This window comes from Felis catus, chromosome C1, assembly GCF_018350175.1.
Source record: "Felis catus isolate Fca126 chromosome C1, F.catus_Fca126_mat1.0, whole genome shotgun sequence".
NCBI lineage: Eukaryota > Metazoa > Chordata > Mammalia > Carnivora > Felidae > Felis > Felis catus.
Genome location: NC_058375.1, coordinates 65,782,181 through 65,843,128, shown reverse-complemented (window position 1 = coordinate 65,843,128; position 60,948 = coordinate 65,782,181). Strand labels below are relative to the sequence as shown.

Below are 60,948 nucleotides of genomic sequence, written 5' to 3'. Positions count from 1 at the left end.
ACGGAACACTTGCATTATGTAAGAGTAGTTAGTTGTTAAGAAGAATACTCTGTATGTACCAAAATGGGTTGTTGAAATCCACAAGTTTTACAACACAAGAGTATATCTAGTAGCATCTCATTATTTAGGTGTAGACAAGGATAGGATTGCCTTATTTAACATGGGAAAGTCAGTACTACAACAACAGAAGTCATTTTGTTAGTTTGGGGTTTTACCAATCAGATACTTTTAAAAAATAACTCAAATGTTATTAAATACCTAAGAGTTTCCATGCTTTTGTAAGTGGAAATGTAAAGTGCACTTCAAATCCAAAATATGGTTCCTTTGATTTCAATAATTCTGCCCCTACTGTACTATAAGATGTACAGTATATATAAAATGACATTTTCATTTTTCTTTCATAAACTATCTAGATTGCTAACTAAAAATATGCTTAATGGATGTGAGATTTTTGACAGCATAAAAATCTTCACACTTCTCCTATTGTATAGCGTATCTTCATCATATTGTGTTCAGGTGGTATTTTTGCAGGCAGAAAGGCAGCTCTCCCAGAAATTCTTTATAATTGCAATCTTTGCAATTCTTTCCCTCTGGCAGCTTTGAACAAAATACTTGGTAAATATGAACGTACATCTCAAGATTATGATTTAATTTTAGCCAGGTTTCTGATTTGTTTCTTTTTAATTTTTTTCTTTAATCTTTATGTATTTTTGAGAGAGAGAGACACACACACAGACCGTGAGTGGGGGTGGGGCAGAGACAGAGGGAGACACAGAATCTGAAGCAGGCTCCAGGCTCTGAGCTGTCAGCAGAGAGCCTGACGTGGGGCTCCAACTCACAAAGATCATGACCTGAGCTGAAGTCAGATGCTTAACCAACTAAGCCACCCAGGCACCCCTGATTTGTTTTATATACTTCATGTTTAGGTTGGAAATGAAGGGACTGTTCTTACTTGGAGAAAAAGAACAGTTTAATCTCTCTCTCGGGCTATTATACTACTTGAGATTTTCTGACCATTTGATAGAATTCCATGGCATGGGATATACAAAGGTAAATATATTCTATCATAAGGAAACTGAAAGTACAAAGAGAAAAATGTATTTCAAGCATCCTCATTTATTGGAAAAGCAGCCATTCCAGACTGAGCTGCAATTTAGGCAATGTTTGGGCAGTGCACAGAAGCGTCTCACTTCCTGCCTTTTTTTAAAACCAAGTTTTTTTCACTTTTTATTCTATAGTGGTTTTTTATCTTCTAACGTTTTATTAATTGCCAACAACATATGTAGCATTCATTCTCCCTTATCTTTATAGATTATAAGCTACTCAGAGGACTGAATCCTAAATGCTTTCATCCCATGATACTCTTAAATTAAAAAAAAAAAATTTAAGTTCAGGTTCGAATTATATTAGGAAGGCAAGAATGAAAATATATAACCTGATATGGAAATCATTTGTGCTGTCTACCAATTATTTTCAGTTCTCCTCCTGGGCATATCATAATATTGTACTAACCTGCTTCCCTTAAAGTTCACAGGGCCATCACTTGCTTTGGCCAGAGATGCGTGAACAAAAGTATTATGTCTTACCTCTAGGTGGAAGCTCTAAGAGCCAGTTCATGATTCGCCGTGTTTTCTCCCCTGTAGCATGGCGAACAACATGTAGGATGGTGGTTGCTCTGTCACCTAAGGTCTCTGAGTCATTACAATGAAAAGAGCTCCCTTTCTGAATGGACAGGAGCCATAGGTGAGAATTTGGGGGGTTATTTGTTATCACAGACGTTTCTCTGCTATCCTGATGCATTTGGAAATTTTCAGATTTCCATCAAAATTACTACCTGCTGGGATGCCTGGCTGAATCCATCGGTAAAGTGTCTGACTTCAGCTCAGACACTTGTTAGCTCTGTGCTAACATCTCAGAGCCCGGAGCCGGCTTCAGATTCTCTGGGTGTCTCTCTCTCTCTCTCTCTCTCTCTCTCTCTCTCTCTCTCCCCCTCCCCCGCTCACTCTCTGTCTCTATGTCTCTCAAAAATCAATAAAACATAGAAAAAAATTTTTTTAATTATGACCTGCTTAGATGAACCACAAAAGAAGAAAGAAAGAAAGAAAGAAAGAAAGAAAGAAAGAAAGAAAGAAAGAAAGAAAAAGAAAGAAAGCCAATGTCACAGAAAAGTAGGAAAAAGAGACATACCAAAGATAATAAAGAAAACAAGTTGAAATTCTTCCCACCGAATAGATAAAAATAGAAGTTTAGATTCAAGAGTTCCAAGCTTTATATGACCTTCCCAAAAATAGATTCTTGATAAACACTAGTCCAAGTTTATTATAAATCATTTGTTTGAAGTTTTAAGCTAAAACACTAAAATTACATGAGTTGCATACTGATACAAGCAACAAAATATACACATCTTTAATCTCATACAGTGCAGCACATATGAAGAACACAAAATATATTTATTCACATCACACATTGCGTCTACTGTTAAAATGCATCAGTAACAAGTTGAAGTCCAACATTATTTACCAGGTGGTAAAATATTCTGACACCCAGCTGAAGAAGCAAGAAAATGTCCATTCCCATCCTTCATCTTCTGACCTTAGTTTATTAATTTGGAGCAATGATGGCAATACAGGTGAAGCTAGCAGCAGGTTTCATAAAAAGTTCGTCTATGTATTTAGCAGGTGCTCTTATCTGGGTTCTAAATTCAGAACAGACACAATACTAAAGCAGCTTTTTCTTTTACAGACTGAAAATGAGCAAATAAGACCATTTATTCCATAAGACGTCTGTGTGTGTGTGTGTGTGTGTGTGTGTGTGTGTGTACGCGAGCGCACACACGTGTATGCACGCACGCATGTGTTAGCTTTTGGGTTAACTTCAGCAATACAAACTGTATTGCACTTCAGCAATACAAACAAGTAAAAGCAACTTTTGGCCTTTAGGAAAAAATTTAGAAATTTCTGTCACCTAGTTAAAGCCTCAGTAAAACGTGTGATGCGTTGAGATGCACCTACAACTAATTATGAGTCAGTATTATCTGTCTTTGTATCATAATCATAAAAACCCACATGCCACTGGCTTTTTTGGCTCATTTTTTAAAGTCACTAAAAAAAGAAAAAGCCTGTCATTTGCAAACCATTTTCCCAGAATAAAATAATTTCCCAGAAATAATAAGATCAAATATTATGTGAAGTTGCTTCGATACTACTTTACCCAATGAGAAGGGAAAGTCAGTTTTTCTGGTAATCTAATTATACATTTTTAAGTTATACATTTTATAAGTTTTAAACAGAGCTTAAAATTTCAAAATTGGTTAACCTGTTGACCACTATTTGTGCTATTTATTTCCACTCATCTTAATAAATGTACTTTCACATTAAACATTTATATGAAAGTTATCGATGGATGCTACACTCTATTATTCAACTTAGGATGCCAAACTACACTGAAATATATATAATAACAGGGATAAAATTCTGAAATCAGATATATGCATATTATCGTGTTCACTTTATTTCATTTTCCTTGAACAAAAAGCCTAAAACAATGTAAATGCATATTCTTTTATTTTATTTCTTTTTTAGTTTTTGGTGTCTATTTCTTGGGTTTAACATCATTATAAAACCAACTTAGTTGCCCTAAACCTACACTCAGATAATACACATAATCCTTCCAGGATATGCAGAAAGTGACTCACCTGTCATTCCCTAACACCTTCCACACCCATGCATTCCCACATATGGTAATGTCACAAATTCTCTTCAATACAGATACACATGGCCAGGGTTACATCATGGCAATAGAGCAACCATTATGCCATTTACTTAGAAGCCTTAAGGAGAAGAGGCCTGGAATCCTGAGTCACAACACATGGAAGTGTTTGCTACAGCATCCTATCCAGCATGAGGAGGAAGGATGAAATTTTGCTTCCTCGGGCCTCAGTTCCCAGGAAACCAACATTCTCTTAAGTAGCTATGGGAAACAAATGTCTCCTCTAAACCATCTAAAAGTTCTAGGCTTTAAGTGCTCTTGAAACACGAGAACATTCATGTAATGTAACAGCAATCAAAAATTGCAATGGCTTTTTTAAAGTATATACACTGGATATTTAAATATATATATATTTAAATTATATATATATATATATATATATATATATATATATATATATATCAAAATAACCAATATGTAACTGTCATTTGAAACAAAATGCACAAAAACTTTGCAATTCCATGCTTATTTTGCATCAAAAAATTCTTGTCTGCAATTCAACTGACAAGTATTTACTGAGCATCTTCTATGTGTTCTATATATAAGAATAACCTTTGTGTTACTCATCATTTACTGGTCTTAAACAAAGAATATCATGTGCCTTTTTGTGTGTGTTGGGGAGCGTGTTTCCTTTCTTTGAATTCACTGGAAAAAGTAGTTTCCTTTAAACCTTTAATGAGACTATTTGCTTCATTTCTTTTCATTTATTCATAAGAATTTACCAAAATTCACAAAAGCTAACAACTTCCAATGTAAATTACCAGCCAAAAGCAAAAACTTGTGAATATAATAATTTAAGTCTAGCTGAACCACACAGATTTCCTGGGGAATGTGAAATCAGTCTCACAGAGAAGGTTAGTTTTAAAATGGACCACAGTTAATGAAGGCAAAAAATTCTTTTACAGAAATACATTTCCTTACTATGAAACAGAACTGCCTACCCTATGTTCTGATGGCCCCAGGACATTTTGAATGATTACTAAAATTTGGGGGGTTGAATTATACAAACAAGCAAAGAAGTCTAAAGTATTACTGGGAAATTTGGGGAGAGATCATCATCCCCTGATCTCTTGGTCAACCATAATAATGATTTCCAAATGCCTGACTAATTGCCAATTTCCCCTTGACACAGGTAGCATAGGCTTTAAAGATGCCATCTTAGAGATTTAATGAACCAGCTTTCAAGAGAAATTTCTCATATGCTTGTGTGTGTGTGTGTGTGTGTGTGTGTGTGTGTGTGTGTGTGTGTAGAAAGCACAAATAAGCTACAAATAGTCTTTGAATATTATATATAGATTGTGTTTCTTTTGTTCTCTGATACAAAAATGAGAGCTCAAAGTAGAGCTCCTTTGCCAACATTCTTTGGACCTATCACTGGGCAGAGTTTCTTAGGATCTGCTACACTGCAAATTACCTGTTTATGTGCTGACATAGAACCTTTGTTTCTCTAAAAACTACTTACTGTGCACTAGAATTTTCAGAGAAAAAGGAGATTGTTTGAAAACCGTGCAAATCTATAGCTTGCCAAAAAAAAAAAAACCCAGAAAACAAAAAACAAAACAAAAACCTTCAAACAACAATTTACCTCCATAGTAAAACATGCAAGCAGTCATGTTTGTCAAAATGACAAGGATAGGCTCATTCTATAGAGGCTCGCCAAGTCAGGCAACCTGACAGCCACACCTGGTGTAAGAGAGGTCATTATAACTATAAGCCACAGTGACTCCCATGTGACATGACCATACATATATAGATAGAAGCAACATAATGAGGGGTGTAACAGACCAGATCAAACAGTGAGGGTGCTCCCCTTCATTGAGCCTCATTTATAAGGAACAGTTGTAGAGCAGTGACCCCCAAATCAGCCATTTCACTGTGAAGGTAAGTATTGAGATGTTCTTTGTCAGATAGGCTGAGTCAATGCTTTAGGTTTCAACACAGTCACTCATTCCAAAAGTGTAAATAACATAAATAAGCTCAATTTTTTTTTCAATTTGACTCCCCCATGGAATTATCCCATCGTGTTTACCTCCAGTTGACAAAAACAAGTGAAAAGATGTAATTATACAGTTAATTTAACAAATTTCAAAAGCCGAGTCTGACAAAAGTGCCCCCAAACTAACTGCTGAGGTCTGAATTTCCCTGTTAGGCTTTCTATTTCTAGCCAATTAACTGAAATACTGACGACGCTTTTAATTTTGTCTTAGACCTACACTGACTTACTGTTCTATTAAACTAGGTGCTCGCTGATTTGTTTTCTCTGCAACTGGTGACTCAGAAATAGCAGCAACCTTTAAGGAATTTTTAATGGAGCTGAGCTCCCAAACATGCAGGCTGATGATATGCACTCCACAGCAGCGTCTGGCAAGTTTGTAGAGGTTCCTAAGGACTGCCTTCCGTAGCAGAATATACACCCAGGGATCTAAAATTTGATTCCACGTTGCCATTCGAAGAGCAAAAAGCGTGGTTTCACAAGTCTCCAGAGAATGATTTCCATTTATTCCAATGTTGGCCATTGTCACCTGAGAAACAAACAAAATAACAAAATCAGTTGATACAGGCATTTTCTTAGTCATATAGTTGTTTAGCTTAACTAGCTAGGCTACAGGGCATCCATTTCATTTTCCACAAAGTGATGTTATTTTGCAAAATACTGACAGAAAGAAATGAACAGTAGCAAAAACACTGATGTAGACATCTGGATCCTTTGAGTTCAAATTGACATTAGAACTACAACAATGATAACTTATTTGGCAAGTCAATTGTACACAAATAGAATGACCGAAGAGAGGACAAAAAAAATGAGACCAGGAACAGACCTTTTCTTACTTTTGGGAATAGTAAGTTCAAAGCCAATATACATTTGGAAGTTTCAATGAAAAAAACTAAAGTTTATTTATGTAAACCAATTAAAGTTCAGATAAACTAAAGTGTAGATAAACTATAGATAAGAGGTTCTTAAAATTAATTTAGAGCATCTGATACAATTTGCACATGGAAATGGTATTGTTCTGGAATGTTACTTTTAGAATTTTCTGCTTTGTAACCACAATACCGGTAGCTTTCTTCTTATTTCTTATTCCCTTCTCTGATTCCTCACCCTCGCTTTAACTTGGCTAAAATATTCCAAAAATGCAATGGAATTTTCTAAGGGTTCTGAGGAAATGAGTCCCCTCTATACTACCACTTGGTCAACAATAACAATGTAGATTTTGGCCTCGTGTATTCATTTCCTGACCTCCTGTGATGTTAAAGAGATCATTTTGTGGAATTAGTTCCACAAATGGCCCCAGCTACATGTCAGAACTGGTCCAATCACTGAGCCCAGCTTTGACTTCCAAATAATTGCAGAACAGACAAAATAGTTGCAGAACAGACAAACAAGAGGGCTTTGAAAAACCTTGGCTATCAGAAAGAAAGAAAGAGAGAAAGAAAGAAAGAAAGAAAGAAAGAAAGAAAGAAAGAAAGAAAGAAAGAAAGAAAGAAAGAAAGAAGAAAGAAAGAAAGAAAGAAAGAAAGAAAGAAAGAAAGGAAGAAAGAAAGAAAGAAAGAAAGAAAATGAAGCAAAGGTGAAACTGAAAAATTAAGGGAGGGTCAGACCACTACACCACCAGCATTAAGAGAGGGTATAACAAAGCCTAAAACCCAAATGAAAAGAAAATCATCTTTCTTGTCTTCTTAATGGACCATTATCAGAAAGAAATGTCTTAATTTGGGCTGATATGAATGGTTGAAGGATGAACGTCCCTCATCCAAACCTTCATTACCTACACAACAAAGTACAAACTCCTTATCTGGCTGGCTCCTTGATGATACATCTGAAGTCTGCTGCAATTTTATATGCTATGCTCCAACTGCTGTGAAGTCCTCACCTGTCCCAGGAGCACCCTGCCCTTCTGAGCTTTGGCTTGTGCAACTCTATTTTAAACTCCTATGTCCCCTTTCTCTGCCTGATAAACTCCAATCCATCCTTCAAGCCCCATGGAAAATGAGCTCATCTCCATGACGTTTTCCCCAACTTTACCAAGATGAATTAGCTCCAAGATGAGTTTCTCCTTCTTCTGTGCTATCACAACCCCCTGTCCATAGCCAATTATATCTCTTACCACACTGTGTGATAATCATGCATTTGTCTCTATTGTCTGTAAGCATTTCTTCTTTTTTTTTTCTAATATCCAGTACAAAAGCTGACACCTAGAACATACTCAGTATTAGAATGAATAAAATTGTATTATTTTCTATTCATTGAGGCTATTTCTAGAAGCACAGCAAAATATGTGATCATCCATCATAACCAACTAATATTTTGAGGCTTAAATGTTTCTGGAAGTTTTAATACAACAGCATCCACTAGTGAAGGATTCCAAAATGCTTTATTGTCACTCAAAGGAACAGGATCTTGCATTCCATGCTAATTCCTTGGGAAATGGCTCTTTCCTTCTGGGTTCATTTCCTAGGGGAATAATGTATCAAACGTTAGACCTAACCATTCTGTAGCTAAATAAGGCCAACCAAGTTTCAACATAGAAAAAAAAAAATCACAGTCCTTGGGATGTCTGGGTGACTCAGTTGGTTAAGCGCCTGACTTTGGGTTAGGGTTAAGGTTTAGGGTTAGGATTAGGGTTAGGTCATGATCTCACAGTTCATGAGTTCAGGCCCCTCATCCAGCTCTGTGCTGACAGCTCAAAGCCTGGAGCCTCTTTCATATATGTGTCTCCCTCTCTCTCCCTGTCCCTTCCCCACTCTAACTCTGTCTCTGTCTCTCTCTCAAAAGTAAAAAGATTGAAAAAAAATTGGAAATAAAAAGAAAAAAAATAAAAATAAAAATCCTCATCCAATAAGTACCTGGGTCAAGTATAGGCTCTTATGTCACTGTTCCCCAAGTTATCCAACAGCATAGAACAAATAAACCTTTATGAGCCTAGTTCCTCTTAGAAGAAAGAAGGGCCAAGACTCAGGTAGTTGGATTGAGATATTTTCACTTTATATTTTTTCTTTACTAATCAAATATTTATTGATTATCTGCTATGGGCCAGGCAAGGATGGAGTGGCATACAAGTAGACTTGTGCCTGCCTCCCACGGAATTTGCAATCTATTTGCTGGGGTTTGGGAGATGGGGAGTTGGCTCAGGGATGAATGAATAAGTATTTCTCTTGCCTTGTGAGTATTAAATGAATGTATTTTCTATTAATGATTAGATATGTTCCTAGGAATCTCAGAGCCCAGACAAGACACTGGGAACAAAGTTGGGAACAAAGATGCTTCATGTAATTGCCTAGAACAGCTGGGCCTTGTTTAGAGACATTCAAATTAAAAACACCTGAATAACATGACACGTGCTTCTCGAACTCTCCTCTCTCCTTGCAGTGTGGTCACCAGCTGTGCAAAGACATTGTGTCCTCGGCTAGCGGAAGTATATTAATATATTTATTAGCATATTATTGAAAATTCAGGACAACCTAAGTAACCCACAAAAGCTAAATTATGGTAATTTTATGTAATGGAAAAATATGTAAGCATTAATGTTTGTGATCCAGAGTTAACTTTTTAAAAAGCAAGTTACTAAACTGTATCAACTAAGTAATCCCAATTTTGGAGGAAAAAAAAACAAAACCAAATATGTAATTTTGCAAAAGTGTAGAAAAAAGACTAGGGTGCATATCAGTATTTCAATTGGTTATATCTAGATAGTAGAATTACAGATAATTTTGATTTTTGCCTTTGGTTAAGCATTAATTTACTAATATTTTAGGTAGATCATGCATTGCTTTTATAATTCATGCATTTTCCAAGTAATTAGTTGAAATATACTCTTGTACTAAAGAATCAGAACTTATGTGGATTATTTATGTATGTCTGTGTGTATGTGAATGAGGTGCCACAGAATTGCCTGAACAGGGCAAGACCTGATGACCCTGACAGGAGAAGTGTGGGGGCTGGGAAGTGAATGAGGAAGTATGCCATGTTCCCTGGGCTGTGTCTGTCAATAGTCACCTCATAATCCTTGAAAGACTTCTTCTCTGGTCAGCCCACCCAAACTTGGATTCCAGAGAGCTGTGTACAGATTAGATTCTCATTACACACTCCGCCTTTCATCTAATTTCCAAGTGCTATCCATCACATGGAACGAGAGGAATATTATGTGTTATTTTTCTAAAATATCTTCCTTTGAACCTTGACATGTTCATCTTGACTAATGATTAGAATTCTGAGAAATGGACAGGGCCAAGTGTTTGCATATTCTATGGAAAAACCAACTGATTAACATGATCCCTCTAAACACTCCACACTAAGATGAAAGACAAATAAAGAAGTCAAAGAAGTATATGGGGGGGAGGGATTATGTTCACTGCTGGTTGCAAAAACCAAAATAGATAGATGGTGGAATAAATCATCCATTCATTTGGACCATGTAATACAATTATATGAATTGTTAAGGTCACCGAAATTAATAAATCTTCCAGGCTATTTACTCATAGATAACGGTTTTATTCTGGAAGCTATTTTATCATCCTCTACTGTAAGTCTATGTATCTTTGGGCCACTATCAGGACCCCAGTGGCTGTTCACAATTAAAAGCAATGGTAAATTCAAAAATCATGCTTCCTTTCCTCTGAGCAATCATAAAAGTAAATTAATCTAGATCTCACATATATATGGAATTTAAAACAAACAAACAACAGCAACAACAACAATAAAAACTAACTCACAGATACAGAGAACAGACCAGTGCTTGCCACAGGTGAGGGAATTTTGTAGTGATCTTAACTAGACTTATTGTGGTGATCATTTTGCAATATACACAAATATCAAATCATTATGTTGTAAACCTGAAACCAATATAATGTTATATGTTAGTTTTATCTCAGTTTTTTTAAATAAGTAAATCCATCTAGCAGGGATTAGCTTTTGAGTGTTTACTATATCCAGGTATTGTGCTAGATAGTAGTGATGCAGAGATGAATATTTATAGAGAAATCCCATCTAACATATATTTTGCATATGAATCTAGTTTTTACTTCTGTCTCTCACACCAAAATGAAATCTTCTAGAAAGCATGTATTTTTCTTTGGTTGGTTCTCTGTTGTATCCCTAGCACCTGCCATACAGTAGGGCAGTCGGTATTTGTTGAATGCATTAAATGAAGGATGTCCCTGTGAGGAGAGCCCAACGAGAAAGCAGACGTTATAATGTCGTAGTGTAATACAGGCATGTAAAAGATGCCATAGGCAGGGCTATTTACTGACACGTGAGCTCAGATGCAGTCATTGGAAATTAAAACATTTTGCAATCTTTCCAGTATACCACAACTATAGTTATTCATACTTGACTAATTTTGAATTCATGGTGATTCTGCTGCAGTTTGTCAAAATTTTCTTTGTCACTAGTTCTTAAGGAAATTTAAATGAATACATAATCAAAACCATTTCTGGTGGGATGTCCAACTTCCTTAGACAGCAAACCATTTTCTAGAATTTTATCATCTTTTTGCATATGAACAATGTCTATGACAATTATACAGGGTTCTCATCTAGTCCCTGAAGCAGGTGTTTTCACACGTAATTATCTTATTCCAAGAAGCAGACCATAACTTCCGTCCTTTCTGTCATCACAGAACACCAGTTCAGGGACAGTTTCTTTGGGGAATGATAGTGTATACAGAAGTACAATCCACTGATTACAAGTTACTGTCCCTTATAATATTATCAACCAAACACTGATCTTTAGGTCTGGCACTTGAATAACCACAGAGAAAGGGGATAGGTGTGAATATGCAATTACAATCCAGCCTTATTGGATGACAAAAAAAAGTTCCATCTGTAAGCTTTACCAATGGACCATTCCATTCTATCTCCATGTTTGAGAAGTTTAGCTTATGTTATTTGGATGACTAGTGACTATAAAGAACTAGGTAAAGATAATGGATTTTTAAGTGCCACAGCACCTAACAGTATCTTCAAAGGAGAAATTCTATTTAATTCAATTGTAATGGCAATTTTGGAAAAGGAAAATCATATAAGTTACTGAATCTGTCTCAACTAAACGGGTGACTTTTAAATATATTTGTGGTGATTTAACCAGATAGCATTTATTCTGGAACTAGAATAGTATTGTATCTCTACAATAGTGACTACAAGAGCCTTCAGGGAAAAAAAAAAAACTACTCTTGTGCAAATCTAGAAAAATAGGTATAAAATAACTGTCAGAAACAGAAACATAGAGGCTCTAACAGGATACTTCTTTACAACTATGAATTTTTTCCATACTTAAATTTACACCATGTAAACTTTTATACCATTAAATATAGAAGGTAGCAATATTTCAGTCATTTCCCATTTACAGACTGCTCATTGAAATTTTTTAAACAGTATTTTGCACATGATAGATGATTTAGAGATACGTAAAACTAGAATACTACAATAGGGAGAGGACAAAAGCGTATGGTATTTCTTATACCCCAACTGTAGAATAGCTACAAAATGTTGCCACCCCCAAAGTACAGATCAATGCTGCAAAATACAAACATTTGTGCAGATTAAATTTTTATTTTCTACTTGATTTGTTGACAGAAGATTAACAAGGGGCACCTGGATGGCTCGGTTGTTGAGCGTCTGGCTCTTGGCCTCAGCTCAGGTCATGAGCTCATGATTCGTGAATTTGAGCCCTGAGTCAGGCTCCAGGCTGATAGTGTGGAGCCTCCTTGGAATTATCTTTCTCTCCCTCTCTCTCTGCTTCTCCCCTTCTCTCTCTCTTTCTCTCTCTCTCTTTCTCAAAATAAATAAGTAAATGTAAAAAAAGAAGAAGATTAACCAAAGACCCAGTCACAAGCACATTCTTGCGCCTGCCTAAAGACTTACAAAGTTGTAAACAAATGAGAGAACAGGGAGTGCTGTATAGATATTGCCCCCTTTGGAATGGGTGCAATCCCAACCATAATACCCATAATACTTCACATGCATCCTTGCTCCTTCACATCAGCTGAAGAAATGATGTGTAAAATGAGCAATGGGAAAAATTTTTAACTAAACAGTACACAGAGACCAAAAAAAAAAAAAAAGTGTGCTACCTGAAAAATCCAAAAGCTCATCTTTCTAAAGAAGATTCAGTTGTAGAACCCATGTATTTTCATTTGCTATTGCAGTCTCTTCTCCAAGGTCTGCATCATTTTTTAAGTCTGTTAGTGGGAAGATTTATACCAGACGCCCGAGGTATAACTGTCCATGTCGTCCTTGGCTGTTAGTACTCACAAAAGAATGCTGTAATTTCTTCTTCTGATACTTTTTAAGGGAATAAAACAGTCATTTACCCCAAAACACCAGATATCACAAAATTTAAAATAAATAAAATTTATATATCAGTTATGTCACAGGTGATCATGTCTTTAAGAAAAAATATAGAAAATGTAAAATAGGGGCCTGGGTGGCTCAGTCAGTTAAGCATCTGACTTCAGTGCAGGTCATGATCTCACAGTTCACGGGTTTGAGCCCCGAGATGGGGCTGACACCTCAAGGTGCTGACACCTTGGAGCCTGGAGCCTGCTTCAGATTCTGTCTCCCTCTCTCTCTGCCTCTCTCTCTCTCTCTCTGTCTCTCTCTCAAAAATAAATAAACATTAAAAAATTTTTAAGTAAAAAAAAAAAGAAAATGTAAAACAAATACAATCAAAAGATATGCTCTAGAGACCAAAGAGATTGTACTGAGTTACAATAAAAGTAAATTTTTCATAACTGAATGAAAACCAACTACCCAGTTAAAGAGAACATCCTTATTACAAACTACAGACCCCTCATAGAACTTGACCATTATCAAAACCCAGGCTGGCACTAGTCCATAAGGACTGGTCATTCCAGCAGTGATGGGATCCTGGATCATGGGAAAGACACAAAGCCTTCTCTAAACCAGAACATGCCACCTAGGAGTGAGAGACATAGCCATGAATACTAACAACAGAAACTTAAACTGAGTATTTCCCTGTGCTAGGAAAGCTCTTTTGATATACAGGTCACATCATCTTCCTAACAACCCTGTGACCTGTGTATTGTTATCTGCATCTTACAGATAAGGAAAGTATGGTCTGGCAAGATAAGAGACCCAACCATGGTAAGCGTCAGAGCCTGAATAAAAGCCTGTCCAAGGCCTGTCTTCCTAATTACTACCTCCAGGCTCTGCAGCTTACTGGCTCAATCCTCTGACCAAACTTCACCCAGGAAGAGTAGACGAAGTCTCCTCAGGACTGGGACACACTCAGGAAGGCACTTGCCTGAAGGAACAGAGACCTCACAGCAACCACGCCAAGGAAAGGACGCCGTTAGAATCTGTTTCAGCATCAAGAAAAGTGCCTTTCCTGGCCTTGTTCCTGCCACTTCTTCTGCCAACATCCCCACCCACCTTGAGGCAGTGGTGGGGATAGGAGAAAACAATGCTGAATTAAGGCCCTGCTCCAATTATAAAAATGCCTTAAGAAGTCCCTTCAGATTAACACAGATATACACACCTTGCCCCTGAGATAGGACAAGGATGACAAGGCAGAGGCTGGTAAACAAGATTCCAGATTGATGTCTCCTAGTCAGAGGGGTCCAGGGAATTCCGTTCAAAATTCTTGGCCCAAAGCTACAGAGGATGTAGAGGGCACAATTACGTGTTCATGGGATCACTACCACCAAGACACAAGTTCATACTTCAGAAAGAAAAGCAGGAATGTCACTGAAGGGATTCTAAGAGCAAAGGCAAACAAAATCTGCTTTGCTTATTATATACACAGTACTGTCTACATCACTTCACATGAGAAGACAGAATCACAAAATCTTAGAGAAAGCAGGAAACCTTCCTTCATCTAGTCCAATCCTCTGTATAAAGTGGAAATTCCTTGCAGGTGTCTTTAAGCATCTGGTGGAGAAGACTCACCCCTACTCATGAGAGAATCTCTTCCATTTAAACTGTGTGAGTTGCTGAACATTCTCTATTATCATGAACTGAAATTTAGGTATTCTAGGTTTGGTTTCCAGAGCACCGTAGGATAAGTGCTGTCAGCTTTTCACAACTTTTATAAATAACACTTTTATCTATTTCTCCATTTCTTCTACTGCTCCTCATACAACATGGCTTGCAAATGCCTGGTTATCCACCTCTTATACCTGAGTTTCTCAATCTCCCTTTTAAAAAAGTGCACTGGTTGGAAGTAAAATTAACACTTTCTTATATAGTCCGACAAGTACAGAGCTCAGGGGAACAATCGCTTCTTGAAATCTGGAGAAACCACTCCTATCTGTGCCTCCAGGATTATGTCAGCCAGCTTCCCCTTGTGAACAGATCCTGGCTCATTACAGGAAACAAGCTTCTTACTTACTAAAAGTACTCCTAATGAATATGTGGAGCAAGACAACCATCATATTTCCCTGCTTGCTTCCAAATTATTCAGGCTTATATGTAAGGATGTATAAATATTTAGACATGGGAGAAAGCTCTCAGTTTTTCCCCATTGAGGATGATATTAGCCTTGGGTCATTCATATATGGCTTTTATGATCTCAAGGTATGCTCCTTCGATCCCTATTTTCTTGAGGGTTTTTATCAAGAAAGGATGCTGTATTTTGTCAAATGCTTTCTCTGCATCTATTGAGAGGATCATATGGTTCTTGTCCTTTCTTTTATTAATGTGATGAATCATGTTGTTTTGTGGATGTTGAACCAACCCTATATCCCAGGTATAAATCCCACTTGGTCGTGGTGAATAATTTTTTTTAATGTATTGTTGGATCCAGTTAGCTAATATCTTGTTGAGGATTTTTGCATCCATGTTTATCAGGGAAATTGGTCTATAGTTCTCCTTTTTAGTGGGGTCTCTGGTTTTGGAATCAAGGTAATGCTGGCTTCATAAAAAGAGTTTGGAAGTTTTCCTTCCATTTCTATTTTTTGGAACAGTTTCAAGAGAATAGTTGTTAACTCTTCCTTAAATGTTTGGTAGAATTCCCCTAGAAAACCATCTGGTCCTGGACTCTTGTTTTTTGGCAGATTTTTGATTACTAATTCGATTGCCTTACTGGTTATGGGTCTGTTCAAATTTTCTATTTCTTCCTGTTTCAGTTTTGGTAGTGTATATGTTTCTAGGAATTTGTCCATTTCTTCCAGATTACCCATTTTATTGGCATATAATTGCTCATAATATTCTCTTATTATTGTTTTTATTTCTGTTGTGTTCGTTGTGATCTCTCCTCTTTGATTCTTGATTGTATTTATTTTGGTTCTTTCCTTTTTCTTTTTGATAAAACTGGCTAGTGGTTTATCAATTCCCATTTATAGTTGCACCAAAACCCATAAAATACCTAGGAATAAATCTAACCAAAGAGGTGAAAAATCTATACACTATAGAAAACTATAGAAAGCTTATGAAAGAAATTGAAGAAGACACCAAAAAAAATGGAAAAAAGATTCCATACTCCTGGATAGGAAGAACAAATATTGTTAAAATGTCAATACTACCCAAAGCAATCTACATATTCAATGCAATCCCTATCAAAGTAACACCGGCATTCTTCACAGAGCTAGAACACATAATCCTAAAATTTGTATGGAACCAGAAAAGACCCTGAGTAGCCAAAGCAATCTTGAAAAAAGAAAACCAAAGCAGGAGGCATCACAATCCCGGACTTCAAGCTATACTACAAAGCTGTAATCATCAAGACAGTATGGTACTGGCACAAGAACAGACACTCAGATCAATGGAACACAATAGAGAACCCAGAAGTGGACCCACAAACGTATGGGCAGCTAATCTTTAACAAAGCAGGAAAGAATATCCAATGGAATAAAGACAGTCTCTTCAGCAAGTGGTGCTGGGAAAACTGGACAGCGACATGCAGAAGAATGAACCTAGATCGCTTTCTTACACCATACCCAAAAATAAACTGAAAATGGATGAAAGACCTCAATGTAAGACAGAAAGCCATCAAAATCCTCGAGGAGAAAGCAGGCAAAACCTCTTTGGTCTTGCCCGCAGCAATTTCTTACTCAACACGTCTCTAGAGGCAAGGGAAACAAAAGCAAAAATGAACTACTGGGACCTCATCAAAATGAAAGGCTTCTGTGCAGCGAAGGAAACAATCAGCAAAACTAAAGGCAACCAACAGAATGGGAGAAGATATTTACAAATGACATATCAAATAAAGGGTTAGTATCCAAAATCTATAAAGAATATATCAAACTCAACACCCAAAAAACAAATAATCCAGTGAAGAAAGGGCAAAAGACATAAATAGACACTTCTCCAAAGAAGAAATCCAGATGGCCAACCAACACATGAAAAAATGCTCAACCTCACTCATCATCAGGGAAATACAAATCAAAACCACAATGATATACCACCTCACAGCTGTCAGAATGGCTAACATGAACAACTCAGGCAACAACAGATGTTGGCGAGGATGCGGGGAAAGAGGGTCTCTTTTGCATTGTTGGTGGGAATGCAAGCTGGTGCAGCCACTCTGGAAAACAGTATGGAGGTTCCTCAAAAAAATCAATGGATGAATGGATAAAGAAGATGTGGTATATATATATACAATGGAGTATTACTCGGCAATCAAAAAGAATGAAATCTTGCCATTTGCAACAACGTGAATGGAACTGGAGAGTATTAGGCTAAGTGAAGTTAGTCAGTCAGAGAAAGACAAAAATCATATGACTTAATTCATATGAGGACTTTAAGGGACAAAACAGATAAACATAAGGGAAGGGAAACAAAAATAATATAAAAACAGGGAGGGGTACAAAACAGAAGAGGCTCATAAATGTGGAGAACAAACTGAGGATTACTGGAGGGATTGTGGGAGGGGGATGAGCTAAAGGGGTAAGGGGCACTAAGGAAACTACTCCTGAAATCATTGTTTCATTATATGCTAATTTTTATGTGTATTTAAAAAAATAAATAATTAAATCAAATAAATAAATATTTAGACATAAATATGCACAGTTATAGCACATATCTGTGGCTATCCTAATTGATTTGTTTTGTGGTGTAATACCCAGTTCTGGAGCTTCAGATGTCAACCCCGTGGTAGGACCTCTGTATATGCTCTTTGATCCACTAGCATGATGTCTCTCAAACCGACACCTGCCCTCTCTTGTTCGGTGTCTGATCACTTAAAAACCAGACCATTATGTTGTAGGTTCCTAACTTATCCTCCAGACACAATTTAATTATTCATTTATCTTATTTCAACTTGTTCATTTTATTTGTCAAATATTTCATAAATGCCACAACAGGTCATTTTCCCTGTCCTTTCCTCACCAGGCAGGACCTGTCTAAATCCTCCCACCTTTCCTATCCAATCTTCTCTGGGAAGTCTTTCCTAAATCACTCTATGGCTTGTACTCTCTCATTCTACATTCTCATTATGCTCTCACCATCCCACTGGTACCATGTGTAAAATATAACCAAATCAAGTCAGCATAATAGCCCTTCAATTATATTCTAAATGCCTTGTATCTTTAACTTTCTCAAATCCTTCTCCTCTACTTTTGACAGGATAATTGGGGAAAAGACTCCCACAGTTGAGATGAGAAAGACAAGAAAAAACAGGTAATTCTGAGCACAGAATTTTGGAGGGTTAAGCAGAAAGTAGGTCAGGCAGTCCCAGATCCAAGAAGTCAAGGATTTACTGAAAAATAAGAGAAGTAAATGAAAGCTTACGTGGACTTGTGTCTCAAAGAATGCCTCAGGCTCTCTGACCATTTGTCTATAGCTTACCCAGAGCACCCATGTATTTAAGACTAAAAGAACCTGGTACAATTAAAGTTAGTTTTAAATTTTTAATTATTTCGGGGCACCTGGGTGGCTCAGTCGGTTTAGCGTCCGACTTCAGCTCAGTTCATGATCTCACGGTCTGTGAGTTCGAGCCCTGCATCAGGCTCTGTGCTGACAGCTCAGAGCTTGGAGCCTGTTTCAGATTCTGTGTCTCTCTCTCTCTGGCCCTCCCTGACTCATGCTCTGTCTCTCTCTCAAAAATAAATAAAATATTTTTTAAAAATTAAATTTTTAATTATTTTAATGTTTATGTTGAGAGAGAGCGTGAGTGGGGAAGGGCAGAGGGAGAGGGAGACAGAGAATCCCAAGCAGGCTCCACACCATCAGCACAGAGCCCACTGCAAGCCTCGAACTCAAGAACCAGGAGATCATGACCAGACCAAAATCAAGAGTTGAACACTTAACCTACTGAGCCACCCAGGAGCCCCAAATTTTTTATTTTTTTCAGGGGATTAACCAAGCATTCCCCCCGGAAGCTTTTACGGTTCAGAGAAATGTCCCTCATCCTCTGGTCAAATTGAGAATCATTGCAAAGGGTAAAGAAGCAGGGCAGATGCAGAGATTCCCACCTTGGCCAGACCCCAGGAGGGTTTGGGGGCCTGGGGAAGGGCAAGGGGGTACATTCAAAATGCTACACCAGAGACTTCTCTGTCTTAGAGGTCCTGACTAAAGGGCGTCTGCCATCCCTGCACCTCCTGCATCAGCTGTTAAATCAAACTCGCTGACTAATCAATGAGTTTGATCTAACTTGAGAGAGGCTTTGGCCCACCTACAGCTCGCCATTGACAGCTCCAGCCACAGGGGGCTGCAGGAAGACCAAACTAGTCCACTGGGGTGACTTAGGTGCCGTAGGAATGATGGGATTCCTTTGCCCCAACGTGTCTACAAGAAAGGAGAGAAAGGGAAAGGAAAAGTCCTGTTGGCACTTTATATATTTTAACTATTTCATCCTCACAAAACTCACACGGATTGTTACTATTTTTCTGATAGTCCAGATAAGAAAACAAAATCAAAGAGACATTAACTTGCCAAGTTCACACTGCTGGTTGGTGGAAGAGACAGGATTTAAACCCAAGTCTGGGGCACCGGGGTGGCTCAGTTGGTTAAATGTTCGACTTCAGCTCAAGTCATGATCTCGCAGTTCACGGGTTCATGTCCTCATCGGGCTCTGTCCTGACAGCTCGAGCCTGGAGCCTGCTTGGGATTCTATGTCTCCCTCTCTCTCCACTCCCCTGCTTATGCTCCGTCTGTCTGTCTCTCTTTCTCTCTCTCTCAAAAATAAGTAAGTAAACATTTAAGAAAATGCTAAACCCAAGTCTATCTGGCTTCAAAACTTATGATCTTTAATAAACCATTTCCAGTAATGAAACCAATAATTGTATGATACATTTATGAACAAGATGATAAAAAGAAAATAATAACAAACACTTATGAGTACTTACTATGTTCCAGGCACTGTCTTAACATATTTTGCATCTATCATCATATTGAATCCTGTTACCAGTCCTTGAAGAAAACAGTGTTATCTCTATATGAAGATGAAGGAGCTGAACCATGGAGAAGTATAGTAACTTGCCCAAGGTCATGGCACTAAAATGTAATAGGGTCAGGATTTGAAGAGTTGCAGATGGTGAGTGAGGATGAACGTGTTGGTCTCCTTGGCATTCACAGATCTCATTTTGAACTCACTAGGTTCCTATCTCTTTCTGTCCATATCTAGTGTTCTTTCTAGCTGATTCTGTGGTAGGGACCCCCTCCCTAAGGAGAGAAAAAAAAGGAGAGAAAACCTCAAGGTATGCTGGCTAGGTGCCTACGTGGCAACATCCCTCAGGACCTTATAAACTGAGACTACTTAATCAGACTACATATTTGTGTGTGTTACCATATATGTGAGACAGAGAAACAGAAAATGTATAAAAAACTATGCCATGTAACGTTTGGTGCTCAGTTTTTCGGGTACGAACACAACTAAGCGGTGCTGGCATGAATGAAGTTGCTTCCTGGAAATTAAAAAGCCTCAGTGTCATGACTGTCTGTGTGAGAATCCTGCTACAATTCTAGCACTCTCTCACTCAGTATTTCTATTAATGCATTTCACTAATATCTTTTGTGAAAATCAGGAACATATGCTATTAAATACTTTGCTCCAAATCTCTTATGCCCATAACAACAGACGTAAGTGACAGGTAGGGTCATGTACCACAGGTGGATTATGCTTTAAACATTGGCAATGATAGACACTTAAGACATTTTCATCCTAATCAAGAATTTTTTATCTAAAATGTCATAACTAGAGTAATTATTAGCAACTAATGTGTGAGTTAAAGAGAAAAGAGCTAGTTGGAAATTAGTGGTAGTATTGGAGGCACACTGTTTCAGGAACGAAAAACTACTCTGACTGTTGGCAAAACTGTTTCAATAACAAATGCAGACTGTAGCAGTAAGGTGATTCAGCAAATGTCTGCTCTGAAGCATACCATGTTTTTCCAAAGAGATGTTTCCAACTGGCAAAGTTAGTTTATTATTACAGAAGTTCAGAAAGATTTTCTGACGCACTCTAAGTTCTAGGACCATAATTTGCAAGTTAATGACAATTTTTGATGAAATGAGTGTGCTTTTAAAAATAAAAAGATATCCATTGTCTATTCTTCAACTGTCTCAGAAGCAGATACTACAGCTCCATCTACCCCAGAAAGAGAAAGATTTAATCTGTCTTGTGGACTTCTTTATCCCCAGAGCCACACTCGATACTTGGTACATAACAGGCACTCAATAAATACCAAATAAAGAAATAAATTAGAAATTTTAGGGTCCATGGAGGTCCATGATTATTATTGCACACTGCGGGGCACATAGTGGGTGACTAATTATTAATTGGCATACAACCTTCTCTATAACGCACAAAGCTATTCCAATTTACTTCAGTGGCTACACCACCATTATAAATGAATAGCTAACATTCATAATGTTCATGATACCGTTATGTTCAACATCCAATAGAGGACAGATTTAATGAGTTGTGGGGTCTTAAGTGAGGGTGAGGGGAGATCTTTCAAAAAAAAATTTTTAAGTTTATTTATTTGAGACAGAGAGTAGGGGAGGGGCAGAGAGAGAGGGAGAGGGAGAATCCCAAGCAGGCTCCACACTGTCAGCACAGAGCCCAATGCAGGGCTTGAACTCACCAACCACGAGATCATGACCTGAGCCAAAACTAAGAGCTGGACGCTTAACGGACTGAGCCACCCAGGTGCCCCGAAGGGAGATCTTTTTAAATTCATTTTATTTTACTTATTTACTCACTTATCTATTCTGGTAAGAGACTAAGTTATTTAAAGTGGTAAAATCGGGCCTTGAAAGTTTAGCATAAGTATGTCACTGATGTATATCTTTGGTATGATTTTAGGGATGCAATTATGATGACATTTTTACATTTCATTAATCGTTACTTCCCTAAGACTTCAAAAAGTCAATCATTTACTGCTTTATCAGTATAATAATAATAATAATAATAACAATAATAATAAATTCCATTAAATTCTTTTGTTAGTTACAGTTAGTACTGAGGGACCAGCAATCATTGTCTAAAAATCAAACTTACTAAAATATGAAAGCTTACTGCCTTTTTGCCATTTAAATTTCTAAATAAAGATTCCCATTGCTTTTTCATAAATCACAAAAACTCAACTTTTAAATAAAAAGAACCATTTTACAATGCAGAATATACAGTCATTAGGTTGAGCTGATCTTTCTGGAAAAAAAAAAATACTGATTGCCTAAAAGTTCACAGTTGCTAGTAAAAATCTGTATATCAGCTGTCTCTGTAGCTGAAGACTATGGCTTGTATGAAAGTGTAAGAAAACTTTTGAGAATGTGTCAAAGTGGTCTGCGAGAAAGGACACATCAGCCATGCTATCATTTATCCTTAACAAGGGATTCACAGTCCTGCCAGACCTGGCTTTTATGAAGTAGATTGAGTCCACCATCTATTTTATGGATAAGTCCTGGTTATTTCTTCCATGAGCACAAGTGCATTCTATCCCCTTTAATGTGTTACTGTAACCCATCCATGAAATGTTTCCTAATTCACTACTGACCCCAAACTTTTGCTTCACTGAAGGCACCTCATTCCTGTTCCTCTCACAGATCACAATGCCTGTCGTGAATATTTCCTTGCTGTGCTACTGACTAAGATATTGTTTACTGCCTCACTTGTAGCTTGCTCACCAATTATATACGTGGTGATCTCATTCTTTTTATTCGTCCAATCCTGAGGACCTCTATTATAAAAAGCCCATGACTTGGCTTCATTCCAATAAAATCACTGGTGTTCTTGCCCTGCACCACGCTGTTCAGGAAGATCTGTACGTAAAACTGTTTGGGACCCTAGATATCTGTGGCAAATGGGGTGTTTGGCTTATACAAGTTATACATGTCAATTTATACCTCACATCTGCATCATTCCTGCTGACAAATGACACCAAACAAAGCAAAAGGCAAAAGCACCAGCACATGTCTAGTAGGATTCAATCATCTCATGTAAGACTATCTCTAGAAATGAGTCATGCCCATAGAGGAGGTTCAGGAATGCTCCTGCGTCCTAGGATCTCAGTATAGTGTTGGCTTGATGCTACATTAACCCTATACTTCAGTAGCCTCTCAGAAAAAAAAAAGTATCAGCTTGTCTTCAATTTTCTGTCACTTGAATAGGATATCGCTTTCAAATACAGGTCTAGCAATAATGTTCTAGTTCCAATGAATAACTTAAATTATGTATAGTTCTTGTACAGAGCAGGACCTGGGTGGGTTTTTTTTAATTTGTTTTTGTTTTTTAAAGACATTCTGTTCATCTGGTATAAATTAATCACAGTAACAAACCACATCTCCTTGGTATAATCATTATGTGAAGAATTATTATATAAGCATATCACCAATTTCAGAAGACTGCTTCCAATTTACAACTATTTAATTGGAACAGTTTCTAAGATTCTAAAGCAACAAACAAAATATTGTTATACTGCTTTTAGTATTGTGGTATAATAAAGAATTTAGCTGGCCATTGTCCCTGATTCTTGGGAGGGAGCCTCTAAACCCTTGGAATTTCCTAAATGGTGGGTATGTCTTTACTATTCATGGTGGACCCCTGGAATCATGGGTGTTTATGCTCATCAGGTGATTCCTGGTAGACACCTAGATAATTTCAGGATGAGGGCAGGCCATGCTGGAAAGACCCCTCATGTAGTTACAGATGGTCCCTAAATTATGATGGTCCAACTCATAATTTTTCAACTTTACAATAATACAAAAGCTGTACACATTCGGTAGAAACGGTATTTCAAATTCTGAATTTTGATCTTTTCCCAGGCTAGCCATATGCGGTATGATCCTCTCTTGTGATGCTGCACAGCACGTGGCAGTGAGCTAAAGTTCCCAGTCAGCCACTCAACCACCAGGGTAAACAAAATGATACACTTATCACCCTTCTGTTCCATACAACTGCTCTATTTTTTTTTAATTTCAGTACAGTATTCAATAAACTACAGGAGGTATTGAAGGCAATTATTAAATACGTCATATGTTAGATAATTTTGTCCAACTATAGGCTAATGTAATTGTCCTGAGCATGTTTAGGGTAGGCTAGGCTAATTTATCATGGTCAGTAGGTTAGATAGAGTTAAAGCATTTTGGGGGTGCCTGGATAGGTCAGTCAGCTAAGCACCCGACTCTTAATTTTGGCTCAAGTCATGATCTCATGGTTCGTGAGTTCAAGCCCTACACTGGGCTCTGCGCTGACAGTGAGGAGCCTGTTTAGGACTCTCTCCCTCTCTCTCTGCTCCTCCTCCACTTGTGCATTCTCTCTCTCTCTCCCTCTCTCCCTCCCCCCAACCAAGTAAAATAAACTTTAAAAAAAGGAAAAATGTTTTAAACACATGAAAGCATTTTTGACTTATAATATTCTCAACTTACAATGGGTTTATCAGGACATAATCCCCTCCTGAGTTGAGTAAGATCTGTGGTGGGTTGAGGCTTTGAGCCATGAGAAATTAGCCTGACCTCCTGGAGATGGACACGATCAATGATTCAGTCACTCATGGGTAGGTAATGAAACCTGATGAAAACTCTGGACACTCAAAGCTCAGGTGAGCATTCTTGGTTGCTGCTACACATGCTAATACACATGTATTAGGAAGGTAAAACATCCTGAAGATGTGGAAGCTTCATGTTGGGGACCCTCCCAGGTCTCATCCCATGGGTGGTTTCTTTTGGCGAGCTTGATAGGTATCCTCCACAATAAAACTGTAATCAGGAGTATAGTATTTTCTGAGTTCTGTGAGTCATTCCAGAGAATTAACATATCTGAAGATGTAGTGGGTAATCCTGATTTTGTAGTCAGTTGGTCAGAAAAGCAAGGGGCCTGGGAATCCTCAGGCTTGCAGCTAGTGTCTGAAGTGAGGGCAATCTGGAGGGAGAAGGTGCCCCTAATCTGTGAGATCTGAAATAACTCCAGGCAGTTAGCACCAGAACCGCTTTGCAGGTACCTGGTAACATCTTTGAGCATGTCAGAGTAACAAAGTTAAGCAACACGGGAAGTATTGCAATAGCCCTGGACTGCTTCAGTTTAGGCATCCTGATATTGATCTTGCCAGTTGGAACTGCATACCATTTTCATACCATTAGGAAGCACTTGGGAAGATATGCATGAACTTTTCAATTAAGCCATCTGGTTAACCTAGGTATAGCTAGCAGTAAAAGAAAAAAATTTTAAAAATAAATAAAAAAAATTCTCAGCATTTTGTTCCAAGTGTAGGGTTTTGAATGGAATTCAAAATCCAGTCCCAGGTTGGGACTGGAAAGAACCTTAAAATTGTGTAGCCTAATTTGTTCATTTCACAAGGACAAAAACAACTGAGGTGAGGGAGAGAAGTGATTTGCCCAACAGCTATTTTAACATCCAACTGGGACAAGATAAGATCTGTAGTATCTAAAATCATACTGTGATTCTTATCCTCCTGTGGTAACACATTGTTCAGGAACTAAGGCAGATAAATTCTAGTCAGGTTGCCTTGCCACTGAGACAGACAGAAAAAAAAATGGCACGCAGGATAATCAAATGTCATGTCTTTCTTCGGTTGATCATTAAAGTAGCACTTTTAACGTCTTCTTTACATTTCTGCTGACCTCCGTAACAAAAGGGGTAGACTATGCAGATCCACACTCATTCTAGAAGCATTTGTAAAGCATCTATTATAAATCAGTACTAGGCATTTAGAGATGTCAAGAAGAATTATTAGGCCCTTCTTTTCTAATGGAAGGAACTTCATCCTCATAAAAGCATAAATGGAGCTATGTATGTCCTGTAATCAAAGGCCACAAGAGAGCACCGTGAAGACAGCTGGAGGTATCGTGAAAGGACTTCTCTGCCAAAGGGATTTGGCCATTATTCTACAGACATGTCAAGTCATTCAAGGATTTTAGGAAAAGAAAGGAAAACCAAACTTCCCTATTGCATACATGGGGCACGACCTTGCCAACTTGCTTGAAGCTTTTGACAGGAATGCTTTATCTTGTTGCTTTCCTCTCTACGTGGCTCAGTGACAACAGTGACTTTCCAAAGCCATGAAGAAGGCACACTTCTAACTTTGTATTCATCAGCCTCTATTATAGAAGTCTTGTGGTAAAAAATGTAGAATTGATTCCTTGTCTGAACAGTTAAAACTCAGTTCTAATTCCTGGCTCCAGTGAGGGGCAGGAAGGAACTTGAACCAGATAGAGAGAATCAGGCACCCACAGCCAACATGTAAGCACATTCAAGGACAACCCCTCAGGCTTCCAGCCCCTTGAGTGGCCAAGGCACCATCTGGGGAGAAAAGCAAGTAGGAGATTCTGGCTGCAGAGGTCCTTCTAGAAGCAGCAGCGGAGGGGATGCTACTGCCTATACAAACTTTTGCTCCTCACGATCTCAGGGACTCAAAATGATACAGTTCATCAAAACACACAAATATAAACCAATTATGCAAAAATCATATACTCATCTAGAAAACGGAATAAATCTTTATTGAGAGGCCTGGCAGTGAAGAATATCAGCTTTATTATCAGGCAGAGCCAAATTGAGGAGTATCCTACAAAATAATGCAAGAATTCTTCAAAACTGTCCAAGTCACGAAAGACAAGGAAAGGCCAAGGAGACATGACAATGAAGGCTGCCATGATAATATAATGCTGGATCTTGAATTGGACACTGGAACAGAACAAAGACATAAGTAGAAAAGCTGGTGATCCAGATAAAGTCTTTATATTGTACTAATGTGATTTTCTTAGTTTTGATCATTATACTATGGAAAGGCAAAATGTTAATATTAGAAGAAACTGGGGCACCTGGGTGGCTCAGTCAGTTAAGCGTCTGACTTCAGCTCAGGTCATGATCTCATGGTTCTGAGTTTGAGCCCTGCATCGGGCTTTCTGCTGACAGGACAGAGCCCACTTCAGATCCTCTGTCCCCCTCTCTTTCTGCCTCTCCCTTGCTCATTCTCTCTGTCCCTCTCTCTCTCTATTCCTCCCCCAAGAAAAGAAAATATTAGAGGAAAATGGGTAAAGGACATACAGGAACTCTCCATAATAATTCTGCAAACTCTTCAGTACCTTTAAAATTATTTTTTAAAAATTTTAAAAGCTTACATGTTTTTTTAAAGAAATAAAGATTTTTGAGTAGTCTTGGGTTTAAAACATGGTTCTATCACTTACTAGCAATGTGACCTTGAACAATTCCTTAATCTCTCTGTGCCTTAGTTTCCTCATCAGTAAAATGAGAATTTAAAAAAAAATTATAATTAAGATTAACTCAAATAATGTATTTAAACACTTAGTATTGTGTCAGATGCATAACACGTTCCTTAAAAAGTATATCTAGCATTTGCATATGAACATTATCATAATTATTATAATTGTCATTATTATAGTTGTTACTATTAGGATTTTTCTGGTCCTGGAGTCACTTCAAGAACTAATAAAAATCTTGGGGCGCCTGGGTGGCTCAGTCGGTTAAGTGTCCGACTTGATTTGGGCTCAGGTCACAATCCCACGGTTTGTGAGATCCGGTCCCACATCAAGCTCTGCACTGACAGCATGGAGCCTACTTGGGATTCCATCTCTCTCTCTCTCTCTCTCTCTCTCTCTCTCTCTCTCTCTGCCCTCTCCCACTCTTTCTCTCTGTCTCAAAGTAAATAAACTTAAAAAAAAAGAACTAATAAAAGTCCAGTACTATTGTAGATAGTATGCATTTACCCTTTCCTTCACTTAGTTGGAGCCAGATGGAGTAACCCTGCCCCAATACGTCTGGGACAAACTAACTCATCCAGTGTATGCAGTTGCTGAGTGTGGTGTGAGAGGGGTGGGAGTTGAAAGGGACAAGTACAGGGATGGAGAAGTTCTCGCTCACTTTGAACAAGTGCCCTCATCAAGTTACATCATTCTGTTAATGAGCAGCTGCCTGAAAGGCAACACCAACAAGGAGGCATCCATACACTGCTTATATGCTGTCAGCCACAACTTTATCTCTGCCTGCCAGAAGTGTTGCTGAGATCTTCTCTTCAGAAATCTGGTGTTAATACTTTTGCTGGATCAGATGCCACTTTTAGATATGTTAGGTATAGAGTTCCCAAGAGTTAGGAGTGTGTCAGTACATGTGAACATGAATGAAATACATGAAATAAATGAATAAATAAAAATGGATCTCTTTTTTAAACAATGACATGCAGACAGTGCCCGATTTACAAACTTTTGAAATATCATTCATTTGTAAGTTATCATTGAGAGCCCACCATTTATAGCTCACCATAGCAATGCAGTCTACCTATTGTGTAAGCTAGTTTAAAATAGTGTGCCACTGACACAAAAAAATTAACTGAAGTTAAATTCTGTTGCAATGTTAGTAATCCTCACCAAAAAAAAATATTGCTTTCTAAATTGAACTTTATGTCCCATCTGAACGCTATGTAGAGTTCCAACTCCCAGATTCTTCATTTCCTTATTAGTCCAAAGGTACTTATATTTGTCTTTCACATTCTCCTTTCCCCCAACTCAGACTTTTCTCCAACTCAGACTTTTATTCATGAGAACTTCCCCATGAGCTTCAAATTGAACTATTTCTCCTCCTTCCACTGTTCTAAGGTAGTTATTTCTAGGGCTCACTCTCTAACAGTATTATTCCATCATTTAAAAAGTGAGGGTGGCTCAGTTGGTTAAGCATCCGACTTAGGCTCAGGTCATGATCTCACAGTCCGTGAGTTCAAGACCCACGTCAGGCTCTGTGCTGACAGCTCAGAGCCTGGAATCTGTTTCAGATTCTGTGTCTCCCTCTCTCTCTCTGACCCTCCCCTGTTCATGCTCTGTCTCTCTCTGTCTCAAAAAAATAAACATTAAAATATTTTTTTAATTTAAAAAATAAATAAATAAAAAGTAAGTGAAACTTCTGGGGGTGAGGGGAAAGAGAGGGAAATGTGCAACCTGGTTCAATCTTTCTGCAGGGCAATTTGGTAAAATACATCACCAGCCTTTATAAGGTAGTTCCCCTTGAAAAAAAAAACAATTCCATGTCCATGAATTTATTCTAATCAAGTAAACAGAAAATAGTGTGCAAAAATTCACAGGATATTCATCTCAGTGTTGTTTATAAAATAGAAAAATAGAAGCAACCCCCAACAAAATTGGTTATAGTATATCTACACAATGGGATAGCTTGCAGCCATTAAAATGGCATTGCCTAAGGACGCTTGCAAATAAAATATGTTACAGTTAAGAAAATAAAGATTATTAAATAATAGCATTTCAGTTTGATTAACATAATAATTATCACAATAGCTAGAACTTATTGCATAATTACTATGTATCTTCTGAGACAGGTAGTACCAATATTCCCATTTCAATGATAAGGAAAAAGAGACAAAAGAAAGCTGATTAACTTGCCCAAAGTCAAATCATTAGTAAAGATAATCTAGATCCCAAAGCCACACTCTTAATATAGCCTCTCTAATACATGTGTATATGCTTTGAGAAAGGCATGGAAGAATATAAACAAAAATGTAACTGCTTAACAGAGGCTGGGTATGTACTTACGGTTAAAAAAAAATATATATGAAATGGCCTCGTAATGCCCCAATCCCTGTGGATTTGTGAACGCTCCTGATCCCTGGATTTGTGAATATAAGACATAACTCCCATCATAATTATGCTATATGACACAGGTGACACAGTGAGGCTATCCAGTTGGGTCTAATCTAATCACATGAGCTCCTTTAAAAGCAGAGAACTTTCAGGGCTCCTGGGTGGCTCAGTCAGTTAAGCATCCTACTTCAGCTCAGGTCATGATCTCACAGCTCGTGGGTTCAAGCCCCACGTTGGGCTCTGTGCTGACAGATTCTCTCTCCCTCTCTCTCTGCCCCTCCCCTGCTTATGCACACTCTCTCTCCCAAAATAAATAAATAAACTTAAAAAAAAAAAAAAGCAAACAACTTTCTCCAGCTGGTAGCACAAGAAGTCAGAGAGCAGCTACCAGCCGACCAGAAAACAGGGACCTGAGGTCTTCAGCTGCTGGATTCTGCCAATAGCTTTGAAGAAGATTCTTCTCCCAGGCCTCTAGGTTAGAGCCCAAGCCTGCTCTTACCTTGTTTTCAGTTCCCTGGGAGAGAACCAGATGAACCTACCCAGACTTCTGACTTACAGAACTATGATACTTTAAAGCTGTTTCACACTGCTAAGTTTATTGGAATTTGTTATACAGTAATAGAAAGCTAATGCCATACTTATGCAGGACTTAAAATTAGGAAATAGTAGAAATCTCCAGTCATTACACTTAGTGGAGAAAATATGGATACATTATAAGATCTGGAACAAGACAAAGATACCCATTATTACCACCAGTGCTTAACATAGTATGGTGGGGCGCCTGTGTGGCTCAGTCAGTTGAGCATCCGACTTCGGCTCAGGTCATGATCTCCCGGTTCTTGAGTTTGAGCCTTGCATCGGGCTCTGCACTTGTGATGTGGAGCATACTTGGGATTCTCTCTCTCTCTCTGCTCCTTCCCCACTTGCACACTCTTTCTCTCTCTAAATAAATAAATAAACTTAAAAACAAACACAAAGCATGGCAATTCCTGGCTAATGCTTTGAGAAAAAAAAATGAGGTTATAAGAATTAGAAAAATATAAACTTTTGTTATCTAAAAATGATTAGAATCAATAAATGATTAAAACCAGGGGTGCCTGGGTGGCTCAGTCGCTTAAGCATCTGACTTCTGTGTTGACAGCTCAGAGACTGGAGCCTGCTTCAAATTCTGTGTCTCCCTCTCTCTCTCTCTCTCTGCCCCTCCCCACCGTCTCTCTCTCTCAAAAAAAAAATAAATAAATAAATGTTAAAAAAATGATTAACACCAATAAAAGCATTCAGCAAGTTTCTGAATACATAACCAACTTAGATAAGTCAAAGACACTTCTCTAAACTAACATTACAAACCACAGAATATAATAAAACTCCCATTCAAAATAGCATAGAAATTATAAGGTTCCTAGGAATTTACTTAAGAAATAAACAGGACCTTTAAAGGGGCTTACATTTTAATTCATCTTTTTCTGTACTTTTCAAATTTCACATAATAAACACACATTACTTTGCTAATAAAAATATAGCAGTGGTGATATTCAAAATATGTAGAACACTGGCACCAATCAGTCAGAATGGCACCGGCAATAAATAGGCAGTTCAGCCTTGCACCTTACAATTGTTAATTAAATGATTATTATATTTCTGTCTCTGAACTGTCTGGGAAGATAAACTTCAGCCTTCTACCTTCTCTGAGAAATTGTTCTGAATTAATTATGTGTACTGTAGTCAGGAAAAAGGGAACACAGCCCAAGAAGATCAAGAAGGCAAGATGGTTTACTGAAAAGGTTTCAGAGAGCAAAAAACTGAGCTGGCATGGAAAGTAGGACATGTCTATAAGGCTGGAGAATGGAAAAGCAGGAAGGGGAATTAGCACACATGGGCTGCACCTGACCATCCTGTCCTTTCTGAAGGGACAGAACAAAAAGTGCATGTAGCTCATATTGCAACTCTCTGTATGAACTCAGCTGTTCCAAGAATGAGAACACTGGGGACCTTGCCATTACCTGCCTTCAAATTATGAAACAACAGGATTAAAAATCCCTCATGGAGTTTGATTCTCAGATCCCAGGGGCAATCAAAAGATAGTGATTAATGCACAACATACTTAATAAGTACCTTTACAAAATGCACCACAGCAGTATGTAAATTTAATACAAAAAGCAGCTTAGGAGGTCAAATTATTTTCACTTTATGAACATATTCAAGGTAGGCAATGGAGAGAAACACCCTCTGTATATTTTAACCATGATCCATCCCACAATGAAAGCCAATCATCACAAATTGCCCAAATGATTCACTCCCATCACTAAGAGAGGTCTCTAAGTAATCCTATGAACAGGTCTGAAAATGACCACCAAAAACACCAAGACTGTTCTCCTTCCCTTAGGAAGTTTTTGCTCAGGAAATTTCCTCCTTGCATACTGTAAACCTGTGGCTCCAATTCCACTCCCTTCTTTCCAGTACAAATTCTATTATTTTTTCCTTTGTGGTATTATTTGCAATACCAGAAAGCCAAGTCCTTCCTCTGTGGTTGTACAGAAGACACTGTGATCTTACGAGGTTTTTCAAATAATACCCCCAAAAAGGGCCTCACTTAAAAGACCATGACTTTTTCCAGAAATAAACGAGAGGTAAGAAACATCTGTAATCAACAAGAAATTAGGCTTTGCATTCAGGTAAGTGATTTGATAAAATGGCCTTAAGTAGCCCTCAGATTTCCCTGGTTGGATTAACCAGTGAAAGATACAAGGAGCCAAGACTCCTTTAGACCTGTAGGTAAAGGTCCAAAATCCCAAAGAGTAAAACAGTGTCTGGTTGGCATCTTAGAGAAGAACTGACCTTATTAAACACATTCATATTAAGAAGCACATCATGAAAAGAAAGGAGGAGGTATAAACCTAAAATGGCATTGACTACAAGTCTATGGAAAAGAAATCAGTGTGAGGAAAAAGATGAGGTCATTTAATCCAAGGAAGAAAAGAAAACAGAAAGTTTATAAATTGATGATTAAATCAAAAGACAGGAATTGCATTCCTAGGAGAGAACTGGCGGTTAAGAGCCTACTTCACTAAACCCAGAGACCACCAGAGACCACAGTGAACCTGAACTCAAAGAGGCTTCCATCAAGAACTTGCTGCCCTTTGCCTCTTGGCATAGACTAAACACAGATGAAGTTTCTGCTCACACTTGTTCTTTTGTAATACAGCCAGTTCTGCTCATGCGTCCCCAAATAAACTACACATTCCTTTGAAGTTGGGATCCCATTTTAGTCATGTTTATATACCCATGCAGCACTTGTGCGAATGCCCATGCTAGACACTCAATAAATGTTTTCAAATTACCTCTGGGTTTCACTATGGTACCAAAGGGAATAATGGTCATAACAGTAACCATTACACAGACCCTTTTACTGGGTGTTCACCAGGTATCATGTGAAAACTCATGTTACTTGATTAAACCACTGATGTGGTCAGGATTACTATTATTCATATTTTACAGAGGTTAAAATTGAAGCTCACAAAGATTCTTAGTAATTTTCCAAAGGACGTGTGTCTATCCTGTCCAAACTCAAGTAGTGAGAAATTTCTGCATACCACAATAGGCTATATGAGTTCACCTATTAAAAGTAGAGATTCAAGGATAGGCTAAGGAGATTCAGTAGAGTCATATGTTGTGGAGTCAATGCCAATGAAGATGCTCATTGGTGTAGACAACATAGATTGAGGTATCTTTGCATATGATACATGCCTGCTAAATATTTAGTCGGTGAATGCAGCACTGAAGTTGGAAACTCCATCAGTCTTCCAAGTTAGGGAATCCTACTGAGATCCTAACTATGCCATTCAACTGGGAGTCAATACCCATCCTTTCTTCTCAATAACAGAAGGTAGAGAATAGTTAAGCACCCTGACTCAGAAAGCACAGCCTTTTCTCAAGTAAGAATTTGCTGAGGTTTGTTACAGTGGGGTCAGCTGTCTTTCTTTGCCCAGAAAGATTCACTTCTGCAGAGTATTCAAGTTTTAAAATATTTTAGGGCCCTGTAGTAAAACTCCACAAAATAAAATTATATGCCCTGTTCATATTTGACACAGTTTAAATGGGGGGAACTGTGGTATTAAAATCAATTGCAAAAAAGAAAAAATGGCTTTTATTCCAAACTCAAACCCTAAACAAGGGATATATAAACTCTTTGTCGATGGTCCATCTGGCACGTAATACACACTTTCCTATAAATGCATGCACATGTGTGTCCTTCATGCTATAATTACATATGCCGTAATGACTGAACATTTCTCTTTTGTAGTAAAATAATTATTAGAGCATTTCAAAGCTGACTTCTCAAGAGCCAAGAAATAGAAAACCATTTGTTTCTATTTCTAAAAAACATGAAGTGATTTAATTGTGTGTGTGCGTGTTAGGCTGTGCAAAACCAGAAATAAAAAATTAATAATAATAAAAAGAATTTAAAAAGAGCCAAATAACTTCATTTCAAGAGCAAACTGCAGATGTATAATTGCATATTCTCAGTCAAATTAATGCCCATCAAAATGCCCTTTGCTAAACCAGCAGAGAAGATATACTGAAATTATTAATCAAGCAGAATAGATAAGGTATAATTAAACATTTCCTTTATATATATACTTCAAGCCTTATGGAGAATTACTTTGAAAATCTTTCCTTTTTTAAAATATTTTTTAACGTTTATTTATTTTTGAGACAGGGAGAGACAGCATGAATGGGGGAGGGTCAGAGAGAGAGGGAGACACAGAATCTGAAACAGGCTCCAGGCTCTGAGGTGTCAGCACAGAGCCTGACGCGGGGCTCGAACTCACGGACCGTGAGATCATAACCTGAGCCAAAGTCGGATGCTTAACCGACTGAGCCACCCAGGCGCCCCAAAATGTTTCCTTTTTTACTCACAAGCTAGCCTTTGTTTAATAGTGACTTATTATTTGCTTTACTTCCCAATATAAGTTCAAGAAAAGTAATTTATTCATATTCATGTGTCAAATGAAATGTCAAACAACTTTCTGCTATAGTTCTTCTCCATTGTAACCCATTCTATATCTGGCAACCGAAGTGATCTTTCTAAGCCATGTATCAGATCATATCTTTCCCTTGTTAAGAAACTCTCCAAGGGTTTCCGACTGAATTTCAACCCAAACCCACCACAGCTTATCTGCCCCCTGCCTTCCTCTCCATCATCAGATCCTATCACCTTCACCTGGGTTCCCTTGTTCCAGGTAATGACCTTTGTTTTGTCCCTCATTACAAGCAGCTCATCCCCACCACTGGGTTTTTGAGCTGGCTGTTCCCTCTACCTGCCCACCCTGCCCACCCTCTCCCCATGGCTGGCTCCTTTTTGTCATCCAGGGCTAACCTCATGGCGAGGCCGTCCTTGACCATCCAATCTAAGAGTCCTAGCCCCACCCTCAGTTAAAGTACTTATTGCTATTTGAAATCATCCCATTAATTTATTTACTTATATTCTCTTGCGCGCGCTCTCTCGCGCTCTCCAAACAGCCCCTAGCCCTTGGCAACCACTCCTCCAAAAGAATGTAACCTTCGCAAGAGAGGGAATATCGCCTGTCTTGTCCAGCACCATAGCCTAGCACCCAGAACAGTGTCTGAAACTTGGCGCCAAGAAAAATATTTATTGAATAAGTGAATGAGCATTTCTAAACATATTATATTTACAGATATGTTTTAATTCCTTTTTTACAGTGAATTCTCACTAAGGCCATATCTTTGGCTCTCTTTAAAAATCAAGGACTATGGCATCCTCCAGCTACAAACATGCCTGGGTATGATTGCAAACAGTAGTGTTCTGATACCAAAGCCATCAGATTTTGCAAGACATTTGGAATAAACAGGCTGTTCAGTGAAAGATGAAGATATTTTCAACATAAAAGTTTGTTTTGTTGTAATGCTCATGGCACCTTCTGGTTTTAATCAAAGCTCACTAGTCCCTCAAAACATTCAGTGAAGACTTCTTTCTCCTGGAAGGGGCTTTTACCCTTTCAATGACAGAAGAAAAATAACACTTCTCAAAGGGTAAAAAAAAAAAACTCTGCACAAAATCCAGGTTATTTTTAATATCCAATACCAACTAACAAAGCTACCATATTTGTTCTAATTTGGAATTTATAATTTACACAGATAAATTAGGACCCTTTTAGGTTGGGGACAGGAGAAGGTAGGAGACTAAGGGCATTGTTAATGTTCTAGAAAGGAGAAGAGAAGCAAAGAAATTTTTTTTAGTTTATTGAAGGCAGGTTTTTTAGCAAATTTGTTCAAAGATTTACTTTCAATCAGGCCTAGGTCAGTACAATAAGAGTACAAAAATAATCTTCCTTTTAATCATGTTTATCTTTCTCCATCGCAAGCAACTCAATGTCTTTGAACTGTCTTCCTATCAGAGGTCTTTTTCATGAATCTTGGCTTAAATCTGAAGACATCTTAATTTTAGCTAAAATTTCACTTATAACACACGGCCAAGAATGTAGTGTAACTGCTCTTGATGCTAACTGCAAATAACATCAAGCCTTCTATGACTGTATCCTTTGGGTAAATCCTCTGCACATAGAGAGTCATGGCTGAGAAAATATACAACCGAAAATATAATAAAGATTCAATGGGTTGAATTCTCTGTGAAATGCTGAGAGCACTGTGTCTGGCATATGGTAGGAGTTACAGATTTACGGGTTTTTAAATTAGTTAATCCTTACACTACAAAACAACATTTCTAAGCAAGGAAGAACTTTACATTTAAAATGATCATCACCATTAGAGTTTTACAGCTATATTTCCAAAATTTTACTTTTTTTCAAAACAATAACATTTAAAAAATAAAATCTTTATATGATATTCATAGGCATTTAATAACCATAGCTATAAGGATATTGTTTCATCACTAATTTAATTGCGATTAAAAAATTCTATTAGATGAGCTGCATTTTCCTTGAACCTTTCCAAGAAGTATACCAGACATCACAGGAAACATATGACATTGACTCGGTCACTAAAGAGCTCCCTATCCATTTAAGAGATTAGACAATCACACAACAAACAGTGTGAATTTTATGATTACATAGAATTAGATGCTATACTTTATCCACAGAAAGAGATATATATGTGGGATAGAATAATCAGAACAGGTTTCATGGAGAAAATTATTACAAATAAAAACAAAGAATTTCAGAATTATGATAACTCTAATAAAAAGAAAATCAGACTTGAATCAGTGTAATGTGCTATAGTAATATATTCTTAAAGACATGATTTTTAGCCACCAGGTATGTACACATTTGATGACATTTCATGCTAAACTATGGAACTTTGGCATTTTATCTATGAAACAGCCTTTCTTCGAGCAAATTTGAAAGGAAAAATAGTTAATCAGCATTTATATATGAGCACTCTTTTTATTTTTTTAATAACTTATATATCTATTCTTTGAGAGAGAGAGAGAGAGAGAGAGAGCACAAGCAGGGGAGGGGCAGAGAGAGAGGGAGACACAGAATCCGAAACAGGCTCCAGGCTCTGAGCTGTCAGCACAGAGCCCAACACCGGACTCAAATTTGTGAACCATGAGATCATGACCCGAGCCAAAGTCAGGAGCTTAACTGACTGAGCCACCCAGGCACCCCTGAGCATTCTGACTTTAATTATAAACATTATTTAAAGAACAACACTTACCTATTATTAAAGTCATGGCACAGGGCCACTTGGGTGGTCCAGTCAATTAAGCGATTGACTCCTGATTTCGGCTCAGGTCATGATCTTGCAGTTTGTGCATGGGGCTCTGTGCTGACAGCATGGAGCCTTCTTGGGATTCTCTCTCTCTCTCCCTCTCTCTCCCTCTCTCTCTGCCCCTCTCCTGCTTGTTCTCTCTCTCTCCCTCAAAAAAATAAATATTAAAATGTAATAAAATAATAAATTTAAAAAATCAAAATAAAGTCACTGCACATTCATCCCTCCCTCCCCTCTTCAGACTGTGTGGGGTACTAGGTCTGTCACTGAGTAAGAAAGCCTAAGGCTGGGTTTCTCCCTCTACCCACCACAAAGAGTGGCCTTCAGTAGCCAGGAAAAATGAAGTTAATTCCAAAACAGAGATCTTTATCTTTCAAACTAAAACATTTTTTAGTGTTTTGGCCTGACTGGGGAGGAGAGTAGGGAAGGGAGGCCAACAGAAATTCCTCAGAATTCTTTGGGTTCTATTACTTTGCTCAGTACCTGAATACATAGGGCATCACTCAGAAATCACTGGATGCGTGATTTTTGAGTTCTTGGCTGTTTCTTTATACTGTTTAGCAGATAATCTCTGGGTGAGTTGAATTGATTTGAACTTGAGATTTCGGCAACCATATAAAACAATCCAAGAAATTCAAAAAAATGAAGGCGTCAACAGTTTGGCTACATCTTAATGTCAATTTATACACAAGGGAGGTATTAGAGGCAAGGGTACCAATATAGATAAAAGAGGTTATCCATTCATCTTTACAGCCAAATATAAATGGCGTGCTAAATCGACCATATGGAAATCCACATCAATCTAAAACTATCTAAACAAGCAGAAATGGCTTTGTATTACTACCATTTAGCTTACACAGATAAACCTAAAGCATGCAATTAGGAGAAGGTCAATATCACACAGCGGAAATTATTCCCAGACAGACAACTGGATCTGCCACCATCCAGGAGAGCCTCTAGCAAACTAGCTTCAGCACCCAAATCCATAGATCAGCCTACCATAAGCTCCAGGGGATGAACTAAAAAAACAAAGATCTCTTCTAAAAAGCGTGCATTTAGAACTGCTTATTATTATTTTTTTTTTTTAGAAAGTCTATTCCCTTGAAATAAGAAACAGTCTGCCTTTGGACTTTCGGTAGAGAAAAGAATCACCACACATCCTACAATCATTTCAAAATCACGGCATGTTATCAAAGTTTATAAAGAGTCTAGAATTTTTAAAAATTCTTTGGTATGTCAGGTAGTTTTTTGATTCAGAAATAGTGTATGAGAGAAATAGTGAAATTGTCAGTCGCAAAAATATGTAGTTATAGAAGCATATAAAGATTAAACTGTATCAGAAACTAATTCTCTGAACTACAATGATCACAAGCATAATAATAAAGACATCTGTTGCTACTTTCTGTTGCAATTTGGAAATAAGCTTTTACATTAGGAAATGAGGAGTAAGAAGGCATTTACACAGTTCTTTCTTTCTAATTTTTTTTAACTTTTATTTATTTTTGAGAGACAGAGAGAGACAGAGCATGAATGGGGGAAGAGCAGAGAGAGAGGGAGACACAGAATCCGAAGCAGGCTCCAGGCTCCATGCTGTCAGCACAGAGACTGACGAGGGGCTCGAACCCACAAACTGTGAGATCATGACCTAAGCCGAGGTTGGACGTTTAACCGACTGAGCCACCCAGGCACCCAACAGTTCCTTCTTTCTATATGCAGCTCTAGTCCTGCTTTTCTCCAAAGAGTGCATTTGTAATATCAACAGACCCAAAGAACATGTTATGTTGGAGGAATATTCTCAGAAGCTTCTTCCTAGTGCACAGGTCTTGAGCAATTCTAAACCAAAACCTCAAGCAGGACTGGATGGAGGACAGGCCAACGGCAAGTGCTGATGCCCAGAGTTGTCAGTAGTAGATTCCTGGAACTAATCAGAATTGATTTGCTTTCTAAACTGCAGATTTTACCATGTCCTTCCATACACTGACTCCCTTCTGATTTAACTTCATACTTCCTAAGTTAGCAAAACCAAAGCAGCTAACAGAATACAGGTAGCAGAAAATGAGAAGAAAATTTACTCCCCACATTATCTTTTTTTCAATGTCAGGATTCTGAAGCCCAACCAAGAGGTATGGGGGCATGACAGAGAGGGGGGAGAAGTTCTACTTGTTCTGTTTGAATGTTATGATGATGCTGCATCCTAATAAGAATGTGCCTAAAACTTTCTTAGACTATATCAATAATAGTAAATGCACAACAAAATCCAAAATATACAAGAAGTCTAATGCTACTATTGTAATCATAATTGCTTACCTTAGAAAAAAAAGAAGAAAAATAGAATTCTATAAATAATAATCTTGATTTAATAGCTATGTACTTTACTTTATAACTTAAAAAAAGAAAATGTAGATTCTTTTCAAATGCCCGTGAAATATTTACAAAATCTGATAGTAAAAAGTTAACTAATTTGAAGAGTAAGATTTATAAGTTGATATAAAAAATTTTAAACTATTAAACTATATAACCCTCTGAAAAGCCTAATTTAAAAAGAAAAAATATAAATATTATATAAAATATTGGTAAAATATCTTCATAAGGTCCCAGTAATTCACTTTTGCTTTTAATTCCCTTGCCTTTGGGGATGTGTCGAGTAAGAGATTGCTACGGCTGAGGTCAGAGAGGTCTTTTCCTGCTTTCTCCTCTAAGGTTTTGATGGTTTCCTGTCTCACATTTAGGTCCTTTATCCAAGACATCCGGATGGCCAACAGGCACATGAAAAGATGTTCAGCGTCGCTCCTTATCAGGGAAATACAAATCAAAACCACACTCAGGTATCACCTCATGCCAGTCAGAGTGGCCAAAATGAACAAATCAGGAGACTATAGATGCTGGAGAGGATGTGGAGAAACGGGAACCCTCTTGCACTGTTGGTGGGAATGCAAATTGGTGCAGCCGCTCTGGAAAGCAGTGTGGAGGTTCCTCAGAAAATTAAAAATAGACCTACCCTATGACCCAGCAATAGCACTGCTAGGAATTTATCCAAGGGATACAGGAGTACTGATGCATAGGGCCACTTGTACCCCAATGTTCATAGCAGCACTCTCAACAATAGCCAAATTATGGAAAGAGCCTAAATGTCCATCAACTGATGAATGGATAAAGAAATTGTGGTTTATATACACAATGGAATATTACGTGGCAATGAGGAAAAAATGAAATATGGCCTTTTGTAGCAACGTGGATGGAACTGGAGAGTGTGATGCTAAGTGAAATAAGCCATACAGAGAAAGACAGATACCATATGGTTTCACTCTTATGTGGATCCTGAGAAACTTAACAGGAACCCATGGGGGAGGGGAAGGAAAAAAAAAAAAAAAAAAGAACAGGTTAGAGTGGGAGAGAGCCAAAGCATAAGAGACTCTTAAAAACTGAGAACAAACTGAGGGTTGATGGGGGGTGGGAGGGAGGAGAGGGTGGGTGATGGGTATTGAGGAGGGCACCTTTTGGGATGAGCACTGGGTGTTGTATGGAAACAAATTTGTCAATAAATTTCATATAAAAAAATATATTGGTAAAATAAACACATATAAATGTATATATAACTTTTATGTATGATAAATATAAGTTAATAGTTAAGAATATCTTCAATTATAAAGAAATTCTCAGTATAAAAATTTGCTAAGTTTATATTCTTTTTTTCAACGTTTTTTTTTTTTTTTAATTTATTTTTGGTACAGAGAGAGACAGAGCATGAACGGGGGCGGGGCAGAGAGAGAGGGAGACACAGAATCGGAAACAGGCTCCAGGCTCCGAGCCATCAGCCCAGAGCCTGACGCGGGGCTCGAACTCACAGACTGCGAGATCGTGACCTGGCTGAAGTCGGACGCTTAACCAACTGCGCCACCCAGGCGCCCCTCTAAGTTTATATTCTTGATGAAATTAAGTTATGTGAAAATATGCCAATGTTGGCTCAAGAAAAAGTAGAAAACTCAAACCAAAAATCAGGAAAAAAACCCTGAAACCCTATGAAAAAAACATCAAAATGATGCGAATCACCACAAAACAGCTAACATCCAAGTTACTTAAATTATTCTAGTACATAGAAATAGAATTTCCCTATTGATTTTTTAAACTAGTATAATTCTAGTATCAAAAGCTGAATACAATAAAAGAAGAAAATTATAGACTTTTTTAAACACAAAAAAGTTGTGCATGAACAACTTTCCCCCAAAATACACAAATGCTCAACAAGCCTACAGAAGGATGCTCAACATCATTAGTCAGAAAGGAAATGAAAATCAAAAGCATAATGAGCTACCACTAGATATCCACTAAAACAGCTATTATAAAATTTTTTTTCAAAAGAAAATAACAAGTGTCAGTGAAAATATAGAGACACCGGAACCCTCATACATTGCTGATTGGAAGGCATAATGGTGCAGCTGTTGTGGAAAATAATTTGGTGTTACCTCAAAAAGTTAAACCTAATATTACTACATGACCCAGCAAATTTCACTCCTAGTTATATACCCAAAAGAACTGGAAACAAGTGTTCAAACAAAACCTTGTATACAAATAGCAACACTATTTACAATAGCCAAAGCTGGAAACAACCCAAATGTCCACCAACTAATGAATGGATAAACCAAATGTGGTGTATCCATAGAAACAAATTATCATTCAGCCACAAAAAAGAATGAAATACTGATACATGCTACAACATGCATGAACCTTGAAAACATCATGGTAACTGAGAGAAGCCAAACAGAAAAGGCGACATATTTTAAGATTCCATTTATATAAAATAACCAAAATAGGCAAATCCATAAAGGCAGAGAGAGATTGATTAGTGGTTGCCATGGGCCACAAGGTGGGAAACAGGGTCTGGGGAATGACTGCTAAATGGGTATGGGGCTTCCTTTTGGGATGATGAGAATGTTCTAGACATGACAGTGGTGATGGTTACATGACATTTTAAATGCAAAAAATGTCATGGAATTGTACCCCTTAAAATGGTTAAAATAGTGAATGTTACGTTATGTGAATTTTGTCACAATAAAAATAAATTATTATTCTAAAAATGACTTCAAGTATGGGAGATCATGATCATGGAAAGGAACATTGTAATTAATAAACTGAAAGTATGCCTAAGTAAAATGTGAAGAAGATTGTAATTGTACATAAAGTTAAAGATGGATCAGTAGGGTAAAATAAAGGGTCCAGAAAGAGCCAAACACATTTAAGAATTTCATACATACTAAAGGTGGAATTTTAAACACTTGCAGAAAGACCACGGAATAAACTATTTGGGGACAGCTAGCTAACCATTCAAAAGAAAATTCATATCACTAATGTGCAAACTAAACAAAATAAACTATAAATGTGTTAAAAACATAAATACAAAAAATGAAAAAGCAAAAAGAAAAAAGCCACAAGAAAAAAGAGATGAACACCCATATCATCTCAGCCTGAGAAAAGTATTTCTTAACATGAACGCAGTACCACACAAAAAAATATTGATTCATTCACTACTTATATAAATTAAAATACTAAATTAAAAGGTTAACAATAAATATGGAAAAACAATTATTTTTATAACTGATTTTAAAATTATTTTTATATAATAGAATTATCTGTTCTTTATTATCCAAAGAGTTCTTGCAAATGATTCACAGAAACCTCATATTCTCAAAAAAAAGAAGATAATGCCCAATTATATAAGAAAAAGAAAGTTTATTCTGTCAATCAAAGAAATTAAATCAATATATTTTCCCTATCCGATAAGTAAAAGGATACACTCAGAATGCTAATAGTGGTTATCTCTGGAGAGTGGGGATTTGGGACATTTTTTTCCTTAATTTTAACTTGTAGTTTTCTATATTTTTTACACTAAAATTTTATACTTAAAAAAAACACTGCATTTTTAAAAATAGCTTGAGAGATTTTGTACAGATTGTGTACAGAAATTTCAGTACACAAAATTTAATATTCCTCAATAAGGAAAAGATACCTGTGGAAATAGACAGAAGCCTTTCCTTTCCAACGGAATTCCTAGCACACTGGAGTGCCTCTCTCTTCACTTACACTCCTACCCTGGGCTTTCTGCTTCCTTCCCTGCCTAGTCCCTGTTTCTCTCGCAACTCCTGCATTCTGTCTCCCAGTCCTTCCTGGGCATTCCTGTGGGTTTCGTTTTCCTTGTTTTCTGGTCCTCTGCCATGAACATAAATGCAAGAAGCAAAATAAAGGAATACGTACTCATAATAACAATATCAACCACTCTTGCTGGACTGCTACAGCACTGTTATTATTTAATACTTATTAATGCACCTTTGGGCCCAGATGTTCCTCCGCTATCACGAGAGCAACCAATAAAGCAATCAACCCTTTGCCCTGCTCCCAGACAAGGCTGGAAAAATGCAAACAGTTATATTTATCTCACATTACATGTGGAAAGAGAAGGAAAAGGAGGATGCACATATGAGCAAGAGATTGAAGAACGGAGTGCAAAGAACATGGGTAAAATGAAGAAGCTAGAAAATACGATTCCTAGTGTGTGCCTCAGGAGTACTTTCCCAGGTCAAGTCTCCATCTCGGCTTCACCCTCCACCTGGAGAGACACCCCACGTTTCGCTCAGCAAATGCCTGCTGAATGAACAAATCAATGAGTAAAATAACGAGTACATTAAAGCATCAATGAATTACTTTATTTTCTTCATTTCTACTATGAATGTTCACATTTTTTTCTTTATTTTCAGTCCTTTCCAACACTTGCTTTATGTATAATCTCAGAAAGAGCTGGTGGTTTCTGTAATGCTTCACTTCACCATTTATTTCTCTTCTATATCTTGAGTCACTTTTCTTATCAAATGATAGCATAAAATACTGCTTTGAATTATTAACTTGTTATGATATGATTTAATTTTTCTGCTACTCCTGTTTCATTACTTGAAAATTCTTCTAGCTTTCAATATTAGTTTATTACAGCCTGCTGTATTCTTATCTTGTTCAAACCTGTCCAAATACTGTCTTATTTGTACATTTTTATATCGCTAGGAATTATATGCATTATGATCTCTCTTCTCCTTGTTTTTTACAGTTTACATGACCTCACTTAGGATCACATTTACTTCCAGTAATTTTTCCTTCAAAGTGATATACTATAGAAATTTTTCACCTTCATGTTATAAAAAACAATCTCATCCACAAATATTCACAACAGAATACCTGTTACTCTGTTAGAATAGAAAATATAATCAAGTATCTTCATATTTCAATTTGCTACACATACCCTTTCTTCTCATCGTCTACAAGTATTGTTGCTTACAGCACAGATATTGTGACAGTTAAATCACAGAGATGTTACTATAGTATCTAAAACACTGCCTTGCACAATGGTAGGTGCTCTATAAATATTTGTCAAATAAATAAACAACTAACTCGTGGACAGCCATCTACTATAGCATCCATTTTTTCATTTAATAACTAAAAAGTGCCTTCAATCATCTCATTGACAAAGTTACTGTCTGGCAACATCAATGTTTTGTTTTGTTTTGTTTTTTTAATTTGAGAGAGAGAGAGAAAGAGCACACGATCTGGGGAGAGAGGCAGAGGGAGAGAGAGAGAGGGAGAGAGAATCTTAAGCAGACTCCATGTCCAGCACAGAGCTACATGGGACTCAATCCAACCACCCGGGATCATGATCTGAGCTGAAATCAAGAGTCGGATGCTCAACTGACTGAGCCACCCAGGCACCCCTGCATTAATATTTAATCATAACAGCAACCATAACAATAATAGTATAATAACTGAAGCATATGATACTATGTCAGGCACTATTTTAACTTGCATTATTAATTTATTTAGTCCTCACAACAACCCAAGGAAGTTGAGAACTATTACAACACCTCTTACATATGAGGAAACTGAGGCACAAAGTGGTTATGGTCACACAGCCAGGAAGTGGAAGAAATAAGACTTATCTTAGCTCTCAGGGTATATCTTTTACTCCAAGCTATAAGCTCTTTGAGGAAAGAGCTTTATCTCTCACTCCCTAGAACTACTCACAATCTGGGCATACTGCCTTATACCTAACAGTCTCAATCATTTTGAACTAATTTTAACTTGATTTAAATAATTTGTACATTAATACCTTGTAAATTATTATAATTATAAAATACTTGAGAATTTGAATAAGATGCCAAAGATTAGCAGGCGACATCTTTACTTCTTATGAGACAGTGAAATAAGGAACAGTGACCCGAAACTTCAGGTGGAAATGTCCAAGAAAAGTTTTATGAAGCTGCGAGCTCCCTATGCTCCTTTCCAGTGCAAGCAAAGCTTCTTCATAGAGGAGAACACGGAAAACATCTGAACTAAACAGGGATGATCTTTTCTAATTGAGATGGTGGGTGGCAGGATTTGGGGATTTTAGATTTACTACGAGCCAATCACTGTACTATCGATGTAGGGAGGTCAAATCATTTTTTCTGATAGCCCTTTTAAGGAAATAGCATTATTATAATCGGTTGACAACGGTACAGAATTGGCTTAGAGTAGCTCCATGTGACAGCTAAGAGGTGGTAGGGCTGGGATCCTGTCCCCTTCCTGTACTTGAATAACTACAGTACCTAAAGAGAAGGCTTAATTTGAAACTGTGCACTAAAAGCTAAAAATAAATCCTTTTACATAATCCTATTGTCTCTGTCTCCTTCACCACCATACCACAGCCACTCCATTCTGACATTCCACTGTCTGAATTCTTTTTGAGGATTTATTAGCCAAGGGGGAGTGAGAAAAACCACCTCCCCATCTGTATGAAGCCATAATTGTACCCACTCTTTTGTGACACTACCATACTTACACCCAGGACAGAGGATGGACAGAATGACAAACTTATACAAGCTTTGAAAAGTAATATTTGCAAATATCAAAAGGCAGTTTTTTTCCTATTGGATGAAATCCTCTCTAAATATAGATAAACAGCATTGATATCCGAGGCAAATTTCATGTGATTATAAATGCCTTCCAGAGCAAATATAAATGGAAGGCATTTTATATACCCCCCTGTAAGGATACGACTAAACAAATAAAGTTAAAACTGGCAACCTAGAGAGATTCTGGGCACATTAACATCTTGAATTGTTCTTTAAATGTTTGGGAGCTTAATAAAAACCCCAAGACACATTAAGCCAGAAGATTTTTATATCCAAGGGAGTATAAATAAATCCACATGTTTCTGATTCATTTACACTTGAATCACTCAAGCAATGTTTTTAAGTGCCGTCCCAATGTCTATGGTATCTTTGGGCATTTTTATAACTCTTTCTCCTTAAAAACAGGAAATCATGTTTTTTTAAGAGTAAATGAACTTAAAATACCAAAATTATTCCACACCACTGTACACATACAAAGCAAATTTTTATGAAAATCGTCAGCTTAGCAATGTCTTTTTTAATTGATTGACCTTTGCAGAACCAATTTTACACTATATGCTCCATGGAGGGAGATAATAAACTAAAAGGAATTCAACTCCAAAGATGTATACATAGCTCAATATATTAGTCGAATCAGACTGTCAACCTATGTGTAATATATGTTCTATTTAGATAATATATGAACAAATGGGCTTCTGAAAGACTGTCTTAAGCTGGACTCTGCAGGAAATAAACTTTGAGACAGAGATCTGCAAGCAGGGAGTGGTTCCGGGGAGTGTGGGATGGTGAGGGAAGCAGGGTTTGGCAAAGAGGGAAGCAGAGTTCAGTGCATTTGCAACAAAGGCCTCAGCCAGTGAGTTCTGAAGTATGGATGGCCCTTCAGAAATGTCCTAAATGAGGCAAGGGGGTAAGAGTTCTGTATCTCTACAACCATCCGTCCCTGCAGACACAGTGACCAAAGGGTGCACCACAGTCAAGGCAGCTTCTGTTGGGTAAGGGTAACTTCCCAGAGAGAAAGGCTCACCTATCATTTGCCATTAGCCCTCTAAGACCTGTTCATTATGATGCCAATACCTTTAGTAATTCAGTCAAACTTCAATCAGCTACCTAATTTTGTTATTTATATCTGACAAACATCTTAGTGACTAAATGTTTAACTACATTGACTAGAAACACTAGCGTAAGAGTAATAACCTTTTTAGAAATCAAGTTCAAAATTTATATATGCAAGAGAACACATTTCTTGGGTAAACCCACCTACATAAGAAATCTATGTACTCTTCATATACTTTACACTTCTTTTCCCAAGTCAAAATTATCTTCTATCCCTGAAGAGAAAGTAAACAAATGTATGGCCTTCTAGTAAAAGATTGTCGAAGTTTAATAGCATCTACAGTTGCTGACTTAGGGAACAGATTAAAAATTACCACTTGGTTTCAGTATTTGCTTAATTAACTCTTACCTACAAAACTGCGAATCCACATTCTGGTCAATCATTTGCAATCTTTTGACATTCATATTACTTAAGTTACAGTCAACCAGTCAACAAGTATTTATTGCTCTGCCAAACTGGTTAAATAAGCATAGCAATAATAATAAATTCTTTTCAGGGTTACATATTCTAGAAATGGAACATTAAAAAGAATCATTACTTGTATAAAGGCAAAAATAATAAGAAAATGTTACTTGAAGTGTGGATAAATGGGGTTTTTTTCCCTTACTCTAGAAACAACGAAAGAATGTCTTTCAGATTTATTTATTAAGGAGAAGTGATTCACCTAGGATATGCACAAGACAATTTTATAACTGCCATTTGACTCTTAAAGATTTTTGTATTAATTTGTTGCTAAATGAAATCATAAGCTAATAAGCTAATAAGCTTAAAAGCTAATAAGTGCCCATTGTAGTTTCCTGTATTTTTCAGTTGGGATTGTAATTAACCGAATTTATATGAGCTCACCATGTTTAAAACTATAAAATCCAGATATTGTAAAATTTTTAATTTCAAAATTTTAATGAGCTATATTTTAAACTAATACTATTTTTGTACTACATTTCTGAATCTTAATTCCTGAAAACATACATTTCCTCCTTTGGAAAAATAACACATTAAATTTAAAAATAAAAATAAAAACGGGATTTTTAGGGCAATGAAACTATTCTGCATGATACTGTAATGGTGGACACATGTCAATATACATTTATCAAAACTCACACAATCTACAACACTAAGGTAAAACACTACAGAGTTTAGTCAATAAGAATGTAACAGTATTGACTCATGAATTGTGACAATGTACCACACCCAGGTAAGACTTAATAATAAGGATACCTGGGGGTGTGGGAGGGACATGAGAGGGTATATGTGAACTCTGTGCTTACCACTCATTTCCCTGTAACCCTAAAGGTACTCAAGAAAAATAAAGTCTATTAAAAACACAAAGGAAGAGAAAACTCAAACAACAGGATCATCTTACTTTGTATTGACTGAACCTAATCATCAAAATTAATAAAGTATTCCCTTTGTCATCAGCTACAAATATAAATAATTTTAGAAAGTATGCCTCTATTGATAAATTCTGATGCACTAAATCTTGTCAAGCACAAACACTATCATCTGCTCCTTTTCATGAGTGCACCTGTATCTTTGTTTCAGTTTGAGGCTTGAACATGACAGTGATAACAGGTCAGAAAATGTGTATAGATGTTCATTCAAATTATAAATCCAAATGATTTATTGGGTTTAGATTGTATGAATCCAGTTGATTCATACTCATCAATCATAGAAAGAAGACACATGATGTAAAGTAGGGCACTGTGGAAGCTGTTAGCATTATAGTACAACTATGGGAATCCAGAAGCTTGATTTCAGAGGCACTTTAAAAATGGACAGTAGACATATGTGGAATTGAAACAAAACATATGAACATAGAAGAAGGGAAGGGAAAATAAAATAGAGAGGGAGAGGCAAAGCATAAGAGATTCTGAAATACAGAAGACAAACTGAGGGCTGGTGGAGGGGTGTTGGGTGGGGAGATGGGCTAAATGGGTGATGGGCATTAAGGAGGGCACTTGTTGGGATGAGCACTGGGTGTTTTATGTAAGTGATGAATCACTAAATTCTACTCCTGAAATCATTATTACACTATATGTTAACTAACTCGGACTCAAATAAAATTTAAAAATTAAAAATATAAGATAAAATAAAAATGGAGAATAGAGAATGATGGCTCAGTCACTAATATCTATGCACTTTTTCTAAGCATTTAAGGGGAAAAAAAGAGAAATGTTTCAAATGAGATAGTGTTGGGTGCTATTTGGCATTCCCAAACCTGAGTTTTTTATGAGGGCTCCATTTAGAGCTGTCTGCTGGCCTTAACCTAATGCCCAAGGCACATGTGTCCAGACCACAAAAGTTATAAATCCTTTAGGCAGAATGTGCTATGAAGATCCAGGTCTCCACAAGAGAAACCAGGAATGCAAAGAATGATTCAAATAAAAGGAGTATGCATCTGTGGTATATCTACCATGCATCTCACACAGAAATAATTCTCACACTAAAAAGTACTGATACATTGGTGTCATAGATGTATTGATAACTTGTAAATAGAACACAGATCTCAGAAATAAAATTATGCTTCTACTAGAAATATGTTCAAAATATGAATTAAATTATATCCAATTTAACAGTGAAGGAAGCCAAGAATTCAGAAAGAGAAATTAAAGAAAAACATAAGTTCAAAATATCCATGATGAGCATGAAATTGTGCTACCTTCCACCGTGTCACCGCAGCTAACCTGTCATTCCTATTTCCCAATCAGAAGCCAGAATGAAGCAGGATTTTAAACGTGACTGGAACAAACAAAAAAACCAAAGCACTAGTGATTATCTCAGTTGTCCAGACTATCTTGTATCTCACTGAGTTCACTATTTTGTTGTTTTCAGGTTCTCTCCAGTGCTAGGGCCCTCATTTAAAATTTTTCTTTAAATATTTTCAGGTACCTTTTTTCTCACCTTCTTCACATTCCCTTTCCAACCTCCAAATTAATTTCAGTGCTATTCATACTCACTTTTTACTTGGAAAAGTTACTGTGTTTCAAAGTTTAAGGAAAAAAGAAGAAGCATTGTCCAAGGGAAATTCCCTTTGTTGAGTGGTGTAAATTAAAATCTCCAAGAATGAGCACTAAAGTGATTCTAAGTATTGATAGAACTGCTCTCTGCTATTCAGATTCAAATAACTAGACTCTGAGCACAGATCAGATCACTGCTTGGGTTCACCCCAGGCCTCCTAAACTGACAACAAGCAGGCCTCAAAATGTTGACCTGCCACTGACAATCTCAACCTCACCCCCATCCCCCGTGGTTGGGTTCTTAGGACCAGTTCAGGCACATCATGAAAAAATATTTAAGTGATTTAACAATTGAAGATGTTAAATTCAAAGTGTGAGGACATAATATGAATAAAGAAATATTCAAAAAGTAGAAATCCTTTTGTAAAATAAAGTCAGCCGTCACGGAATCTGTCAGCCACAGAAGCTCTCCCCAACTTTCTTGTGCATCAGGATCAGCAGGATTGTTGATTAAAACTCCACTGGCAACAATTCTCGGACAGTGGTCCTGCTGGGGGCCTAGGAAAACTGCATCAGTAACAAGTACCAGGCAAAGTATGACCACAACCTTTCTGTTCCATCTACCTTTGTCTCCCTGGTTTGCCTTACCTCTGCCTGCGGGCCACCTATATTATTGTCTCTAGCCCATTTCTTCACTGGTACAGAAAAAGGAATAAAAATCATCTTTGCTGCTTTCACTCACTATGTACAGAGGATTCTTTTCTCTTTCGTGACATGTTGTCGACCTTTCTGTCATAAAATGATGAAGGGAGTTAAGGCCATACTTATCAATTATAAGTATTTTTTCCTTCTACCAAGAAGGTAATATAAATGACTTATGTTTGTTGCTAATTCCTTAACTTTAGCCTTCATTTACAAATAAAAATATCAAGCTGTGAAACATAGTTACTGGCTACATTAAAAAAAAAAAAAAAAAAGGAATGGAATGGAATGATAAGGGAAGGATCCTTGGCTCTCCTGAGAATCATACCTCTCCCTGAGCTATTGGCACTGCTCTTGGGTTGGTGTACTAGTGATCACTTCACCTAATCTATCCATAGACTTCACCTGCACTATCCAACTATTTCAACTCATCACCTCCTCTTGCAAGCCGAGACCTAGTCTTATATGTTTAGAAAAACTCAGTAGCTAATATGCCTTTTCTATAAGTTAAAAGTCTCTGTGACTTGCTACCAAGACTTGGTTGAGTCCACTCCAATACTGTATTATACTTGGTCATTTTTGTTTCACACTTTAGAAACCAATCCTATTAAGTATATTAAAACTATGTTACTCTGTTAAAATTACTCCCTACTCTACTGCAAGCAGGTTACACTATGGTTAGAATTGTTTAGCAAGACCCTTCTTTCAACTCAGGACTTGTGGGAAAATAATCACATGTACCATAAGTAGCTTAATTCTAAGCCAGAGCTGGGTGTTGACATACGTTTTGAGTAGGAATAAACTCCAGCATTTAAAAGATTGAACACTGTTGCCCATCAAGACTAACAGCTTCAAAAAACACAACAAACCCTGTATTAAACATGGAAAAATGGAAGAAAGCAGAAATTGTCAAAACGTTAGACGCTTACCAGAAATGGACTCCAGCAAATGCAGGAGACACACATTATAGCCAGGAGCTGGATGACCATTTCAAAATGATGAGACCTGCCTTGTCTGTGCTGCTGACTTTTAAATTTAACTCTTAAAAGTGTAATTCCCGTGATGGCATTGCACAGGAATGAAACGCCAAGGGCTAAGAGCCCCAGAAAAGAAAAGAGTAGAAGATAAAACCTATCTTCCCAGTCTTTGACGTGTTCTGTTTTGTAGAAACACCAGGTCTTCGATGCTTGGATTTTATAGTTTCGATGCCCAAGGATGGGTAGCAAAGCTATGAAAACAGCAAACAAGCACACTCCACTCAACATCATTTTCACATGTTTGGATGTAATTTTCGTTGAATGAAATATTGGTTTGGTGACTCCAATACATCGCTCAATGGCCATCACACTGCCTAGAAAAAGTGGGCACAGACCAGAGAATACCATGCAGATACCAAAAATACTGCAAAGGATGTTCGACTGGTCAAAGCGGATCCACTCTTTATCAGAAGCGTATACAAAGACTGCTATAGCTCCATTGATGAGGTGGCCAAAGAAGTCTGTGATTACCAGGGCACTAGCGAAAAGCAGAAATGATGCCTTGGACTTCTGTCTAAATCTCTGATAGGCCTTCATGAGAATAGCAATGGCAAGGCTGTTTGATAAGATTCCCACTGTCATGAAGATTACTGAAAAAAATACTGAAACCCGGTTTTCCGTCTGGCAAGTTGTATTTGAAAGGAGCCCAGCTTCAGGAGACACTGGCTGTTTGGAATTGTTCATAGACATCGTTGTGGAGATAAAAAGCTGGCCACTTAAGTCATCTCCCTCTCAAAACAGTGCAGGCTTCTAGTCCGGACATCTGCAGCATAAAGACAGAGGAATTATGAGCCCTGGATAACTGCTCATCTGACATTTAAGACTGAAGCACCCCAGCACCCTGTGGTGAGAATCAGATTTATCTGGCCTATCATAAGCAAGGTTGCATCATACCAAAGCAGCGCACATCTGCCTGCGGTTCCACATTTCATGTTCAAGGTAAAGAGGCTGCCAAACTTGAGACCCTTTGGTTAAGGCTGTGGCCCCTCTGCAAACGGGTGCCTCCTAAATCTCCTCCTGACACTTCACAGACACCTTAAAACTTTTAAAGCTTACAAAATCACTAACAAGATTAGATTTAAACCCAAGAAAATTTGTAAAAGCATACTAGTCTGTTTAAATAATTAAATGACCGTTTCAAGTTTTGCTTTTTTTTTTTTTTTCTTCTTTCATAGGCTTTGTCCCCAAACTGCAGATTATTCTTTAGGTAAACTACCTGTTTGTCAGGCGGACAAAACCATCTTCTTCGAACTTTGGGAGGGGGCCGAGTGGACCGGCAAACTCACTGTTGTTAAACGGGGCTTCCCACAGTACGTTCTAAGACTGATAGCAAACCACACGGTCTGGAACCCCTGGAAGGTAGACTGGTGGGTCGCTAAGAAGCTTTTCTTGTGGAGCCACAACCTGTGCAGAAATCCCGGCTCTCTCGGTAGGAAAGGGGGCAGGTCATGCACATTGTGAGCACATGCTGTTGATCAAGTGACAGCTTCAGGGGAGCGGCATCTAACGCGAAGTATTCATTTGTATTCATTTATCGTCCTCACCGTAGTGTGCTGAGGTCTGAGTCACAGACCTTGATACCCAAGACCACAGCCACCCACCCGCCCCAACTAATTCGATTGGGGTTTCCCCGAGCCGCTTTCCGGGAGGCTGGGTATTACCGAGCCAGCCTTTCCTGGGCCCGGCCCGAGTGGGGCCGCCCGGGCTGCCCCGAGGGCGGCCGCCTGCTCCGGGTCTTACTCACAGCTCAACTTTCGCCGTTACTACCCCTCTGCCCCTAAGCCTCCGCTTGCAACATCCTTCCCAAACCTAACTTGCTGAAACTTTCTGCTATTGCTCAAACGCCAAAGGGCCGGTTCCCTTCCTCCCTGGGGGGCGCCAAAGGCCTGCGCTTGCCCCTGCGCGGGACTCCCAAGGGTCGCTGGCCGGGAACCGCAGGACGAGAAGAGAACTCCCCCTTGGCCCGGTTCCCTCCCTTGAGACCCTTTCCACCCGCTTCCTACTTGCGCAGCTCTGAATCGGTTCGCGTTGGCCGGAATACTCTTCTCTCTGATGATCTCCCCAGCTCGGGCCATCTGGTCCAAACTTGTTGCCAAGCTCAGACTAAGGTGCCCTCCAGTGCGGCTGGGTGAGCGCGCCGCCTCGGTCGGGTGGAGCACCCGGAGGCCGACGCGCGGGAATCCAGCCCCTGGAAAGGTGATTACCTTGGCCTCCCGGGCCGCCCGCAGGACTGTCGGCGAAGGGCGCGCGGCTCCCAGTGCCATCGCGCGCCCGGCCCCTCTCCCGGCCGCTGCGGGCTCCTCTGGCGCAGCGCCGCGCTCCCGCTCGGCTCCGCTCGGCACCGCAGCACGTCCCTCCGTGCGCTGCCCCAGCGCAGAACCTGCGGGCGCGCTGGGCTCCTCTGGTCCCTCAGCGCCCAGCGGCGCTCGCAGCCTGGGCGGGATGGAGAGCGCGGGTGACCTCAGCCCCCCTTCCTCTCGTCGCTCCTCTCCGCCCCCTTTTCCAGGAGCCCAGAGCCCCAGCGCGAGACACGCGGGCTGCGCGCCCCGGTGCAACCGCATCCCCCCTCAGCATCAGAGCTGCCCTTGCAGCAGCCCCACCGCTCAGGGAAAAGTTTTGCTTCAACCTTGTATTCAAGCTAAAGGCGCCGCCTCTAAAGCTGCAAAATAGGAATCGGGAGAGTTGAGGAGAGCCTGCAGACAGCTGTCTTGGCAGCGTGTTGTACTGTCAGATTGTAGTTTGCAGACTGAATTCGCCCCAAATCCACCTCGAAAGGGGTAAAGAAACCAAGGAGGGAGAGAGCGACGGTGGGGCTTAGCCGATATCCCCAGGGGGTTTAGAACAAGTATTCAAGCCACGTGTTGTAAATGACAGCAGTCGCTGCCTAAGGGTTCACTGTCACTTAGAAGACTGGACTACTTTCTAACTTTTCTAATGTGCGAAGGAGAAGGGAAGGGAAGTATTCGTGAAGGATACCTGCAGATAAGGGATTAGTAACATTTTGATGATTTTAAAAGCCCAATGTTGACAGTATTTCTAATGGTGTGTTTACCCAGCGTTGTGAATCTAAATTTTGTGGAGATCGTTTTATGATCAAGTGAAGAAATACCCACTACTTCCTTAGGAATTATGATTTGAGTCATTTTAACACTGTAACTGCTTTTTTGCTAATATTGTTTGGATCCATACCTGCTGTGTCTCATTTTTCCAGCGAAACACTTAAGGAAATCTATTACCGACCCTTGCTCTTTTTTATTTTAGTAAAATGTTGCCACCACCTATGTGAAAAAACAGTGCCACGTGGAAATAAACCCTCTTTTCTGTTCTAAAATCAGAAGGGGCCTCTAAATTCCTGGAAATTGAAAAGGACCATAAAACGCTAAAGTAAGATAAAATAAATTAGTCATTAACTATAGAAAGGAACAACTGCACAGTTTTCCCCTGTAGTAGATACTGAGATTTTTTTTTTTAATGATATGATCATAACTTGTAAAATAAACTGTTACTCAGGTATGGTCAGGGACTTGAACAATTTGATTAACCAAATATTCTGGTTAGTAAAGGAATATTATATCCGGGTAACCAGTATCCAAAGAACAACTCTACTAAACTATACTTAAAACATGAATGCCATAGAGCAATATTCTTTCCTTGAATGACTAAGAACACTTAATCACATTACATTGCTATTATCTGTTTATTTATGTCTCTCCCACTGAAATTAATTCTGCAGAGGTCTTGTTCATCTCTCCATCCTCACCTAGGACTGTGCCTGGTCAGTTATCTGCTGTTTGCATTTATCAATGTTACAACCAGCATTTCTAGTATCATACTTTTGAGACCTTGACAACTCTCCATCTCTCACTGGAGCACCTAACTAACATCAGCTGCTCTATCGTGTAAAAAACAAAAAACAAAACCTCATTAATGTAATGTCGCATCATAACATTCTTTATGTGACATATTCAAAACAATAGCAATTTATTTTTCAAAATACTACATAAATCCCACTTTTTTAAAAAAAGTATCTACTTTGCATGTATTCTTGGAGTTTCTTTTTTAGAATCCAATCCTTAATCAAGACACATTTCACTTGGGATTCAATAAAAGATTCTAAAACACCAACATCTCTTCTCCTCAAGATAAAAACAATATGTTACTCTTAGTAGAGCCAGCTACTAATCAGTATGGAAGATTAAACACCTAACTTTTCTTTAAAAATTACACACATACACACACTTTGGCCTTATGGGACCCAAATCTGATCGTCTATTCCAAGTTCCCAAAGGTAGCCTTTGGCTGCTTATATAAGGAAGAATAACATGTAATTCCACAGACAAGAAAAACAAACAGGTCAAAAATGATTGGGGCGTGGGGAATGGCTGATAAACTCTTCTGAAACATAGTAGTTGGTATCCTGAGAAGTGGATACTCTTATAAAACTATTCATTTACACATGCATTCCACAAAATTTTTGAGCACTTACTTTGTGTCAGGCGCTGTTTCGAGGTGGCAGAGATGCAGCTACATGAACAAAACACCCCTGCTCAGGTGTGACTTCTAGGCCAAGAGAAGGCACTTACTTTTGTGGCACCTGTGCCGGAAACTTTAAAGTGATTTTAGATGTCCAGGATTCCCTTTGTGTGAAATGGAGGCAAAGCTGATGTCAGCCGGTCTACAAGGAGATAACATACCGGGACAGGTGTGTGCATGGCAATCCACCTTCACTCAGAATTCAGTGCAGGACACTTTGCTAAGGAGACGTGAACACTATAATTAAAGTCAGAGAAACGGGGACTCAGTGACACTGAGGCGGCAATAAAAACTCCATAAAAGTTAAAGGGAGTGTTGGAAGTGGAATTTTATAGTTTTAATAAAACTGTCTAGAAATATTTTCTGGAATTTGCCATTGAGATTAATAGTAGACACATGCCCTGATTTGGAAACTAATAACTTCTTTCGGTTTTTTATTTTTATTATATAACCATTTGATACATAAAAAGTAATACATGTAACACATTGGTTAATTGTGAATTATAACATAATATAAACACCCATGCACCAACTACCTAATATAAGGACAGCATTCATTTCCTACAAAGCACCACAAAGTCGAGGGGGCTTAAACAATAGAAATTTATCATCTTACAGTCTGGAGGCTAGAAGTCCAAAACCTCCTTCTATGGGCTGTGAGGGGGAATCTATTCCATGTCCCAGGCCTGCCTTCTGGTGATTTGCTGGTAATCTTTAGTGTTTCTTGGTTTGTCGATGCATCACTCCAATCTCTACCTTCATCAGCAATCTATGCCATCCTCCCCATGTCTCTGATCTCACAAGGGGTCTTTTAAGGACCCCAGTCACATTGCATTAGGGATCCACTGTACTCCACTATGACCTGGTCTTAATTAATTATGTCTGCAATAACCTTATTTCCAAATAAGTTCACATTCTGAGATACTGGGGGTTAGGACATCAATATATCTTTTTTTGGGGGAAGCAATTCAATCCATAACAAGAACCATACTAGAACATTACTGATATTGCTACATTTATTTATATGTTTCTGCCCCATTCCATTCCTCTGTATCTCTCTCTAAGGAATAATAGACATAACCACTATCCTGAATTGTGTGTTTGTCATCATTCTCTTGAATTTCATTGTTTTATCACATAAATATGCAGATGAACCAACATATTATTTAATTTTCCTTATCTTATAACTTAACCTTCCATAACTTGCTTTTTTCATACAAGATTTATAAGATTCATGCATATTATTGTATGCAGTAGTAGTTTATTCTTTAACAAAGTTCTATAATATCTCACTGTTTGGATATCCAAATTTTTAAAATATTATTCTGTCAATAACCCTTGGGTTTTGTTCTCAGAAAATATTCCGCTATGAGTATGGTCTCATACTCTTCACCTTATGTAGGAGTTTCTCTAGAATATGTACCTTGTGTGAAATTACTGGATCATAAGGTGTGAGAATGTTCAACTTTACAAGATAATGCTGAAATTTTGTATCAATTCATACTCCTTAAACAGTGCATAAGGATGTCTTGCCAGCCACATTTCGTGATAATGCTTGGAACTGTCTACTTTCTCATTTATTGCCAGCCAGATGGTAGTAAAATGATATTACATTGCAAACCTAAATTACATTTGCCTTTACATTTATGTTTATTCTTCTATGAAATATCTGTCTCTTTCATCCAATTTTTTATTGAGTTGTTTGTCTTCTCATTAATTCTTTTGTGTTCTAGATACTAACCTCTTTCAATCATACATTTTGAAAACATCTTTTTCCAAATCACACCTTGTCTTTTCATTCTCTTTATGCTATCAATTTTTATGAACAGTTGTTCATTTTTTTGCATATTTTTACTTTTTATCTTTTGTATTTTTAATGGAAGTCTAGTTGACATTTAATGGTGTATTAGTTTCAGGTGTACAATATAGAATTACCATACAATTCAGGAATTCCACTTCTGGGTGTTTACCCAAAGAAAATGAAAACACTAATTCAAAGACATGTGCACTCCTATATTTACTGCAGCATTATTTACAATAGCTAAGATATGGAAGCAATCTAAATATCGATCAATAGATGAATGGATAAGAAAGATGTGGTATATACACACAATGGAATATTACTTAGCCATAAATAAAGAATAAAATCTGCCATTCACAACAACATGGATGGACCTAGAAGTATTATACTAAGTGAAATAAATCATACAAAAAATACACAATGATTTTACTTATACATGGAATCTAAGAAATAAAATAAATAACAAAAAGAGAAAAAAACTGATATAGATAACAATCAAGTGGTTGCCAGAGGGAAAGAGTATGAAAGGAAGGGCAAAATAGGTGAAGGGGATTAAGAGGTACAAACTTCCAGTTATAAAATAAATAAGTCCATGGGGATGAAAAGTACAGCATAGGGAATATAGTCAATAATACTGTAATAATTGTATATAGTGACACATGGTGACTACACTTATCCTGGTGAGAACTTTGTAAACTACGTAATTGTGAAATCAGTTTTTAATTTTAATGTGACCAAATTTAAATATTCTAAATCTTATCTTTTGTGTTGCCTTTTAGCATTTTTGTGTCACTTTTTTTAAAATATTAATTCCAGTGTAGTTAAGATACAGTGTTATATTAGTTTCAGGTGTACAATATAGTGATTCCACAATTTTATACATTACTCAGTACTCAACAAGATGACTGTACTCTTAATCCTCATCACCTGTTTCACCTTACCCCTCCCCCCCCCATTTCCCTTCTACTAACCATCAGTGTGTTCTCTATACTTAAGAGTCTGTTTTTTGGTTTGTCTCTTGTTTTTTCTTTTTTTTTTTTCTTAAATTCCACAGATGAGGGAAATCATATGGTATTTGTCTTTCTCTGACTAATTTCTCTTAGCATTATAATCTCTAGCTCTATGTTGTTGAAAATAGCAAGATTTCATTCTTTTTATGGCTACATAATATACTATATCTTCTTTATCCATTCATTTATTCGTAGACACTTGCTTCCATTATTATACTAAGCAATACACATAGGGGTGCATATATCCTTTCAAATTAGTGTTTTCATATTCTTTGGGTAAATACCCAGTACTGCAATTACTGGATCATAGAGTATCTCTGTTTTTAATTTTTTTTAACTTGTTTTTTAATGTTTATTTGTTTTTGAGAGAGAGACAGACTGCAAGCAGGGGAGGAGCAGATAGAGGGGGAGACACAGAATCTGAAGCAGACTCCAGGCTCTGAGATGTCAGCACAGAGCCCAATATGGGCTCCAACTCACAAACTGTGAGATCATGACCTGAGCTGAAGTCGGACACTTAACCAATGGAGCCACCCAGGCACCCATCTATTTTTAATTTCTTGAGGAATCTCCATACTATCTTCCACAGGCTGCACCAGTTTGCATTCCTACCAAAAGTCCAAGGGGTTTCTTTTTTCCCCATGTCCTCACAACACTTATTGCTCCTTGTGTTTCTGATTTCAGCCATTCTGACAGGGGTGAGATAATATCTCATTGTGGTTTTGATTTGCATTTCCCTGATGATGAGTGATGCTGAGCATCTTTTCGTGTAACTGTTGACCATCTGGATGTCTTCTTTTTAAGTTTAAATAAACTTTATTTCAATAACCTTGCCTAAGTCTATAAGTCCATATGACTTTTTTTTTTAATTTACATTCAAGTTAGTTAGCCTATAGTACAACAATGATTTCAGGAGTAGATTCCTTAATGCCCCTTACCCATTTAGCCCATCCCCCCCCCCCATAACCCCTCCAGTAGTAACCCTCTGTTTGTTCTCCATATTTAAGAGTCTCTTATGTTTTGTCCCCCTGCCTGTTTTTATATTATCTTTGCTTCCCTTCACTTGTGTTCATCTGTTCTGTGTCTTAAAGTCCTCATATGAATGAAGTCATATGATATTTGTCTTTCTCTGAATGACTAATTTCACTTAGCATAATACCCTCTACTTCCATCCACATTGTTGCAAATGGCAAGATTTCATTCTTTTTGATTGCTGACTAATATTCCATTGTATATATGTACCACATCTTCTTTATCCATTCACTGGATGTCTTCTTTAGAGAAATGTCTGTTCACGTCTTCTGCATGTATTTAATTGGATTATTTGTAGGTTTTTGTGTGTTGAGCTGTATAAGTTCTTTATATATTTTGGATACTGACCCTTTATTGGATAT

General features: G+C 37.8%; 1 protein-coding gene across 4 annotated transcripts; it reads right to left on the bottom strand.

Annotated features, from left to right (window-relative positions):
• Positions 1-2,292: 2,292 nt before the first annotated feature.
• Positions 2,293-54,723, bottom strand: PTGFR (prostaglandin F receptor). 4 transcript variants are annotated; one of them, XM_006934847.5, is made up of 3 exons: positions 54,415-54,723; positions 52,103-52,973; positions 2,293-6,290 (listed from the first exon to the last, which is right to left on the bottom strand). In XM_006934847.5, exons 2-3 carry the CDS (start codon positions 52,898-52,900, stop codon positions 5,988-5,990), a joined length of 1,101 nt encoding a protein of 366 aa, XP_006934909.1. In that variant the 5' UTR covers positions 52,901-52,973; positions 54,415-54,723; the 3' UTR covers positions 2,293-5,987.
• Between the last annotated feature and the right edge of the window lie 6,225 nt (positions 54,724-60,948).

Bases quoted from the DNA above. Each gene is read 5' to 3' on its own strand.
- PTGFR (XM_006934847.5), bottom strand. From the start codon at position 52,900: ATGTCTATGAACAATTCCAAACAGCCAGTGTCTCCTGAAGCTGGGCTC. The intron at 6,291-52,102 runs GTAAGCGTCTAA...TTTGTTTCTCAG, and splicing joins TTTGCTGGAGTCCATTTCTG to GTGACAATGGCCAACATTGG.